Genomic DNA, 72,089 nt, shown 5'->3' with positions numbered 1-72,089 from the left:
TTTTCCGGGAGACTCCCGAATTTCAGTGTTTCTCCCGAAAATCTCCCGATTTCCAGCCGGACAACTATATTGGGGGCGTGCCTTAAAGGCACTGCCTTTAGCGTCGTCTCTCACCTGAAAAGGAGACTATTATATATGTCTCCGTTATCCATAGGTTTATCTATAACCCATAAAGTAGGCAGGCAGGGAACTATTTCTCAGCGTGTGTTTATTCCAGCTGGCACGTTAATACACGGACACACAACATCCGGATTCCCATCATGCATTGCTTCAAAACTACGGCATATTCCAGCCGAACAAACACTAGTGGGGGCGTGCCTTAAAGGCGCTGCGTTTAGCATCGTCTCTCACCTGAAAACGAGACTATTATATATGTCTCCGTTATCCATAGGTTTATCTATAACCCGTAACACGGTGGCCGAATGGATATAGTCACTCATGAACGGTCAGAGAAACACAAGTCGGCGGCAACGCAGTATTATGGGCCACCTTGCAAGCAACATCCCGTTCTCATTTGCGGATGTTTTCAACAAATCCGTGAAGGATATGCTACCGGATTCAGAGATCGCTCGCCAGTATTCAAATGGCAGAACAAAACAAAAGCTACTCAAATAATGAAAGTAAGTGTTATTTTTTTTTTTTAAGTAAGCAGCAAGTACAGTACAGTTAGTAGAACAACTGTGTTTTCATTACAGATTACTGTACTAATATATATATATATATATATATATATATATATATATATATATATATATATATATATATATATACTGTATATATATAAAAATATAACAAATACTTTAATTTCAGTGAATTCTAGCTATAAATATACTCCTCCCCCTTAACCCCCCCCCCCCCCCCCCCCCCCAACCCAATCTCCCGAATTCGGAGGTCTCAAGGTTGACAAGTATGGTCTGGGCTTCTCTGCTTAGGCTGCTGCACCCGCGACCCGACCTCGGATAAAATGGATGGATGGATGGAATACTCAAAAAGTGTAGCCTGCGTTATATTGTACAAGAAGCATAAAAAATAGAGCGAAACGATATAAGATTAATTAATGTTAAAACTACTAATAGCATAAATTCGGTTGGAAACGTATGTGTCAGATTGTTTTAGCCTTTTTTAAATAAAATATCTTAGCCGATTATGTAAATCATGACATCATTTCGACCCCGCCCAGACCAAGGCCCATACTGTACCGCCAGAGGTATATTGGCAATCTGTGGGAAACACTAAGCATATACACAACATAATGCTGATCATCTTCACAATATATTGGATGGGTGTTCTATAAATATGCCAATGACTCAGGCAAAAACCATGAAACTATTTTAAGCACCTGCCATGTCCCGTGTGACCGCAAACGTTGACCCATGTATGGACATGTACGAGCAAGTACCCACCATTATTGACGATTTTTGTGAATAAGGAAAACTTTATAAACGTACATCGAAAGAAAACGATGACGTCACTGCGACTGCTTAGAAATGAAGCCGCCGTGGCGGCCATATTGGCTACAACAACTAGCGAGCTAACATTCTCCAGTTACCTTTTACTGACAAAACACGACCCAGTGTGAACATACCACAATTAAAACATGGCTTAAAGGTCGGGCTTACCTTTTGTGTATGAGCTGTCACTACACTTTGATCCATGATTGTCACCTTTATTTCCTCGAGTGAACAGTGGCTAATGACGAAGCTAACGTAGGTCAATGAAATGTCCAAAACAACAAGACGACAGTGTAAAACACGACGTGACAGGCAAATATAAATGTTGTGGTAGTGCCGGTAACGATTCAAATAGGACTGAGGCGAGGTTATAAGGACTAAAAATGGTCGTAAATGGACAGAGGCGGTGGACGTGCTTTCGATAAGGGGAGAACCTTAGAACAACCGGAAGTGCGTCACTCGGTCCACTGAGTAGAAGGGGTGGGCGGGTCAATGCAGATATCACACCGATACCAAGGGGCGGATCAGCTTCTCGTCAATACTGGCGTGATATAGATCGATATTTTATTTTCGATAAACTGGAGGGCTTTGGATGCAACAAAACACTGTTTGTATACTTGTACATCCATCCCATCCATTCATTTTCTACCGCTTGTCCCTTTTTGGGGTCGCAATAAAAGTAAATTAATTTTCGGACATGTACCTCAGGATTGGCTGAAAAAAGATAAACACTCCTACTAGTGGCCTGTAAAAAGTCCCATCACTAAGATATGGATATCCCAGGAGAGCCCAACGTTGAAGCAATGGATGGATATCACAATGGACATCTACAAAATGGAGAAGATAACTGCTTTTATTATTTATAAATTGGAGAAATATACTTCATACTGGGGAAAATGGGTCGATTATGTCACGCCCCCATAAGCCTGATTTTAATTTCTCGAATTAGTGATTGTACTGTTTAAAATTAAAAAAAAAAAAGGATTACTCATATGTCTGTATATTTTAAACAAATATATATTATTTACTATCTGTTTGTATTATTTTATTTTATTTCTAATTATTATTATTTTATTTTAATTTTACTAGTTTTTCCTTAATTAATTGATTTATTTGTAAATATTATTATTTTGTTTTCTTGCTGTTTCTTTCTTTTTTTGGGATATAAACAAAAAATATTTTGACATTTAGGACAGACAACAAATATATGACGTGTGTAAATATGATGTAATGGATAGGAATGTCTGATGCTGGATGTCAATAAAAATTAAATGAAAAAAAAAAGTGAATTAAGTCAACGTTTTATATTTTTTGATGCTATTAAAATCTTATATTGTTTCGTTCATATATATTAAGCTGTTTACCAATATGTCTGTTGACATTCTGTGCCTATAATATGTGTCCAGTGTTTTCGTGTGATCATCATAATCATGATAAAATAAAAAAAGGCAAAATCGTGAACATGTTTAAGTACAGTACAGCCCTGCAGTTACAGTGTAATGCCAATTTTGGTATCGATTCGGCACCGTGTAACTTACACGGTGCCGAATCGATACCAAAATTGGCAGTATCGCCCAACCCCACCGCCGAGGCACCTTTACAATAATAAATGAAACGCTTTACAATGACATAAGCTTGGTTTCAAGTATAAATAACAACCACAGTGCCGTTTTCCAGTAATTATTTTGTGATTATAATACACGCATAACTGCTTTTACTGTACACGAAAAAATTTCAATAACATATTGAAGAGGATCCATCATTATCAGTCAATTTCATAAATCTGAAGCGACGTATTTAGTTTCAAAATAAATGTAATTTTTGACCAAACTGTTTCTTTTCGACACAAAATATCGCTGATTTATTAATTTGGTAATTTTTAAATTTAAAATGATTATTTGCTGAATATTTTAGTCAACACAACAAGCATCCCCTGGTGATGCGTGGTGGAGGGGAAACATTATTGTGGAATTCTGGACAGGAAGTGCTACTCTGTATTAAACGAAGAGGACAGCAACGGAGCATCCTGACGTCTTTCTCGATACATCTCGGTCATCGTGCGTCCTCGTCCACGTTAAAATGTTCTCCCGAGTCGTACAAAGAAGACATTAAATCATTTTAACTTCCATCTTTTAGTTTTGTGTCCAGCTTGTTGATTTGGACGGATATTCTTATGCGTGTAATCCTGATGGCCGACACCGTCCTCAGCATCAGGACCAGCACAGGAGGGCCGGAGAGGCAGGGATGCGCTGGACTCCAACAACACACCTAGCAGGTGGCTTCAGCGTGAGTACCAATGAACGTGTAAAAAAATGAAGAGGGTGAACATTGTTTCACACACAGTAAAATGTAAGAACACCTCTGTGCACATGTCACGTCATCCGTGGGTCACATCATTTTGGGGAGCTTTGAGGTTGTGTGTGTGTGTGTAGGGTCATCTGCACCCCCACCCTAGCCCAGATGATATGAGGCTAAATGTGAAAGGATTATTTTTCATAATCTGAATGAAAATACAGCCTGAAGAGGTTTCAATTGTGAAAACATGAAGTCTAATTATTTCTATGTATTATCTTATCCAGTGTTTTTCAACCTTTTTTGAGCCAAGACACATTTTTTGCGTTGAAAAAATCCAGAGGCACACCACCAGCAGAAATAATTAAAAAACAAAACTCAGTTGACAGTAAAATGTCGTTGTCGCAATTGTTGGATATGACTTTAAATCATAAAGCATGCATCAATATAGCTCTTGTCTCAAAGTAGGTGTACTGTCACGTCACGCCGTGACTTATTTGGAGTTTTTTTGCTGTTTTCCTGTGTGTAGTGTTTTAGTTCTTGTCTTGTGCTCCTATTTTGGTGGCTTTTTCTCTTTTTATGGTATTTTCCTGTAGCAGTTTCATGTCTTCCTTTGAGCGATATTTCCCGCATCTACTTTGTTTTAGCAATCAAGAATATTTCAGATGTTTTTATCCTTCTGTGTGGGGACATTGTTGATTGTCATGTCATGTTCGGATGTACTTTGTGGACGTCGTCTTTGCTCCAAAGTAAGTCTTTGCTGTCGTCCAGCATTCTGTTGTTGTTTACATTGTAGCCAGTTCAGTTTTAGTTTCGTTCTGCATAGCCATCCCTAAGCTTCAATGCCTTTTCTTAGCGGCACTCACCTTTTGTTTATTTTTGGTTTAAGCATTAGACACTTTTTACCTGCACGCTGCCTCCGACATCTACAAAGCAATTAGCTACCGGCTGCCACCTACTGATATGGAAGAATATTACATGGTTACTCTGCCGAGTTCTAGACAGCACCGACACTCAACAACAACACGTCATTTGCAGACTATAATTACTGGTTTGCAAAAAATATTTTTAACCCAAATAGGTGAAATTAGATCATCTCCTACGGCACACACATTGGTTGAAAAACACTGGGTTATCTGTTATTATTATTATTATCCATCCAGGAGTCTCCACGTTTGACCACGTTGCCTTCACTGACCTTTGGCATTCCTTCAACGCACCAGCAAGAGTTCCCCAATTTGCATATCCTTGTCAAGCTGTTGAAATGTCCGGTGCCGGACACCGTGACGGAGCACCACAGGGGGGCCCGGCGCTCTGCACTCGCTAGGAGCCTGCCTTGATTGAACAAGACGTGAAATGACGATTGCCAAGTTTGTGAGGAGCGACACGACCTGTCTCAGTGGACTGTGACCAGGCGGACATCTTTTGTGGGCAAGAACAAGGTGCAAGATGTCTCAGCACCACGCGGGCCTCAGCTCCGACACCACGGAGAAGGCTCGCTTAGAACTGAACGAGAACCCGGATACGCTGCACCAGGACATCCAGCAGGTAACTCCGGCTAAAACCCAGCTGGCATTAGCCCTGCGCTAACCGCGCCCTCTGATCCTAGGTGCGGGACATGATTGTGACTCGACCCGACATCGGCTTCCTGCGAACGGACGACGACTTCATCCTGCGCTTTCTCAGAGCCAGGAAGTTCGACCAGGTGGAGACGTTCCGCCTGCTGGCCCAGTATTTCCAGTTCCGACAGCAGAACCTGGACATGTTCCAGAGCTTCAAGGTCAGGAACTTCTTCTGTGTCGTCGCAATTTGCCTGATCCCAAACACTTACCGGCAGCCTTCTGTATGCGTACTGTAGTAGGGTACCTAATGTGGGCGGAGCCATAAACAGTGCTGTGTGTTGATTGGTGAATGAGGGTTGGTCACCGAATGACTGTATGAGCTGAGCAATTAACAAGATGCATGTGTGTCAGGTGGACGACCCGGGCATCAAGCGAGCGTTGATGGACGGCTTTCCGGGCGTGCTGGAGATTCCGGACCAACACGGGCGAAAGATACTCATTCTGTTCGCTTCCAACTGGGACCAGAGCAGGTGACCACACGTCACTTAGGTTCTGCTGGCCCAGAAAAGCAGTAGAACTTCCTTAGTGAATCCAGATGACAGAAATTTAAGTAACAAGTTCTCTTTATGTGTTTTCTTGCTCCTGAAAATAAATCTGGCAGTCATTTCCCACAATCTCAATTTGAGTAATGGCAGCTAGCTAACTGTACTTGGAACACCCCCCTTCTCATTGCCAGACTCGATATGCCGCCCCATCTTGGTGGGACATCATCTACAGAAATGGAACCTATTTCCACGCATAGACAGTGTGGATAAGGGCATGTAAAACTAGTATTTGTAATGTTTGTGTCGCCCTGGTCCATGATTACTTCAAAGCTGATATGGTTAACATAATGATTATTAGGACCCTCTGTCTTCCCTTCTTTGGGGGAGGAGTCCACTCAGATCCTTTCGTTCTCAGGATCTAGAATTGACGTTTAACAATTTATTCACCAAAACAGAAGTACAATACCAGCGCTGTGAGAGAACGAACCAAGCTATCAAAATGACAAAGCAGTCTATAAAATTGTCGCCCGTCTCTCATGCTTTTGTCCACCTAGGTTGCATCGAAAACTGAAAGTTAGCACACACAGCTCGTTCTTCACTGTCTCCAGGCTGGTACTTCATGACAACAATAATAATATGTGTGTGAGAGTGCATAGAACACAGGGTGTGTTTATTTCTTCGAGCAAAACCAAAGCCAATACTTAGGCGTTCTGCTCTGCTTAAAGGTGGAAAATATTCCTCTAACATGAGCATAAAATAAATATAAAATAATCAGCATTTCCGGACTTTCCTGCTCTTCCATAGATTTTCCTCAAGCATCAGTAGAAGAGAACGCAAAATACAATACTAGCGGCTTACCTTCTTTTTTCTCTCGTTTTTGAGTTCTGCGGTTCTGTTGCTATTTTCCCGCAGGTTTTGACTCAGTTTTTCTCCCCTGGAGGGTGCTCCTGGTTTTTGGGATCACATCTAGTTTGAGTCTTTTACACTTTTTCCATCCAAACTCAGAACAAAACCCTGTTCCTTCAAAGTCATAATCCTTAAAATGAGTGCTTGAAATGACACTCCTCTCGCTTGGTCTGCCTCAGTCAATTTGGAGAGGTCCATACTTTCCTCAGATCGCCATCATGCTTTAAATTCCACGTGAAAATACCATGATTCAGGATGAAGATGCTACCAAGGCACAAACTTGGGAGTACGAAATTGCTTCCAGTCTTCTGTAGGTGACGCCCGCATTTCTGAGCTAAAAGTGGGCTGAAACTCATAACCTAAAATCCAGACTGTTTTTGTTTTGCAGACATCATTTTTAGGTCCAGAACTATAAATAAGTGCCAATGAAGTCAGCATTAGAGGGACCCTTTGGTATAAACTTGTCCTTAGTTATTCATGTTCCATACGTGGCTCTGCCCCTCCTTGCAGGAACTCCTTCACGGACATCTTGCGAGCCATCCTGCTCTCCCTGGAAGTCCTGATCGAGAAGCCGGAGCTCCAGATCAACGGCTTCATCCTCATCATCGACTGGAGCAACTTCTCCTTCAAGCAAGCCTCCAAGCTCACGCCAAACATCCTCAAACTGGCCATCGAGGGCCTGCAGGTAGGTCCAATACGGCTAGGTCTAGTCCGGCTCAGTCCAGTCCACTTGACCGGGCCCCGCTCACTGATGGAAACTCTGCATTTGCTCCTCAGGACAGCTTTCCCGCTCGTTTCGGAGGGATCCATTTTGTCAACCAACCGTGGTACATCCACGCCATGTACACCATCATCAAGCCCTTCCTCAAAGACAAGACCAGGAAGCGGGTAAGAATGAGCTCCTACTCTTCCTGTTTCTGGCCCTACTCACCTGCGTCCCCTTTCAGATCTTTCTCCACGGCAACAACCTCAACTCGCTCCACCAGCTCATCCAGCCCGAGTGCTTGCCATCCGAGTTTGGCGGGACGCTGCCGCCGTACGACATGGGCATGTGGGCCAGGACCCTACTGGGACCGGACTACATGGACGAGACAGAGTACACGTTGACGTACGACGCCCTGCACGTCAGGGAGAACTGCGGGGCCGGGGGGGACAAGGAGGCCATGAAGAGGTGACCTAAACTTGTGCGTTGTTTCAGTCGCGAATGAGGGCTCAACTAGTTTTGTGTTTCAGGTCTCAGTCAGTGGTCAGTCCTGCAACTCTGCGACTGACGGACCGAGAGACCAGCACTCCACTCTTGGCCCTGGACTGAACACACACACGCACGCACATATGTCCTGTCCACCTGAACTTTTTGACTTCCTGTCTCTGAGCCTGCTGCGCAACAGCAGCACACAGTCTCGTTATTTGTGCGTCCCCACACACACACAAACACACACACACACACACACACCACTAGTTAGCTTCCGAGGAGGAATGTAGACGCTACTTAATGACTATCGTGACTTTTAAATTGTGACCGCAAGGAAAACCCGAATGTTTTGTCGCCAACCGCGTTTGTGAGTTGACACGCGGTGTGAACCTCGTTTGACGTTAATTGTGTTGCTAGGAATCAGCGGCAACGTAGCAAGCGGGAGACAGTTATTGTTGTTGTTAGCGTAGCTGCTTTGCACGGCGGCCAACGAACACCCAGCGACGTCCAAATACTGCGAACACAGAAATGATCCAAAAAAGCGTAAAACACTAATATTGGACAATAATACAGAGCACCCAAGTCATGTAGCTAATGTCAACGTTAGAATGAGACCAAGTGTTTAAAAAAAAAGAAAAAAAAAGCCAACTTTCTTCTGTGCATCCTTAAAGGCCTACTGAAAGCCACTACTACCGACCACGCAGTCTGATAGTTTATATATCAATGATGAAATCTTAACATTGCAACACATGCCGGGTTAGATTACTAAAGTGCAATTTTAAATTTCCCGCGAAATATCCTGCTGAAAACGTCTCGGTATGATGACGCCTGCGCGTGACGTCACGGATTGTAGCGGACATTTTTGGGACAGCATTGTGGCCAGCTGTTAAGTCGTCTGTTTTCATCGCAAAATTCCACAGTATTCTGGACATCTGTGTTGGTGAATCTTTAGCAATTTGTTCGATGAACAATGGACACAGCAAAGAAGAAAGCTGTAGGTGGGAAGCGGTGTATTAGCGGCCGGCTGCAGCAACACAAACACGTAGCCGGTGTTTCATTGTTTACATTCCCGAAAGATGACAGTCAAGCTTTACCATTGGCCTGTGGAGAACTGGGACAACAGAGACTCTTACCAGGAGGACTTTGAGTTGGATACGCAGATGCGGTACCGTGAGTACGCAGCTGCGGTTTCCAAACATTTGATCGCTTGCCCGTACGTGCGTGCCGCTATGTGCATGTCACGTACATAACTTCGGGGACTTTGGGGAAATATATGTGCTGTATGAACTTTGGGGAGTTGAACGGTACTTTGGGCTGTGGGATTGAGTGTGTTGTGCAGGTGTTTGAGTTGTATTGGCGTGTTATATGGACGGGAGGGGGGAGGTGTTTGTTATGCGGGATTCATTTGTGGCATGCCCTCTAGTCCTTCACTCTCACTTTCCTCATCCACAAATATTTCATCCTCGCTCAAATTAATGGGGAAATCGTCGCTTTCTCGGTCTGAATCGCTCTCGCTGCTGGTGGCCATGATTGTAAACAATGTGCAGATGTGAGGAGCTCCACAACCGGTGACGTCACGCGCATATTGTCTGCTACTTCCGGTACAGGCAAGGCTTTTTTATCAGCGACCAAAAGTTGCGAACTTTATCGTCGATGTTCTCTACTAAATCCTTTCAGCAAAAATATGGCAATATCGCGAAATGATCAAGTATGACACATAGAATGGACCTGCCATCCCAGTTTAAATAAGAAATTTGCATTTCAGTAGGCCTTTAAAGCTTGACTCACCTTGTAGCCTGCTTAACTTCCTGGTAGCCTTGCTGACTTTCTTGTAGTCTGGCTAACTTCCTGCTAGCCTTGCTAACTTCTTGGTAGCCTTGCTAACCTATTGGTAACTTTGCTAACTTCTTGGTAGCCTGGCTAACTTCCTGGTAGCCTCAAGTATATCTAACTGCGGCCATGCAGAACCACTCTAAGTCACATCCACTCTAAGTCGCGCCCACTTTAGGTTAGGTCACGCCAACTTTAAGTCTAAGTGGCGTCCACTTAAAGACGTGCCCACAGTGGTGACGACAACAGAAGTGAAGCGTGTCTTAAACGGAAGTGAAGCTGGAGAAACAATATGTAACACGGAAAACATTTTTTTTAAAATACTGCTGAAAATAAGTCAAGGTTACGGTTAGGGTTAGGTTTGGGGTTTGGTCAGAGTTGGCGTTAGGGTTGCATAAAATCAGCGGAAAAAGCAATACATTCAACAACCGAAATAATAAACATTTGTGCGTTGCATTAGGGCAGGGGTGTCCAAACTTTTTCCACTGAGGGCCGCACACGGAAAAATTAAAGCATGTGGGGGCCATTTGTATATTTTTCATTTTCAAACCATAACAAAATATATGTTTGTTTTTTATTTATTCACTTTTAGGGGTCCCGGGGACCATAAAGGGTCTCAGTCATTAAAATGTTAAAAATAAGTCAGATTTTTTTTTTTTTTTAAATATTTAACGCTTACAGTAAATCTCTATATCAACTTCAAGTTGATATAAAGTAATACAAATTTTTAAAAAAATGTTTTATGGCTTTTCTGTCAAAAACAACTTAGTTTTTTAATAGTAAAACTGAAATATGCAGTATTTAGTAATTAGAGCCCTAAAAGATCAATAATGCAGGACACCATTGATTTTAATTCTTTCATATTTTTGAGAAATCACAGTGAAAAGATAAATAAAAAATCACTAAATATATTTGGGATCCAAAAGGTGCCCCACTCATAAAGTGATACATTTTTATTAGGTTTATCTTTTACTTTCAACACTTAAGTAACAGGATCAACTTCAGATATATCTGTCGATTTTATGCTGGAACAATTATTTTGTTTGTTTTATGCGCTTTTGTCAAAGAAAACTTTGATGTTTTTATATGGCTGCTACACAATATATGCAATATTTACCACATAAAACATTTTAAAGTGAAATACTTGAAGTAATTGGAGCCCTGAAAATAATTCATTATAACATGGATTTTTTGTCTTTTTTTTTTTTTGAGCAATGGCAAAAAAAGAAAAAGAAAAAGAAGAAAAAAAACAGCCTGCATGGCAGCTTTTGTGTCAACATTGCAACTTTTTCTCGTTAGATTTCAAATCATTCCACTTTTTTTTAATGTTCTTTTTTATTTTTACAATAGTATTTCCAGAATGTGTGGCGGGCCGGTAAACAATTGGCTGCGGGCCGCAAATGGCCGCACTTTGGACACCCCTGCATTAGGGTTAGGGTTACTAACTTCCTGGAGAAGGTAAGCCGCGTCCACTCTAAGTCGTGTCCACTAAATTGTCTTAAAAACATCGCCCACAGTGGCCCACACTTGCCTTGTAACGTGATCCAAGATGGCTAATGCAACGCCCCATGGTTGTTATTATTTCGGTTGTTGTATTTTTTGCTTTTTTCCGCTGATTATATGCAACCCTAACCAAAACCCAATCATAACCCTAAACCTAACTTCTTTTCAGCAGTAGTTTTTTTAAATTTCGGATTTCTATGTTATGTATTGTCTCTCCAGCTTCACTTCCGTTTAAGACACGCTTCACTTTTGTTGTCATCACCGCTGTGGACACGTCTTTAAGTGGACAGACTTAGACTTAAAAGTGGGCGCAACTGTTAGAGTGTCTGCGGCCGCAGCTAGATATACTTCTTGGGTGCTGGCTAACTTCCTGGTAGTCCAGTTAACTTCTTGGTGACCTTGCTAACTTCATGGTAGCCTGGCTAGCTTCCTGGTAGTCCAGGTAACTTCTTGGTAACCTTGCTAACTTCAGGGTAGCCTCGATAGCTTCTTGGTAGCCCGACTAACTTCCTAGGAGCCTGGCTAACTTCTTGGTAACCTTGCTAACTTCCTAGGAGCCTGGCTAACTTCTTGGTAACCTTGCTAACTTCCTGGTAGCACGGCTAACTTCCTGGTAGCACGGCTAACTTCCTGGTAGTTTGGCTAACTTTCTGGTTGTTTTGTCACTGTTTGATTTACTTTTCGTTTGCACCAAAAGTCAGCCACTTCGGTTCCCTACTCGACAGCAGTTTTTCCAAAATACAGGTATTTTACTACTTTTTTAAAACAACGGGTTCTGCGGAAGTATCTACTAATAGTCTCAAATAGTCAACAACTACACTTTAAAAATGTCAACAGCTGTCATCCATACACATCGTTCACTATTTAAATTTGCAAAGGTCCTTTTTATATTAACTTAGACTCCGATGGCATTTCAGCGATCACATCGCCGTAACTAAATATGCTTTCACAGTAAGTACTGAAGTGCTTGATTAAAAAATGGTAATTTTTTTTTGCTTATCCAAACAATTTAAACAAACTTGCGTTGTTATTCAGTAATATTTTCAACAAAGTCATAACGTAACAACCCTTGCTAACTTCCGTTTTGTTCCACCAACGTGCAGCATTTCTCTCATGCAGTTATTATTTTGTGTGATTTTGAATCATTTCTGTGTTTCGAGCATTTGGACGGCGCCACGCAGGTTTAAGGTTGCGGATGCCAGCTTTCTGGTTTGTGCTGCTACTCGGAGGCCACAAAAAGATCGCAGTGTTAATGTGAAGCGCCACGCAATCAAACATACTTCATGTTGATGAAGGTTGTCTAGCGGATTGTTGCTTCTTTACTGCCAAAACATGAATGATTACACCTTTGGAATGATCAAACTGTCAGAATGCCAGAAATGGCACTTTGGTAGAATCATTGTGCTTTTTCTTGGATCCAACACCGTTGCAAACCACAGTGCTGCACCGCCACATGCATGACAATTAGGAAAGTTCTATCAAAGTGCCACGTGTCATTCATCAGTAAGTATTGTGCTGAAAATGCCAAAATGTCACAAAAGAGAAAGAATGTTTTTATTGAATTTAAGTTATTTCAAAAAGATTGTATAGTTCATGTATTAGTGCACTGCAAGAGAAGGTGCATTAAGATGCTGTTTGTCCTCATTTCTTTGCAGTGCGACTCCACATCAGGGCTACACTCATCTCTAATGTATTTACCGCAGAATGTATACAAGTAAACATTTACACCTCCACCTGTGCGTCTTTCAATTGGAAGAGTGTGTGGGGGGCGACACTTTAGTACATTTTGTACATTAAAGATGCCAAAAGCTTCAAATTTCGGTTGATATATGCTAATCGGAACAAAACATCCACATCTTAGCTTTGTGTTATAGCTAATAATTGCAAATCATTGTCATACCTAATATTATATCTCATTATATAAATCTCAATAATAGTGAATTATTTTATTTTGCAATATTTTGAGGACCAATAAAAATGGGTTCCATGCCCTAAAACGCCACACTTTGGACACCTATTGCCAAGGTAGGCAAACAGTGCTATTGACTCGACATTTTAGTAGTATTATTGTTTTACATTTAAAAATGTATATATACTTTAACTCATCATGTTTGACCTATCGCAAGAACAATAGTCAAAGATCTTCTAAATACGAAAGGAGTTATTTGATGTATGTAAAGACCTGCTGCAAGAATGCAAATCAAAGATCCTGTATACAACAAGAGCGCTTTGCGTTTTAAAGGAACTATTGTAAAAAAAGAATCAAAGTTCTTCTATATATGACAGAAGCTCACTGCTGGGACCTCCTGCATAAAACAGTCAAATATCCTCAATGTATGAAAGAAGCTCACTGATGTTTGTAAGGACTTACTGCAAAAACATTAGTCAAAGATCCTCTATATATGACAGAAGCTCACTGATGTTTGTGATGACCTCCTGCAAAAACATTAGTCAAAGATCCTCTATTAATGACAGAAGCTCACTGATGTTTGTGATGACCTCCTGCAAAAACATTAGTCAAAGATCCTCTATTAATGACAGAAGCTCACTGATGTTTGTGATGACCTCCTGCAAAAACATTAGTCAAAGATCCTCTATTAATGACAGAAGCTCACTGATGTTTGTAAGGACCTTCTGCAAAAACATTAGTCAAAGATCCTCTATATATGACAGAAGCTCACTGATGTTTGTAAGGACCTCCTGCAAAAAACATTAGTCAAAGATCCTCTATATATGACAGAAGCTCACTGATGTTTGTAAGGACCTCCTGCAAAAAATATTAGTCAAAGATCCTCTATATATGACAGAAGCTCACTGATGTTTGTAAGGACCTCCTGCAAAAAACATTAGTCAAAGATCCTCTATATATGACAGAAGCTCACTGATGTTTGTAAGGACCTCCTGCAAAAAATATTAGTCAAAGATCCTCTATATATGACAGAAGCTCACTGATGTTTGTAAGGACCTCCTGCAAAAACATTAGTCAAAGATCCTCTATACATGACAGAAGCTCACTGATGTTTGTAAGGACCTCCTGCAAAAAACATTAGTCAAAGATCCTCTATATATGACAGAAGCTTACTGATGTTTGTGATGACCTCCTGCAAAAACATTAGTCAAAGATCCTCTATTAATGACAGAAGCTCACTGATTTTTGTAAGGACCTCCTGCAAAAACATTAGTCAAAGATCCTCTATATATGACAGAAGCTCACTGATGTTTGTAGGGACCTCCTGCAAAAACATTAGTCAAAGATCCTCTATATATGACAGAAGCTCACTGATGTTTGTAAGGACCTCCTGCAAAAAACATTAGTCAAAGATCCTCTATATATGACAGAAGCTCACTGATGTTTGTAAGGACCTCCTGCAAAAACATTAGTCAAAGATCCTCTATTAATGACAGAAGCTCACTGATGTTTGTAAGGACCTCCTGCAAAAACATTAGTCAAAGATCCTCTATACATGACAGAAGCTCACTGATGTTTGTAAGGACCTCCTGCAAAAAACATTAGTCAAAGATCCTCTATATATGACAGAAGCTCACTGATGTTTGTGATGACCTCCTGCAAAAACATTAGTCAAAGATCCTCTATATATGACAGAAGCTCACTGATGTTTGTAAGGACCTCCTGCAAAAAACATTAGTCAAAGATTCTCTACATATGACAGAAGCTCACTGATGTTTGTGATGACCTCCTGCAAAAACATTAGTCAAAGATCCTCTATTAATGACAGAAGCTCACTGATGTTTGTAAGGACCTCCTGCAAAAACATTAGTCAAAGATCCTCTATATATGACAGAAGCTCACTGATGTTTGTAAGGACCTCCTGCAAAAAACATTAGTCAAAGATCCTCTATATATGACAGAAGCTCACTGATGTTTGTAAGGACCTCCTGCAAAAACATTAGTCAAAGATCCTCTATATATGACAGAAGCTCACTGATGTTTGTGATGACCTCCTGCAAAAACATTAGTCAAAGATCCTCTATTAATGACAGAAGCTCACTGATGTTTGTAAGGACCTCCTGCAAAAACATTGGTCAAAGATCCTCTATATATGACAGAAGCTCACTGATGTTTGTAAGGACCTCCTGCAAAAAACATTAGTCAAAGATCCTCTATTAATGACAGAAGCTCACTGATGTTTGTGATGACCTCCTGCAAAAAACATTAGTCAAAGATCCTCTATATATGACAGAAGCTCACTGATGTTTGTAAGGACCTTCTGCAAAAACATTAGTCAAAGATCCTCTATTAATGACAGAAGCTCACTGATGTTTGTGATGACCTCCTGCAAAAAACATTAGTCAAAGATCCTCTATATATGACAGAAGCTCACTGATGTTTGTGATGACCTCCTGCAAAAACATTAGTCAAAGATCCTCTATTAATGACAGAAGCTCACTGATGTTTGTAAGGACCTCCTGCAAAAACATTAGTCAAAGATCCTCTATATATGACAGAAGCTCACTGATGTTTGTAAGGACCTCCTGCAAAAACATTAGTCAAAGATCCTCTATATATGACAGAAGCTCACTGATGTTTGTAAGGGCCTCCTGTAAAGACATTGTGACAGAAGCTCATTGATGTTTGTAAGGACCTCCTACAAAAAACATAAGTCAAAAGAAGAAACAAAGATCCTCTCTATAGGACAGGAGCTTACTGTTGGGACATAATGCAAAAACAATAGTCAAATATCTTCTAAATACCATAGGAGTTTTTATGTTGCTTGTAAAGACCTACTGCAAGAATGCAACTCAAAGATTCTGTAAACAACAGGAGCACTCTGCTGTTTTAAAGGACCTATTGCAAAAAACAAGAATCAAAGATCCTCTATATATGACAGGAGCTCAATGCTGGTACCTACTGCAAAAACATTAGTCAAATATCCTCTCTATATGACAGGAGCTCACTGCTGTTTATAAGGACCTAATGCAAAAACATTAGTCAAAGATCCTCTATATACTGCTGTTTGAAGACCTCATACAAAAACCTGGGTCAAAGATCCTCTATATGACAGGAGCTTGCTGCTGTTTATAAGGAAGTACTGCAAAAACATTAAAGTACCAATGATTGTCACACACACACGAGGTGTGGTGAAATTTGTCCTCTGCATTTGACCCATCCCCTTGATCACCTCCTGGGAGGTGAGGGGAGCAGTGGGCAGCAGCGGTGCCGCGCCCGGGAATCATTTTTGGCGATTTAACCCCCAATTCCAACCCTTGATGCAGGGAGGTAATGGGTCCCATTTTTATAGTCTTTGGTATGACTCGGCCGGGGTTTGAACTCACAACCTACCGATCTCAGGGCGGACACTCTAACAACTAGACCACTGAGTAGGTCTAGTTAGTCAAAGATCCTCTATGTATGACAGAAGCACACTGCTTTTTAAAAGGATCTAATGCAAAAACATTAGTCAAAGATCCTCTATGTATGACAGAAGCACACTGCTTTTTAAAAGGATCTAATGCCAAAACATTAGTCAAAGATCCTCTATGTATGACAGAAGCACACTGCTTTTTAAAAGGATCTAATGCAAAAACATTAGTCAAAGATCCTCTATGTATGACAGAAGCACACTGTTTTTTAAAAGGATCTAATGCAAAAACATTAATCAAAGATCCTCTATGTATGACAGAAGCACACTGTTTTTTAAAAGGATCTAATGCAAAAACATTAGTCAAAGATCCTCTATGTATGACAGAAGCACACTGCTTTTTAAAAGGATCTAATGCCAAAACATTAGTCAAAGATCCTCTATGTATGACAGAAGCACACTGTTTTTTAAAAGGATTTAATGCAAAAACATTAGTCAAAGATCCTCTATGTATGACAGAAGCACACTGCTTTTTAAAAGGATCTAATGCAAAAACATTAGTCAAAGATCCTCTATGTATGACAGAAGCACACTGTTTTTTAAAAGGATCTAATGCAAAAACATTAGTCAAAGATCCTCTATGTATGACAGAAGCACACTGTTTTTTAAAAGGATCTAATGCAAAAACATTAGTCAAAGATCCTCTGTGTATGACAGAAGCACACTGCTTTTTAAAAGGATCTAATGCAAAAACATTAGTCAAAGATCCTCTATGTATGACAAAAGCACACTGCTTTTCAAAAGGATCTAATGCAAAAACGTTAGTCAAAGATCCTCTATGTATGACAGAAGCACACTGCTTTTTAAAAGGATCTAATGCAAAAACATTAGTCAAAGATCCTCTATGTATGACAAAAGCACACTGCTTTTCAAAAGGATCTAATGCAAAAACGTTAGTCAAAGATCCTCTATGTATGACAGAAGCACACTGCTTTTTAAAAGGATCTAAAGCAAAAACATTAGTCAAAGATCCTCTATGTATGACAGAAGCACACTGCTTTTTAAAAGGATCTAATGCAAAAACATTAGTCAAAGATCCTCTATGTATGACAGAAGCACACTGCTTTTTAAAAGGATCTTAATGCAAATACATTAGTCAAAGATCCTCTATGTATGACAGAAGCACACTGCTTTTTAAAAGGATCTAATGCAAAAACATTAGTCAAAGATCCTCTATGTATGACAGAAGCACACTGCTTTTCAAAAGGATCTAATGCAAAAACATTAGTTAAAGATCCTCTATGTATGACAGAAGCACACTGCTTTTTAAAAGGATCTAATGCAAAAACATTAGTCAAAGATCCTCTAGCTATGACAGAAGCTCACTGCTGTTTATACGTATCTAATGCAAAAACATTAGTCAAAGATCCTCTATATGACAGGAGCTCACTGCTGTTTATAATTATCTACTGCGAAAACATTTGTCAAAGACCCTCTATATATGACAGAAGCTCACTGATGTTTAGAAGGACCGACTGCAAAAACACTAGTCAAAGATCCTCTATATTTGACAGGAGCTCACTGTTTTTATAAGGCCAGGCAAAAACACTAGTAATAAGATACAGTATTGTATACAAATTAAGCACGTTACAGTTTTAAGGACCTTAAAAAAACAAACATCAGTCAAAGATCCTCTATATGTGACAGGAACTCACTATTGTTTGTAAGGCCTTTCAGAAAGATCCTGTGTACAACAGGAGCTCTCTGCTGTTTGCAAGGACGGACATATTGCAAAAAGACCAGTCAAAGATCCTCTACGCTTTAGTGATTTTCAGAATGGTTACTCACGCCAGAACTTGAGGGTGGGTCTGATGTCAATGGAATCAGGAGCCTGCGGGTGGCCTAGAATGAGAGCCCAGGGAGTCAACAACAAAGTTCATTTAGACTAAGTGAGACAAAGTAAAGGCAAAAAACCCCCACAGGTGATGTGTTTGTGTTGTTTTTTATTCAAAAATATAATCTCTAATAGTATCTGGTGTTTGTAGTCATGGTACAAAAGTGGGGAGGAAGATGAGCACGAAGAGAAAGTAACAAAGTGGTTGGTATGCTCAAGTAAACACAACTTGATGTTTTTTGGCAAAGGGTTGAAACAGGTCAGGTCAGTAGTATCATCTCTCAAGAGAAGCGTAAAAAAGACTTCCTGGTCTAGATGGCGCTGAGAGTCTGGCGCTGCTGGGCCGTCAGCTGCGGGTGCCACACGTCCACGATGAAGATGAGGCGGTACGCGTCCGCCTCCTGCCACACCTCGTGCTCGAAGGAGTCGTCGAAGATGAGAACCTTGCCTTCCTCCCACTCCCTGCGGGGATGAAGAAGAGGTCAGCTGGTGACGGAGGAGGAGGCGGGGGATGGACGCGCACCTGGTCTGGTCGGTGCAGCGGATCCTGCAGCCGTGTTTGGGGACCACCAGGCCCAGGTGCATCCTCAGGCGGCAGTTGGTGGGACCCGTGTGCGGCCACACGTGCGTGCCCGGCTGCATGACTGAGAACTTGATCTGCACACACGTCACCGAGGGGGTTCAACATGGAGGACTGGCCGCCACAAGACCAGCCTGCATCAAAATGCTCTCAATAATAACAATATATTGCAAATACTAAAATAACACTGCCATTCCTTCGTGCTGCAAACATGGTCATTTCTTTCAACTTATTTGAAAATACATTTTCTGAGGAGTGACGTCATCCAGCCCCCCACCTTATCAACATCTCCCCAAATGTGTCTCATTCATTTGTGCTAAGTCTCTGCTGCAAAAATATTTTGTCTTACTATTATCGTTTTTATGTTATTCACCGTGTCAAAATCTGCCTAAACTTGTCTCAAACGTTAGTGCTATACACATTTTTATCTAACTATTAGGGGTGTGTGAAAAAATCGATTCGAATTCAAATCGCCATTCTACCGTTGTACGATTCAGTGTCGATTTTCATTTTTCAAAAATCTATTTTTTGAATTTTATTTTTATTTTTATTAATCAATCCAACAAAACAATACACAGCAATACCATAACAATGCAATCCAATTCCAAAACCAAACCCGGCCCAGCAACACTCAGAACTGCAATAAACAGAGCAATTGAGAGGAGACACAAACACGACACAGAACAAACCAAAAGTAGTGAAACAAAAATGAATATTATCAACAACAGTATCAATATTAGTTACAATTTCAACATAGCAGTGATCAAAAATCCCTCCCTGACATTATCATTAGACATTTATGAAAAAAAAAAAAAAAAAGAACAATAGTGTCACAGTGGCTTACACTTGCATCGCATCTCATAAGCTTGACAACACACTGTGTCCAATATTTTCACAAAGATAAAATAAGTCATATTTTTGGTTCATTTAATAGTTAAAACAAATGTACATTATTGCAATCAGTTGATAAAACATTGTCCTTTACAATTTTAAAAGCTTTTTACAAAAATCTACTACTCTGCTTGCATGTCAGCAGACTGGGGTAGATCCTGCTGAAATCTATGTATTGAATGAATCGAGAATTGTTTTGAATCGGAAAAATATCGTTTTTGAATCGAGAATTGCGTTGAATCGAAAAAATCGATTTATAATCGAATCGTGACTCCAATAATCGATATTGAATAGAATCGTGGTACACCCAAAGATTCGCACCCCTACTAACTATTATAGTTGTTATGTTATTAACACATTATTATTCATAACCAGCCCCCAGAACCTTGTCAACATCTCCCCAAACTTGTTCAAACGTTTGTGCTGCAAATTTTATTAACGTGTTATTATTCATAACATTCCCCCCTACCTTGTTAAAATCTCCCCAAACTTTGTTTGTGCTACGTTTCTGCTGCAAAAAATGTTTTGTCTATTACAGTTTTTATTTTAACTGTTATAGTTTTGATGTTATTAACTATTATAGTTTTGATGTTATTAACGTTTTATAGTTTTTACGTTATCAATGTTTTATTATTCATAACGAGCCCTCCCCCACTTGTCAAAATCTGCCTAAATTTGTCCCAAACGTTTGTGCTATAAACATTTTTGTTTATTATAGTTTTTATGTTATTAACCTTTTATAATTTATATGTTATCAACATTTTATTGTTCATAACCAGCCCCCCCGCCTTGTTAAAATTTCCCCAAACTTCTTTCAAACGTTTTTGCTGTAAATTTTCCTTTGTCTAACTATTATAGTTCTTATGTTATTAACTAATATAGTTCTTATGTTATTAACTTGTATAGTTCTTATGTTAAACTATTATAGTTCTTATGTTATTAACTATTTTAGTTCTTATGTTATTAACTATTATAGTTCTTATGTTATTAACTATTATAGTTCTTTGTTATTAACTTATATAGTTCTTATGTTATTAACTATTATAGTTCTTATGTTAAACTATTTTAGTTCTTATGTTATTAACTATTATAGTTCTTATGTTATTAACTATTATAGTTCTTATGTTATTACTATTATAGTTCTTATGTTATGCTTATGCTATTATAGTTCTTATGTTAGTAACTATTACAGTTCTTATGTTATTAACTATTATAGTTCTTATGTTATTACTATTATAGTTCTTATGTTATTAACTATTATAGTTCTTATGTTAGTAACTATTACAGTTCTTATGTTATTAACTATTATAGTTCTTATGTTATTACTATTATAGTTCTTATGTTATTAACTATTACAGTTCTTATGTTATTAACTATTGTAGTTCTTATGTTATTACTATTATAATTCTTATGTTATTAACTATTACAGTTCTTATGTTATTAACGTGTTATTATTCATAACCAGCCTCTTGTCAAAATCTCCCCAAACTTGTTCCAAACGTTTGTGCTACAAACTTTTTTTTTGTCTATTTATAGTTTTAATGTTATTAATGTGTTATCATTCATAGCCAGCCCACCCCCACCTTGTAAAAATCTCCCCAAACGTGTCCCAAGCGTTTGTGCTGCAAATTTTCCTTTGTCTATTATAGTTTTTATGTTCCTAACGTGTTATTATTCATAACACCCCCCCTCCCCCACCTTGTTAAAATCTCCCCAAACATTCGTTTGTGCTACGTTCCTGCTGCAAAAATATTTTGTCTATTACAGTTTTTATTATAACTATTATAGTTTTTATGTTAACTATTATAGTTTTCATGTTATTGACTATTACAGTTTTTATGTTATTAACTATTATAGTTCTTATGTTACTAACGTGTTATTATTCATAACCAGCCCCCCCCCCCACCATGTCAAAATCTCCCCACACTTCTCCCAAACATTTGCGCTACGTTTGAATTTTTTGTCTAAGTATTATCATTTTCATGTTATTAACTATTAGAGTTTTTATGATATTAACTTAATAATAATAATAATAATAATAATAATACCTGGGATTTATATAGCGCTTTTCTAAATACCCAAAGTCGCTTTACACTTGTTGTTATTCATAAAAAGCCCCCCACCCCACCCCGTCAAAATCTCCACAATTTTGTCCCATACTTTGCGGATTGCAAATATGATTGGATATGGTTTAATGGATACAATGAAACAGAATTAAGCATATAAAGTCAACTTGTTTTTCCACTCTACTGCTACTTTAACATAAAAAATAGAATAGCTAAACAAAAAATTTGCACCACAAACATTTGGGACCAGTTTGGGGAGATTTTGACCTTGAGGGGGACTGGTTGTGAATAATAGTTAACACGTTAATAACATTAAAAACTATAATAGGAAGACAAAAACAATGTTAGTAACACAAACCAGCACAAAAGTAGCACTAACAAATAGCAGTGTTATTTTAACATGTGCAATGATAAGGGGGGCTAACTTCACGGAGGTCCTTAATAAGGGAGAGTGTGTGTGTGTGTGTGTGTGTGTACCTGTCCTCTCTTGCAGCCAGTAGCTTCAGGGAATTTCTCCAGCAGCGAGCATGTTTTGGGGGCGGTCTGGCAGGCATCTACAGCTTTCCTCCCTGAACACAAATGGGTCAGCTGGCGGGGACGCGGACGATAAAGCGGACAATAAAGCGTCTAAACAGACCTTGCTGCCAGAGGGTGTATTGTCCCCACTCGCCCTTCTCCCGCAGGTTCTCCTCCTCGGGGACGAACATTCCCGTGTTGCTGTCCATCATGGCCAGAGCCTCCTCCCGGATGGTCTTCCAGTTCCTCTCCAGCGCCTGGACACACACGGAATGACATCAGACTCAAGCCACATCCCCGTGCACAGGGGCGGAGCACCAAAGTCTGTGGGATTAAAGGGCACCCAAGCCCACTCAAACTCAACATCTTTTATATAAACACACACTTGGTGTGTATACACGCACTAAAAACTATTGCATTGATTAGGTTGAAACTAGCTTTTAAAACACATTTTTATAATATCCACACAGTTCAGTGAGCAGGTTGTGTTATGTGTGACCATGTTTGTTGAATTTTTGTGCTGGTTACATTTTCTTTTTGACTAGGGAAGGTTGTTTGGATTGTAACATATAATTAAAGGCCTACTGAAATTAATTTTTTTTATTTAAACGGGGATAGCAGATCCATTCTATGTGTCATACTTGATCATTTAGCAATATTGCCATATTTTTGCTGAAAGGATTTAGTATAGAACAACGACGATAAAGTTCGCAACTTTTGGTCGCTGATAAAAAAAAGCCTTGCCTATACCAGAAGTAGCGTGACGTCACAGGAGGTAGGATTCCTCACAATTCCCCGTTGTTTACAATGGAGCGAGAAAGATTCGGACGGAGAAAGCGACGATTACCCCATTAATTTGAGCGAGGATGAAAGATTTGTGGATGAGGAACGTTAGAGTGAAGAACTAGAGAGGCAGTGCAGGGTGTATCTTTTTTCGCTCTGACCGTAACTTAGGTACAAGGTCTCATTGGATTCCACACACTCTCCTTTTTCTATTGTGGATCACGGATTTGTATTTTAAACCACCTCGGATACTATATCCTCTTGAAAATGAGAGTCGAGAACGCGAAATGGACATTCACAGTGACTTTTATCTCCACGACATTACATCAGCGAAGCTCTTTAGCTACTGAGCTAACGTGATAGCATCTGGCTCAAATGCAGATAGAAACAAAATAAATAAATCCCTGACTGGAAGGATAGACAGAAGATCAACAATACTATTAAACCATGGACATGTAAATACACGGTTAATAATTCTCAGCCTGGCAAAGCTTAACAATGCTGTTGCTAACGACGCTGAAGCTAACTTAGCAACCGGACCTCACAGAGCTATGATAAAACATTAGCGCTCCACCTACGCCAGCCAGCCCTCATCTGCTCATCAACACCCGTGCTCACCTACGTTCCAGCGATCGACGGCGCGACGAAGGACTTCACCCGATCATCCGTGCGGTTGGCGGCTAGCAACGGCTAGGCGTCTGCTATCCAAGTAAGTCCTCCTTGTTGTGTTGCTACAGCCAGCCGCTAAAACACAGATCCCACCTACAACTTTCTTCTTTGCAGTCTCCATTGTTCATTAAACAAATTGCAAAAGATTCACCAACACAGATGTCCAGAATACTGTGGAATTGTTCGATGAAAACAGAGCTTTTTGTATGGTGACACATTGGGTACGAATACTTCCAATGCCGTCGTGACGTCACGCGCATACGCATCATACATAGACGTTTCCAACCGGAAGTTTAGCGGGAAATTTAAAATGTCACTTTATAAGTTAACCCGGCCGTATTGGCATGTGTTGCAATGTTAAGATTTCGTCATTGATATATAAACTATCAGACTGCGTTGTCGGTAGTAGTGGCTTTCAGTAGGCCTTTAATAGCTGTGCTGTATTTTCATGAAAATATGATGAATGGTCACTTACTTTAGTTACTCTCAATGGTCGCAGAATGGCGTCAAAATGGCAGTTATCAGACCGCTGGCTATTTGCATGTCATATGAAAACATCACGCCCAATTAAATTCCTTATTGAACTCAGTGATGTCTCGCAGGCCAAATTAAAAATGCCGGTGGGCCACACTAGGCACATAGTTTGGACACCCCTGGACTAGAGTATTTGCGAGGAGTATGGAAGGATGGACCGAGCATGCTCAGTACCACAGCAAGTTTTAATTATGATGCGACAGAACTTTACTGGAAAACGGTGCCATTTAATAGCAATTGCTAGAAACTTTAATCACTTCCTGTTCTCAATTTGTACACAATTTACTCCATAAATAATACAATTCTAAAAAAAATGTTTTATTTGATTTTTATTTTGTGGGATTAATAATCTCACAAAATAATCTCATTTTCAATAAATTCAAAATGTTTATCATGATCTTTCTTCTGTGTACTTTGTAAACACTTAAGAGTTTGAACAGTTTCTTAAACCCGATCATATTAGTACTTTGTTTGACTTCTTTGCTAAATAACTGAATTCCACATACTGATACGCTTAAGGTTTGAAGTGTTGTACGTGCATACGATTGTTTTAAATTACATTTTTCTTTGAGGTTATATTACTCCTCTTTAGTTGAGAAGAATTGTTGTACATTCTCGGGTAGCAGGTTATATGTATAATAACTATATGTGCAATGAGACACAAAAGTGAAGTACATAACTTTTCTCCTATGCTGCCAAAAATATATTTCATATATTTATTCTATCACTTCTACTTGCTCCAAAATGTTGGTGCTGTCTGTGAATGCTGAAAGGTGAGTTTGATGATGTTATGACGCCCGCGCTGAGTGACGTGTGCAAAGTTAGGTTTGCCGCTATCAGGTGGAAAAAAACATTTAAAAAAACGTATTATTAAACTTTCACAGCTGGATTAATTTTATATCAATATTTACGACGTATTTTTTAAATAAATCACATACCGTATTTTTCGGACTATAGGGCGCACTTAAAATTTTTTCATTTTCTCAAAACTCAACAGTGCGCCTTATAACCCGGTGCGCCTAATGTACGGAATAAATTTGGTTGCGCTTACCGACCTCAAAGCTATTTTATATGGTACATGGTGAAATGATAAGTGTGACCAGTAAATGGCAGTCACACATAAGAGATACGTGTAGACTGCAATATGACTCAAGTAAACATTTAATGTTTCATTGAAAACATAGAGGCAGCACGGTGGTAAAGGGGTTAGTGCGTCTGCCTCACAATACGAAGGTCCTGAGTAGTCGTGAGTTCAATCCCGGGCTCGGGATCTTTCTGTGTGGAGTTTGCATGTTCTCCCCGTGACTGCGTGGGTTCCCTCCGGGTACACCGGCTTCCTCCCACCTCCAAAGACATGCACCTGGGAATAGGTTGATTGGCAACACTAAATTGGCCCTAGTGTGTGAATGTGAGTGTGAATGTTGTCTGTCTATCTGTGTTGGCCCTGCGATGAGGTGACGACTTGTCCAGGGTGTACCCCGCCTTCCGCCCGATTGTAGCTGAGATAGGCTCCAGCGCCCCCCGCGACCCCGAAGGGAATAAGCAGTAGAAAATGGATGGATGGATGGATGGAAATATAGAACATTACACACGGCGCTCAAAAATCTATCAAAAATGTTTTAGTACGACATTTTTAAGCTATGAAGCTGCACCGCTTGATTGTTCTGTGCTTCAACATAGGAGTATTATTATGATGTGTGTACAAGGTAAGACATATTATCTAGCGTTATGTTTTGCAACATTATGCAAAAGCAACTTTTCTTACCTTCTGGTACCTGCTGATCTGTATTTGGGATCTGCATAAGTCCTGAAAATTAGCGCGTGTCCACCTTTGTAGTCAGTGGCGACGCCGTAGTCGATAAGCTTCTTATTTTTCTCTATCTTCTTGTTATGAGACATTCATCCTTCGCTGTTGCCATTTTTAATATAAAGTAGTGTAAAGTTCTTACTTATATCTGTCAGTAAACTCGCCATGAAAGCGCTAAAACATACCGGTGTAGTGAGTTTAATTATTCACCCGAGGAACTTTAGTTATTAGAGAGTTCCGGTCGGACGGTTTTTCACGGGACACATTTCGGGCATTGTTATTGCACTAGCGAGCCACGGATGAGAAGATGCTGCTCCGTTATCGATTTAAGTAAAATCTGAATGTTAGCTCCATCTTTTGACACTTCTTCCACTCCCGTCCTTGCACGCTACACCGCTACAACAAAGATGACGGGGAGAAGACGTTGCCGAAGGTGAGCCACGTAAATAAGACCGCCCACAAAACGGCAAATCCTGAAGCGACTGTCAGAAAGCGGCTTGAAGATGATCTGTAAAACATCATCTATGCAACATTTTGACCAAAGAACCACCATTACATGTTATGTAGACCACAAGGAAGTCTTTTACATTTAGAAAAAAAAATATATATATGACACCTTTAATGCGCCCTACAATAAATATCATATAATATATTTTCTATAACCCCTTTAATGCGCCTTTTGCTTGAAAATAGACCTAATTAGATCCGCTCATCTGCAGTGCGCCTTATAATCCGGTGCGCCCTATGGTCCGAAAAATACGGTACTTAGAAAAAAAAAGAAAAATCTTCAAACTTTACAAAAGCCTATGGACCTTGTTACAGGATCCCCACTTCACCACTATGACTCCCTGCATTCCTACCTTGACCAGATCGGTGTAGCCGGTCTCGCTTGGCGTCCACCAGGGCTGCGCCTTCAGCCCGTCCACGTTGTAGAGGGACCTCTGCCACACGGACGCAAAGTGGCCGCGCTCGTGACCCAGCTGGTACCAGTCGTACGCCTGCGGGACGTTCGACAGGTCAGGAGGTGACGAGATGTTTCCGTGTCATGCACTCACGCTCTTGTCTCCGACTCTCTGCAAGGCGTCTCCCAGGTGGAAGTAGAAGCGACCGTCGTCAGTGCCGGGCTCGCCAGACTCCAGCCCCTCCTGGTGGACCCACATAGACTCACTGGGATCATCCAAGTCAACTCAAGGGTCAGGATGTTGCGCACAAACCTTCAGGTAGGGAATGCTCTCTGCGATCTTGTTCTCCGACTTCAGGATGAATCCGTAGTGGACTTTGGCAAAGCCGTCATCGGGGGAAGCCGCCAGTACCTAAAAGATGGCGCCGGTGAGACTGAAGAAGCAGAACCAAAGAAGAGGAATCCCTCACCTCCTTGTAGACCTTCTTAGCACCTTTGTTGTCTCCGAGCAACAGGTAGGACACGCCCAAGTCGTTCTTCAGACCGATGTCTTCCGGGAACATCTGAACCAGCCTCTCCAGGGTCGCTACGGCGCCCCGCATGCGGCCTGCGAAGGGAGCTGGAGTTCAGCTCGTGAAGCGTGGGGAAAGATGGCCGACGGCGGTGGACGTTACCCAGGAACTGTTGGCGCTCGGCTCGTCTTTTCAGCGCCGCTCTAATGAGGTCAGCGGTGGCGTCCGGAAGCTCGGCGGCTTCTCTGTAGCTGTTGATGGCCTTCTGCAACATGTCGTTGCTGCGCTTCTTTTCGGCCAGGTCGTCCTCTGCCTGCGCACGCGCACACACACACACACACACACACACACACACACACACACACACACACACACACACACACACACACACACACACACACACACACACACACACACACACACACACACACACACACACACACACAGTCTGTATTTAAAAGTAGGGATGTCCAAAGTGCGGCCAGGGGACTATTTGCAGCCTGCAGGTAATTTTTTAAAGGCCCGCGGCACATTTTCAAAATACTAATACAAAAAAAAACATTAAAAGTGGAACAAGAGAGAAAACAGGTGTAAAAGTTGCAATATTGACACTAAAAACACAACGTTTTTTTTTTCTTCAAAACTGTCATTGCTAAAAAAAACAAAAAAACTTATAGATAGATCTGAAGTAGATCTAGAGAGTTAAGCATTGAAAGTAAAAATAATATATAATGATATACAATTTATTTTTAACACTTTTATTAGTATGGGGCATTTTATCAGATATTTTTAAACTGTCATTGTTCAAAAAATAATGAATAAAAGTAATGTTATTATGAATTTTTTTTACCCTTTTAAAGCACCAATTACTTCAGATAAAATATTCCATTTTGAAAAATGTTTTGGGAAAAATATTGCATATTTTGTGTTTTTGCCATTAAAAACAAGGTTTTCTTTGAAAAAAATAAAGAACATACAAAATAAATCGCAAGTTGATCAAGAGATTTAAGAATTAAAGTATAAATAATATACATTGATATACGATTATTTTTTAACACTTTTATTAAAGGGAGGCCTTTTATCAGATTTTTTTTTTTTTTTAACTGTCATTTTTAAACTGTCATTGTTCAAAAAATAATGAATAAAAGTAATGTTATTATGAATTATTTACCCATTTAAGGCTCCAATTACTTGAGATAAAATATTCCATTTTGAAAAATGTTTTGGGAAAAATATTGCATACTTTGTGTTTTTGTCATTAAAAACAAGGTTTTTTTTGAAAAAATAAAAAAATAAAAAGAACATACAAAATAAAAAAAACGATGTCAACGAATAGATCGCAAGTTGATCTAGAGATTTAAGCAGTTAAAAGTATAAATAATATACACTGATATACGATTTTTTTAACACTTATTAAAGGGAGGCCTTTTATCAGATTTTTTTTTTTTAAACTGTCATTGTTCAAAAAATAATGAATAAAAGCAATGTTATTATGAATTATTTACCCATTTAAGGCTCCAATTACTTCAGATAAAATATTCCATTTTGAAAAATGTTTTGGGGAAAATATTGCATATTTTGTGTTTTTGCCATTAAAAACAAGGTTTTTTTGAAAAAAAAAAAAAAAAAAAAGAACAAAATAAAAAAAACTTGATGTCAACGAATACATCCCAAGTTGATCTAGAGCTTTAAGCATTTAAAGTATAAATAATATACACTGATATACGATTATTTTTTAACACTTTTGTTAAAGGGAGGCCTTTTATCAGATTTTTATTTTTTTTTAACTGTCATTTTTAAACTGTCATTGTTCAAAAAATAATGAATAAATGTAATGTTATTATGAATTATTTACCCATTTAAGGCTCCAATTACTTGAGATAAAATATTCCATTTTGAAAAATGTTTTGGGAAAAATATTGCATATTTTGAGTTTTTGCCATTAAAAACAAGGTTTTCTTTGAAAAATAAATAAATAAAAAGAACATACAAAATAAAAAAAACAATGTCAACGAATAGATCGCAAGTTGATCTAGAGATTTAAGCATTTAAAGTATAAATAACATACACTGATATACGATTATTTTTTAACACTTTTGTTAAAGGGAGGCCTTTTATCAGATTTTTTTTTTTTTAAACTGTCATTGTTCAAAAAATAATGAATAAAAGCAATGTTATTATGAATTATTTACCCATTTAAGGCTCCAATTACTTCAGATAAAATATTCCATTTTGAAAAATGTTTTGGGGAAAATATTGCATGTTTTGTGTTTTTGCCATTAAAAACAAGGTTTTCTTTGAAAAAAAAAAAAAAAAAAAGAACATACAAAATAAAAAAAACTTGATGTCAACGAATACATCGCAAGTTGATCTAGAGATTTAAGCATTTCAAGTATAAATAATACACACTGATATACGATTATTTTTTAACACTTTTATTAAAGGGAGGCCTTTTATCAGATTTTTTTTTTTTTTTAACTGTCATTTTTAAACTGTCATTGTTCAAAAAATAATGAATAAAAGTAATGTTATTATAAATTATTTACCCATTTAAGGCTCCAATTACTTGAGATAAAATATTCCATTTTGAAAAATGTTTTGGGAAAAATATTGCATATTTTGAGTTTTTGCCATTAAAAACAAGGTCTTCTTTGAAAAATAAATAAATAAAAAGAACATACAAAATAAAAAAAACAATGTCAACGAATAGATCGCAAGTTGATCTAGAGATTTAAGCATTTAAAGTATAAATAACATACACTGATATACGATTATTTTTTAACACTTTTGTTAAAGGGAGGCCTTTTATCAGATTTTTTTTTTTTTAAACTGTCATTGTTCAAAAAATAATGAATAAAAGCAATGTTATTATGAATTATTTACCCATTTAAGGCTCCAATTACTTCAGATAAAATATTCCATTTTGAAAAATGTTTTGGGGAAAATATTGCATGTTTTGTGTTTTTGCCATTAAAAACAAGGTCTTCTTTGAAAAATAAATAAATAAAAAGAACATACAAAATAAAAAAAACAATGTCAACGAATAGATCGCAAGTTGATCTAGAGATTTAAGCATTTAAAGTATAAATAATATACACTGATATACGATTATTTTTTAACACTTTTATTAGAAGGAGGCCTTTTATCAGATTTTTTTTTTTTTAAACTGTCATTGTTCAAAAAATAATGAATAAAAGCAATGTTATTATGAATTATTTACCCATTTAAGGCTCCAATTACTTCAGATAAAATATTCCATTTTGAAAAATGTTTTGGGGAAAATATTGGATATTTTGTGTTTTTGCCATTAAAAACAAGGTTTTCTTTGGAAAAAAAAAAAAAAAAAAGAACATACAAAATTAAAAAAACTTGATGTCAACGAATACATCGCAAGTTGATCTAGAGATTTAAGCATTTAAAGTATAAATAATATACACTGATATACGATTATTTTTTAACACTTTTATTAAAGGGAGGCCTTTTATCAGATTTTTTTTTTTAAACTGTCATTGTTCAAAAAATAATGAATAAAAGCAATGTTATTATGAATTATTTACCCATTTAAGGCTCCAATTACTTCAGATAAAATATTCCATTTTGAAAAATGTTTTGGGGAAAATATTGCATGTTTTGTGTTTTTGCCATTAAAAACAAGGTTTTCTTTGGGAAAAAAAGAGCATACAACATTAAAAAAACTTGATGTCAACGGATAGGTCGCAAGTTGATTTATAAATATTTATTAGTTGAAGGTAAAATTTTGTATTAATATACATCTTATTTTAACACTTTAATGACTGAGACCCTTTTGGGTCCATGGGACCTTTAAAGTTCACTGAAATTGAAGGGAGCCCTAATGGTAACACTATATATTGTGTTGGTTTTGAAAAGGAAAATGATCAAAACGGCCCCCGCATGCTCTCATTTTTCAGTGGAAAAAATTTGGACACCCCCGATTTAAAGTGTCCAATGACGAGGCGGCCCTTGACTTAAGTACCTGTGCTTGGCCGTAGCGAGCGCGGGGGCTCTGAGGGTGCTGCTGCACTAACGTCTCAAAGGCTTTCAGCGCCGCCTCCACTTTACCCTGACACACACAAACACACACACGCACACACACACACACACAGAGCCACACGGGAGTCAACACAAAGTGCATCAAAAGCCAACATCCCTCTCTTCCTCCCACATACTTTCTTGCGTAGCTTCTCAGCAGCATCCACTTCTGCTTTGATGGTTTTGTCTAACTTGTTCAGCAGTTTCGCTTTCTTCTTCTTGGCTGGAGAACAAACGTATGACAAGTATTTTTCACCAGCTCCAAGACAAAAGAAAAAAAAAAGTGTCACCTTTTTCTTTGGGCTTGTCCTCGGCCGCCGCTTCTAAGACAAAGTGAAGGAGATAACAAACAGTTAGTCATTCTCTTAGTACACAGTGTATGTAGGAGTACACATTTTCCACATATACTTAGTGTACATACTGTCTTTATGGCATATTTTGATGCTCACACAGCTTGTGTTTATGTATGTGCTAAAATACATTTCTAGCATAATGTGTGTGTAACTTGCATCTTGTGAAACTAAAAAGAGCTCTTAAACGGCATTTTATTGTTGTATTTTTATAACAATGACATGTCTTGAGGACTCTCACTTTCTCTCGAGCTACGACCGATGCCAAAAGGACTGTGTGCACTTTACATTATGCATATAGAATCAATTGGTGCACCAGATTTAGCATTCGGCTCATTTCCATCTGTTGTTCCTAATCAAATAAGCATTGAATGAGTTAAAGTAACACAAAATATTAAATATTTAGGTATTTTTGATTGGAACTAAATATGACTGAAATATTTGAGCAAAACAAGTACATCTGGTTTGTTTTAAAGACGTTTTTTTTGGATAAACAGTATTTGTCCAAAAAACAACAAATCTGACATGGCAAAAATATAAGAATACATCAAAATACCAGAAGTCTACATTATTACAAAACTCAGCTGCACACGTGCTGACGAGGACAAGAGGGCGGGAGCACATTACACCAGTTTTAAAGTCGCTGCATTGTTGTATTATTAGCTTTTAAATGTCTTAATGGCCTTGCAGATTCTTATCTATCTGACCTGCTTTTATCGTATCAACCCTCGCGGATCCTGGGGTCCTCTGGAACTGGCCTTTTATCTTTACCAGATACCAGAACAAAGACCCACGGTGAGGCGGCATGTATCCACTCTGGCCCCAACCTGTGGAACAGCCTGGCAGAGAGCCTCAGCACTGCAGAGAGCGTTGAAACTTTATAAAAAAGGCTAAAGACACACCTTTTTAATCAGGCTTTTTACTGATCTTCTGTTTTTTATTATTTCATTGTGTTGTTTTCTATCTCAACCATTAATATTACTACTATTATCCTCTCAATGTTATGTTTTTATTAACTTCTTAATGTAATATTTATATTATTGACATTTTATTTTTACATATATTTTATCATATGTTTGATGGCATTATTTTGAGTTATACTCCAGTGTTGACGCCTCAAAGGTGGCGTTTTTCCTCAAATCCTCAGTGCCATGCCATGTTTTTGTTGCAATCACGTGATCTACAGGCACATTGGGGCACTTCTGGGTTTCAGGCGATGGTCTAGGGTCCCATTAGGCTATTGTTTATTTACCGGCATCAGTGCAGATTTGTGCGAAGTAGATTAATACACTCTTAAGAAACATATTTTTTTAATGATTCAAACCAGGAGTGTCCATTAGGTCGATCGCGAGCTACCGGTCGATCGCCAGCTATGCATTAAAAAAATAGACCTAAAAATGAGCGATCAGCAATCTTCACTAAGACGTCACTTTCGTCACTTGATTGACATTCACGGCACCCGAGGTTCTTCTTAGATGACGCTGGCTGCTGCGAGCTCATCATTAAGAAAAAACGACAGGCAGGAAGACGAGAAACCCTTTTTATTTCAACAGACCCTGCTGTCAAAACCCTAAAGACCGTCTTCACAATAAAAGCGCTGCTTCATCCAGCCTGCGCTAACAAAACAAGAGTCTCAGTAAGCTGGCGCACACAAGCTAGCAAACTACGGAGTTTGCCTTCAATGTATTTCTTGTAAAGCGTTCAAAAACAAGTATGGAAGCTGGACAAATAAGATGTCAAAAACCAACCACCGAACCTTTTCCACTGAGGGCCACAGACTGACAAATCAAATAATGTGGGGCCATTTTGGTATTTTTCACCTTCAAAACAAGTACAATATATATATTTTTTCAAAGAACTAGAAAATATAATTTCAGTAGAAATTTTGTGTGAATGCTGAAGAGCCAAAGCTGAACTGAAAGGCTAACAGTACTATGCTAACATGCTAACAATGGAATGCTTACAGTTCGCATTAGTAAAATACCAAAATATATAATACTGAGGTGTATACCTGTTAAATTAGCTAAAATGCTAGCATGCTAACATTAGTATGCATCAAGTACCAAAATATAACAAGTGTATTCCTACAAAATTAGCTAAAAAAAACAAAGCATATAAATGTTAACATGCTAACAGTTATTATTCCTCAAGTAACAAAATATTTGAGGCTGAAGTGTATACCTGTAAAATTAGCAAAAAAGCCAGCATGCTAAAATTATAACATGAATGATTGGGCCGCGAAAAAATTTAGCTACGGGCCGCAAATGGCCCCTTGGCCGCATTTTGGACACCGATGGTTTACAACTTTAAAAAAGCCAAGCATTTGAGCGTCTTTTCTGTCAAAAGTGGAGCAAAGAAGTGAGGGAGATGGTAGACTTTCATCTTGTTTGGCGTTCATAAACATGGTGGGAGACATATTAATGTTAGAAGATCATTAAAAAGTCATTTTGCCATAACAGGAGACCATTAAATATCCGGTCTTAAGGTGTATATTAGCATGTGAGTAGCTATCTTTCGTTTCGCCTGGTGTTCAAAACTTGGTCCTCCGAATGAGATTGCGAGGGCGCCAGGCATTGAGCTACAAAACCCAAAAGCAGTGAAGTTGGCACGTTGTGTAAATGGTAAATAAAAACAGAATACAATGATTTGCAAATCATTTTCAACTTACCAGTAGGCTAGACTATTGTAATGGTCTCCTTGCAGGTCTTCCCAAAAAAACTGTCAGGCAGCTAAAGCTTGTTCAGAACGCTGCTGCTAGATTTCTAACAAAGACCAAAAAATGTGAGCACATTACACCAATTCTTAAATCCTTACATTGGCTCCCTGTACATCAGAGAATTGATTTCAAAATCCTCCTGCTCACATATAAATCACTACATGGTTTAGGGCCGAAGTATATCTCTGATATGCTCGCACTATATAAGCCCTCTAGATCACGAAGATCTTCTGAGACCAATCTGTTAGCGGTTCCCAGAGTAAACTCAAATCAAGGGAGAGCATCATTCAGTCACTATGCAACAAATAGCTGGAATAAACTTCCTGAAGATGTCAGACTTTCCCCAACTCTGACTACTTTTAAAACTAGACTGAAAACTTATATGTTCACCTTAGCTTTCAGCTAAATCTTTTAATCTTTTAACTTTTAACGTCTGCACTGTTTTTATTTTTATTGTCTGCATTTTAATTTTGCTTTTAGTTTCTTTCATTTCACTTTGTTGTCTGTGAAGCACTTTGAGTCTGCCTTGTGTATGAAAAGTGCTATACAAATAAAGTTGCCTTGCCTTGCCTTGAATAGACTGCAAAGACAAGATACTTAACGTTCGAACTGGAAAACTTTATTTTTTGCAAATATTAGCTCATTTGGAATTTGATGCCTGCAACACGTTTCAAAAAAGCTGGCACAAGAGGCGAAAAAGACTGAGAAAGTTGAGGAATGCTCATCAAACACTTATTTGGAACGTCCCACTGTTGAACAGGTGGGTGCCATGATTGGGTATAAAAGCAGCTATCTCAATCATTCACAAACAAGGATAGGGCGGGGGTCACCACTTTGTGAACAAATGCGTGAGCAAATTGATTAAGAACAACATTTCTCAACCAGCTATTGCAAGGCATTTAGGGATTTCACCATCTACGGTCCGTAATATCATCAAAAGGTTCAGATATTCTGGAGAAATCCCTGCACGTAAGCAGAAAAGCTGAAAACCAACATTTAATGCACGTGACTTTTGATCCCTAAGGCAGTACTGCATCAAAAAGCGACACCAGTGTGTAAAGGATATCACCACATGGGCTCAGGAACACTTTGGGTTTTGTAAAAGCCAGATCTGTCGACTGTTCACCACGAACTCTAGTGAGGTTTACCAACATGCACTCGCACACTCACACTGGTTTGTCGCCGTTACATGAGCATACCTTTGGGGGCGCTCTCCGTCTGCCCAGTTGTCTCACTCTGTGGTTCTACTGGGTCCGCCTGGTTCTCTCTCTGTGGTTCTGCTGGGTCAGACCGTTTCCCCACTTCCACTTCTGACATAGAAAAGCAAACATGTGTACTTCACAACATGAAACACAAAAAAGACAACATGGTGTACCTTCTTCCTGTGTGAACTTGGAGCTGGTCATATCTCTGGCCGATTCCACTTCACAACAAACAAACAGAGTTAACGTTGTCGCTGCTGCTCATTATTTGTAGACGGCCAGTGACCAACCATCTTACCGATGCTCTCCTGAGACGAAGGCTCCTCCACTAACACTGCAAGCACAAGGCATCAACAGTTCATCACCATCACTCGCTGTTAGCTAAACAGCTACACTCACCTCCGCTCGTGTCGATGGCGTCCGCGTCTTCCGCTGAAAGAAAGAAAGAATGAAGAATGGCGACGCAGGACGACGAATGGTAAAACATTTGACACACCGTAATTATGCTCAGTGTCTTCTCCAGGATCATCTGCAAAACAAAAATGTGTTCACTAGGGGTGTAACGGTACACAAAAATTTCGGTTCGGTACGTACCTCGGTTTAGAGGTCACGGTTCGGGTCATTTTCGGTACAGTAAGAAAACAACAAAATATACATTTTTGGGTTATCTATTAACCAAATTTGCAAAATCTTCCACCAAAAATATTTTTCTTAGTGGAATATTTGATGTGAAGTAATTGGAGCCTTGGATCGGTCAATAATTCATAATAACATTGATTTTGATTCAATATTATGTTTTGAGCAATGACAGTTTGAAAGAAAAAAAAACAGCTTTGTTTTATTAGTCAACATTGCAACTTTTTCTGAATTACATTTAACCTTTAAGCTTTTTTTATTTCACTTTTGTTATGTTTTTATTTATTTTAATAGTATTTTTAGAATGTGCCGTGGGCCTTTAGAACATTAGCTGTGGGCCGCAAATGGCCTCCGGGGCACACTTTTGACACCCCTGCTATAGATAATAAAAAATGTAATCTGAAAAATCTATGGATAAAAAGCAGAGCCTGGCGACACATGCGCGTTTATCCTAACTCTCTCGCTCTCTCTGTCTCTGCCCCTCCCTCACCAATGCTGCTGCGCGCACAATTTGTTTTGTTTTTAACCCCTTCTTAACCCTGAACGTACATTGAAAATACACGCAACCCTAACTCAAAATGCCGGACATTTGAGGCATTTAAGAAACTCAGCCCTGACAGCTCCGCAAAAGAGGACATGTCCGGTGAAAAGAGGACGTATGGTCAGTCTATCGTAGCCCGTTAGCTGCTAGCATGCCTTGTGTTGTGCCTCGGTGTGCATTGTTTATACAACGTGCGTTATGCTACTTAATATGTCCATGTGGAAACTCGTTCGGTACACCTGCGAACCGAACCGGAACCCCCGTACCGAAACGGTTCAATGCAAATACACGTACCGTTACACCCCTAGTGTCATTCAGACAATATGGGGACCATTCAAGTCAGGGGTTCTTAACCTTTTTTAGCTTGGGGCCCAACATAACCTCTCAAATATTAACAATGAATTAATTTCAATCTTATTCTCTAATTATACCAAACTTATTTACAGTTTACACAATTGTCAAATTATATGAAAGCATGTGTTAATCACAAAAATGATTATTTCTTAAACAAATAAAACTTGGGCTTAGGTCAGGCTGATTAGAAAAATAAGTACTAACCAAATATACTGCATAAGAAGGGACTTATAAATAAATATACATCCAATTATTAATAATGAATACAGTACAGGCCAAAAGTTTGGACATACCTTCTCCTCATTCAATGCGTTTTCTTTAGTTTCATGACTATTTGCATTGTAGATTGTCACTGAAGGCATCAAAACTATGAATGACATGTGGAGTTGTGTACTTAACAAAAAAAGGGAAATAAGTGAAAACATGTTTTATATTCTAGTTTCTTCAAAATCGCCACACTTTGCTCTGATTACTGCTTTGCACACTCTTGGCATTCTCTCGATGAGCTTCAAGCACACTTGTGAAGTGAAAACCATTTCAGTTGACTACCTCTTGAAGCTCATCAAGAGAATGCCAAGAGTGTGCAAAGCAGTAATCAGAGCAAAGGGTGGCTATTTTGAAGAAACTAGAATATAGAACATGTTTTCAGTACTGTATGTTTCTTAACCCTTTAATGGCAAACGTATCATAAGTCATCCATACGTTTTTGAGCCCTCTCCATCATCAGTGTAATTTTTTTTTTTCCCACATTAGTATGAACAGTAATCCGCGAAATTACGTAATATTTCATAATATATTTTATAGTAAAACTGCGTTGAAAATGTGTGTATCAAATTTGAAACAGCAGGTAGATATGTAACTCTAAATTAGTCAATTGGCATTTTATTGCATTTCATGCATTAGAAATACCATCGAGCAACATAAAGTCTTTTGAAATAAACTACATTAATAATGAAAATGTTTCTTAACCCTATAACGGCAAACGTATCATAGGTGATACATACGTTTTTGAGCTCTCTACATCATCAGTGTAATTTGTGTTTATTCTAAAAAAGCTGACGTATCACATCAGATACATGCATTCAACGTATAATCCACATGAGGGCGGTAATTGACTAATTAGAGGGTTGTCCAGTTATCCTGCAAGATTGCCACAAAGAAGAAACGAGAGACACCTGATTTTTGAAGAGGAACATTGACAAATTTGAAAAGGATAAAGTAAGAAAACAATATTTTAATGACACATCTATATGAACAGTAATCCGTTGATGCAATGTGAAATAACGTAATATTTCACAATATATTTAATACTAAAAATGTGTTAAAATGGTGTGTATCAAATTTGAAACAGCAGGTGTATACGTAATGTAACTCTAAATTAGTCAATTGGCATTCTATTGCATTTCATGCATTATAAATACCATCAGGCAACATACAGCCTTTAGATTTTTCAAATAAACAAATGTGTTTATATTACAGAATATGGTATGATTAGAGATAAAATATACTTATCCAATTTTCATCCATTTTCTACCGCTTGTCCCTTACGGGGTACATATCCAATTTGCTGTATTATTTTGTGGTTATCACTCAGTGTGTACTACGATAACAAATTATTTTTATGAGAGAAGAAAATGTATCATAATAAAAAAAATACATATTGATGTTTTTTAGATTTTTGGATGCTTTGGGGGCGTCATTACTCGGTTAGTATAGCGGCCAAGCCAGCAACTTGCGGGTGCCAGGTTCGATCCCATCTTCTGCCATTCTAATCACTGCCGTTGTGTCTTTGGGCAAAACACTTTACCCACCTGTTCCCAGTGCCACCCAGAATGGTTTAAACGTAGCGTAAATATGTAAGTAATGGGTTTCACTATGTAAAGCGCTTTAAGTCTCTAGTGGAAAGCGCTATATGAATATAATTCACTTCACTAAAAATAGGTAGATAATTTCAATTCAAGTGATTTGGAGCAACTAGGGAAAGACGATGAGGATAAATGTTCTTTTAATGTTTGGAAATAAAATTATACATATTTCTGTGTATTGCATTATTCTTTATTTTGTTATAGAAATAACATAAAAAAATAATATTGTGTGAACGGATATGTCAAATATGATACAAAATGAAAGTCATGTATGGAAATTGATTTAAAAAAAAAAAAAAAAAAAGCTCCAATTACAAATATAGGCTTTAAAAGGTTAAATAAACTATCAATTAAATTAAAATGCTAATAAAAACACAGCTTTCACCACCTTAGTCATCATTTTTGCGCTTGAGAAACTTCCCTGAGTTCAGCTCCAGACTACTTCTGTTTGTTTGATATTGTCATTACTGCCACAAGTGGTGGAAAAGTGAATTACAACCGAGTACTGCTGTGGCCACTACGGACAGCGGTACTGGCTGCAAAGCATTGCACTTTCAAATACAACAATGAGTAAATACAACAATGAGTAGAGGAGTGTTATGTGTGTGTATATGTGTAAAAAAATGAACACTGAAATTCAAGTATTTGTTTTATTTATATATATATATGTATATATTTAGAAAAAAAAAAAAATATATATATATATATATATAATAAAATAAATATACATATATATATATAGCTAGAATTCACTGAAAGTCAAGTATTTCTTTTATATATATATATATATATATATATATATATATATATATATATATATATATATATATATATATATATATATATATATATATAAGAAATACTTGACTTTCAGTGAATTCTAACTATAAATATACTCCTCCCCCTTAACGCCCCCCCACAATCTCCCGAATTCGGAGGTTTGAAGGTTGTCAAGTATGTACGGACCACAGCTGAGAAGTGAAGTGAATTATATTTATATAGCGCTTTTCTCTAGTGACTCAAAGCGCTTTACGGCGTGGCGAAGTTGGTAGAGTGGCCGTGCCAGCAATCGGAGGGTTGCTGGTTACTGGGGTTCAATCCCCACCTTCTACCATCCTAGTCACGCCCGTTGTGTCCTTGGGCAAGACACTTCACCCTTGCTCCTGATAGCGCCTTGCATGGCAGCTCCCTCCATCAGTGTGTGAATGTGTGTGTGAATGGGTGAATGGGGAAATACTGTCAAAGCGCTTTGAGTACCTTGAAGGTAGAAAAGCGCTATACAAGTATAACCCATTTATCATTTATTTATCATTATTTACATAGTGAAACACAATATCTAAGTTACATTTAAACCAGTGTGGGTGGCACTGGTAGCAGGTGGTTAAAGTGTCTTGCCCAAGGACACAACGCAGTGACTCGGATGGCGGAAGCGGGGATCGAACCTGGAACCCTCAAGTTGCTGGCACGGCCACACTACCAACTGAGCTATGCCGCCCCACCAACAGATCTTTTTTGTCGCCCTTCTAGGGGGTGCTCGCAGCCCAACACTAAGCCCCGGACCTATGGTTAAGAAAGACTGATGTAAAGGATTATTAATGTTTGCCGTTGGACTGACCTGCTACAAAGTCGTCTTCCACAAATGCAGGCAGAGGGACGGGAGCTGGGTACACACACACACATGCACAAAGCAGGGGGAAAGAGGACAGGATCGAATGAAAAAACACGTTATGTTTTGCTACTTGCACAATGTGAGCACACCTTGGATTTCAGAGTCCACGTCCTCAGATTCAGAGACTGACCAAGAAAAACACAATGGTGTCAAGATATGCATTTACACAAACAAATACACTTGTTTTGTTCCAGCACACACTTGGCATTTCTTCTGAAGGTGTCTCCTCTGAAGGTGTCTCCTCTGTAGGCGTCATCTCTGCAGGCCTCTCAGCCTCCCTCGACTCCTCTCTTTGTGGCTTTGCAGCTTGCTGATTGGTCGACGTCTCCCTTGCAGTTTCTAGTGGAAGACAAAGTTGAGAACACGCTTACGGGTTTAGGACCGCTCTGGTAACACAACAGCAAACGCACACGTCTTCTCTGTCATCCCAGTTGCAAAAAAATATGACCCCAAACAAAGAAAGAACAATATGGCGGTGTCGACTATTCATCCTCATTAAGGGGGGATGATAAAAAGCAGGTGTGCCCCCGTCGGGAGATGCCAAAAATAATTTATTGTAGGGCTGCAGATATTTCATTATGTTAGTAATCCAGTAATGTATCGATTAGATGGATAGACTTTTATTCATCCCACATTGGGGAAGTTCTATGGTTGCAGTGCAGGTTTTTACATACAGTAACAGAAGTAAAATGTAATGAAAAAAAAAAAAAAAATTGTAATAACACATTTTGCACAAGGTACTTCTATTTAACTTATTTTACCTTTTTTGGACTGTCTTTATCCATTCCATTACCTTTTATTTACATACCTTTGTATTTACCGGTAACTGTTTATCTTCTACTTAACCTGTTTTCCCTTGTATATTCCTTCTTTTACCCTTTATTTACATTTTACCTCCAATTTGCTTTTTATTTACGTCTTTTACCTTCTATTTACCTTGTTCTACCTTTCATTTACTCATTTTACCTTCTATATTTTTCTTCTTTTACCTCCTAATTTACCTTGTTTTACCTTCCATTTCACTTTAGCTTTTTTTTAACCTCAAATGCATTCCTATAACCTTCTAGTTACCCTTTATATTCCTTTTCACCTTCTAAAACCTTTTATTTACTACCTTTACCTATTTACCTTGTATATTTCTTATTTTACCTTTTATTTACTATATTTACCTTGTTCAAGCTTTTATTGACTTATTTTACCTTCCATTTCCTTCAACATTTTTTTTAACCTCAAATGCATTCATAATACCTTCTATTTACCGTTTATATTTTTTCTTTTACCTTCTATAACCTTTTATATACTACCTTATAAAAAAAGGTAGTAAAAAGAACATTTCTGTAACCTATTAGAACAACATAAAAATAGCATCCAGGGTACGTGGCAAGTTTTAAATGGTATCATGAAAAAAAAACATGACAAATAAGGAACATCCAAGCTATTTCATAGAAAATAATCAAACTATAAATGACCCTAAGGAAATAACGGATGCTTTTAACACCTTCTTTGTGAATGTTGGACACAATTTAGCAAATGAAATTGTACAACCCGAAAACAGTGTCAAATTTAATGAACAAACCATTCAAAGCAACTTAGAATCGTATTTTATTTCTCCCGTTCATGAAAGTGAAATCACAGAAATTGTAAATTCTCAGAAAAACAAGAAGTCAACAGACTGCTGTGACTTGGACATTTCTCTGATCAAAGAAATAGTTGGTTTTATAGATGTTCCCTTCACTTATATATGTAATATTTGTTTTAAAAAAATCATCCTTGCAGCCCTAATTTATTGCACACTTTTTGACCAGTTCTGGTCAGGCGGGCACAACCCCTGCCATCCCAGACTCACCTTCTTTGTGTTCAGGTGAGAGTCTCATGCTTGGTGTCTCTTTCAGGCCTGGTTGGAGGTGACAGTAGAACAAGTTTGAAAAACAAAAACAAAAAAAACTACACATGTGACTCGAGAATGATGTGCAGTCTCACATGACACTGAGGTGGTTCACAGTAATCACGGCTAACATAACAGAACTTATGGCAGTCGTGTCCAAACGGAAACATTTAAAAATGCTGCACCCACTTTGATACATTTTGTGTAATAAATATGCTAAACCCAATCCTGTGTAGGTCAAAATAAACCGAATCGGTGCCATTTGTGTATTAATGCCTAATGAAATGAACTGTAAAATGCATGTTTTATTCATTAAAGTGTCCTGCATGTTGATCTGATTGCATGTTTCATAAATGCAATTTAAAAGATGAAATTAAAATATTTGTATTACACCTTACCCCAAATAAAGTTTCAGTTTATTTTATTTTCCAAAGTAAAAATCCACACCCCAGTCATGTCCATGTTGTTTTTAAACTCAGTCCTGTTAGCCCAACATATTAGCCCCTCTTAATAATGCCGGAATATTCCACAAGTCACATGGTCCACGGGAAGTTGCATCATTCACGTCCTCTGCATGCCACGAGAAGAACAAAAGTAACATAATTCATTTACTTTTCTGTATAATTGATATTTCAAGTACGACTGAGGGTTTAAATCTCAGCAAAGTCCTGTTATCTAAATTACTTATATTTTATATATATATATATTTTTTAGATATATTTAATTTTATTTTATAATACATTTGCTGAATCACTTTAATGCGTTTAATTTCAACAATTGCCTTGAGTCTATATATTTTTTGTATTTGCTAATTCTATGCTAAAAAGTCACTCCTGTTACTTTCAGTCTTGTTACTAAAATGCGTCATCTTGTGCTCAGGAATCTTGTACATCAAGTTGCCTAAGATGGGCCCAGACACATTTTGAGAGTCACATCTTCGTTTTGTGTTAGCCAATTTGTGTCATGTCTAATATTAGACGGGAGCTCAGTAATAGTGAATTCATTTAACAACAGAAACATTACAATATTGATATGGTTATGACTTATTTATACCCAGCAGGACAGAAAAAGAAGACTGCAGCATTGGCAGGGCAAGGTTTATTTTATGGAAATAATGGAGGCCGCGTCCATAAAAGGAGATGTGGGAGGAGCTCACAGTGCACTTATTCACATGTGAGAAGATTACAACGCAACACAAATCAAATGTCTGATCATTACTTCACTGGAGACAAAAATAAGTACCAGTTCAAGCTTTAGGCCGCAACCTGAGCTCATGAAGTGTCCTAAACTACTTCTTCCTCACGCCGGCCGCCATCTTGTCCCCGGCGCCGCTCTTCTCCTTTCTAACTGCGGCCACGCTCGCCCGCTGGGGTTTCTCCTCCGCTGCCGCCTGGCTACTGTTCGCTTTCCTCTCCTCTTGTCTCTTCAGGTCCGTCTTGGTGGCGTGCAGCCGCTCCGCCTCCGTCTTGTCCCGGGCGGCCTTCTCCTGAGCCAGCCTGGCTCTCTCCCTGACGAGACGTTCTTTCTCCGCTCTCTCTCTTTCTTGTCTGTCCCTCTCGGCTTTCTCCCTGGCCACGCGCTCTCGCTCCAGCTTTTCACTCTCCAGCTTTTCACTCTCCAGCCTTTCCCGCTCTTTGGCCAGCTGTTCTTTTTGGAGCCGCTCCGTCTCCCGGGCTACTCTGTCCCTTTCCTTCTTCTCCTCCTCCATCTTCTCCCTGGCCAGTCTCTCTCTCTCTTCTCTGTCCTTTGCGGCCTTCTCTCGTTCCCGCACCGAGCGCTCCCTCTCCATCTTTTCAAGGCGCTCCTGCTCTTCCTTGGCTTTGTGCGAAACAAGTCTCTCCTGCTCCGTCCTCTCTTTCTCCGCCTTCTCCTTCTCCATCCTGTCTCTCTGAGCCTTCTCTTTGTCCATCCTTTCCCTCTCCGCCTTCTCCTGTTCCATCCTACCTTTCTCAGCCTTCTCCCGCTCCATCCTTTCCTTCTCCACCCTTTCTTTCTCCCTCCCAGCCCTCTCCAACCTCTCCCTCTCCACCTCCATCCTCTCCCTTTCCACCTCCATCCTCTTTTGCTGCACCTGCATCCTCTCCTTCTCCACCCCTATCCTCTCCCTCTCCAGCTTGAGTTGCTCCTCTGTGAGCTCCAGGCTCCTCATCTTCAGTTCCCAGGTGGTCTCCCACTTTTGGTCTTTCTCCGAGAGGTGGGTTTTGATCTCGGCCAGAGCGAGGCGAGCGATCCTCTTGGCTTCCAGCTTCTCGCTGATCAGTTCTTCTTGCAGCGCGGCGCGCAACACGGCGTCTCGGACGGGAGGTTCTGCAGTTGGAATAGATCCGCAGTCATCCACTGAGTAGGCGAGGGAGCACACGCAAACCCGGCGAGGGTTAGCCAGAGGGATGCGGCGACACACGGTTAGCATGACGATCATACCGAAAACAAAGTCGTGCGTTCACACCAGGTGCAGGCAGAGGTTGTTGTTTTTTTTACCTCGGGTCTTGTCCTTCGTAGGAGTCGTTTCTTCTGGAATCTCGTCTGAGACGCCACACGGGGGTTGGGAAACAAGATGTTCAACACCACATCTACCTATTAGAAATGTCACGTGTAGATCCGAACGCTACCTTCAGTCACTTCTATCTCATCAGGATCCTCGTCCAGTTCTCGGAGCGCTTCACACACACCCAGACACAAACACACATATCAAGTATTTTATATTAGCCATCGATGATGTCCGTTGTTACCACGGCAACAAACATGCTTGACAGTAGGCCTGGGCCGATAGTCAATACATCGAATGAACTCGATAACCTGTTGTTGTTGACTTTGGACCGACTGGCGGCTGCAACACACACATGCATCCACAAAAAATATATGCCACACACACGTACCCAACCCCCCATCCAACGCTCTTGACGCAAATCCCTTAGAAGTGATGGACGGCTGGGCAGCGCCTGAAGAGCTGCAGCCTGCCACCGTAGCCCCCACTCTCTGCCCTCTGTTGCAAGTCTCGAGTTGTATGTTGTAATACCGTATTTTTCGGACTATAAGTCGCAGTTTTTTTCATAGTTTGGCCGGGGGTGCGACTTATGTGTGAAATTATTAACACATTACCGTAAAATATCAAATAATATTATTTAGCTCATTCACGTAAGAGACTAGACGTATAAGATTTCATGGGATTTAGCGATTAGGAGTGACAGATTGTTTGGTAAACGTATAGCATGTTCTATATGTTATAGTTATTTGAATGACTCTTACCATAATATGTTACGTTAACATACAAGGCACGTTCTAAGTTGGTTATTTATGCCTCATACAACGTACACTTATTCAGCCTGTTGTTCATTATTCTTTATTTGCCTTTCAAATGTCTATTCTTGGTGTTGGGTTTTATCAAATACATTTCCCCAAAAATAGCGACTTATATGTTTTTTTCCTTCTTTATTATGCATTTTCGGCTGGTGCGACTTATACTCAGGAGCGACTTATACTCCGAAAAATACGGTATGTATATGTGCTTTGCTATGCAGTTTTTTCCCCCACTCCAGACAGGGCCCCCTAACAGAGCCCAGTCTAGATTGTATTTTTTTACTCATCCTCCCCCAACGTTGACCTTTTTCCTATCTTTTACGGGGCGCCTTGTGACGACCAATTAGCGTTCCTGTACTGTAACCCTGTACACTGTTTGTTTGTCTAATCTTGAACTGGTTTGTGCTGAAAACAAAGTTTTGTTGCACTTGTGCAATGACAATGAAGACTTACCTAATTTTGCCGCCATTGATAAATTGCCATGTTCGTGTGTTTTCGTTTTCTTTGTCGCTCGCTCTCACACCCGGTATAGGAGGGTTCACTCTTTGAATCACTCGCAACACCTGAGCACCTTTATTAAATAGAATAATTAAATGAACTGAGTCAATCCTCCTGTAAGCATAACGGCAAAATTAATATTCTAGTAATCTCTCATCTAAGACCACAACTTGAGTCTAAGTCTTTGTATGTGCGGCTTTGTCTTCACTACATTGGTCTGTTTTTTAGTCCTAAGATAAGACATTTTTATGACCCTTTACGCATTCTTGGGGCTTGTTGGGAATATCTCCAATACGTCAAATGAACTCGATAATTTTGCCGCCATTGACAAATTGCCATGTTCGTGTGTTTTTGTTTTCTTTGTCGCTCGCTTTCACACGCGGTACAGGAGGGTTCACTCTGTGCATTGCTCGCAACACCTGAGCACCTTCATTAAATAGAATAATTAAATGAACTGAGTCAATCCTCCTGTAAGCATAATGGCAAAATGTATATTCAAGTAATCTCTCATCTAAGACCACAACTTGAGTCTAAGAGTGTACGCTTTGTCTTCACTACATTGGTTAGTGTTTTTGTCCTAAGATAAGACATTTTTATGACCCTTTACGCATCCTTGGGGCTTGTTGGGAATATCTCCAATACATCAAATGAACTCGATAATTTTGCCGCCATTGACAAATTGCCATGTTTGTGTGTTTTTGTTTTCTTTTCACACATGGTACAGGAGGGTTCATCGGTTCATCGCTCGCAAAAACCTGAGCACGTTTATTAAATAGAATAATTAACTGTCCTAAGATAAGACATTTTTATGACCCTTTATGCATTCTTGGGGCTTGTTGGGAATATCTCCAAACACCCACATTCACTGTGAACATTTGATCACTAATTTATGATGTATTTTGGTCAAAGGGTTACGCTCCAAATCCACCCATCTTCTTCTCCCTCCTCCTCCCAGGAAACAGCACAATTTTGCCCAAACCCTTCCCCTCTCATTCCCAAAATCTACAAGTTCTGGAAAGAGTTCTTTGTCACTCTCTCTCACTCGCTCTTTCTTCCTGTCCGTAGCAGCGTGAAGTTTCTTCTTAGTAATCTGATGATATTTGGGATCTCAAATAAACACTTAAAAAGATCTTAGTTTTCTCTGGAACTTCTTTATTGAACATGAACATTTTCAAAACATCAGTCATCCACAATATTTGTCTCAGTGGGCGGAGGCGGGACAGTCAATGTTGTGACAAAGTGAATATTTTAGTAATTTCTTGTCTAACAATTTTAGTCGAAGTAACAATCCACATGTGAATTATGTTGTAATGCTTCTCCTCACTGCATTAGCCTGTTCTTTGTCTTAAGATAAGACACATTCATAGCCCTACTAAATTACTGGAGCCCAGCGGAGATGGCTCTACTCTGTTCTTTTTACACCCTAAACCTCCACACATCCCAGAGCATGTTGGAAGACCACTAATTTATATTGCATTTGTATTTTGGTCAAAGGTTACTCTCCGAATGGGTTTATTTTGTGATTGATACTGCCTTTTTCATGTTTAATATCAGTGTTTCCCATAAACTGCCAAGATACCTGTGGCGGTGGGGGCGTGGTCACCATGACATCATCGAGTAATTTGCATAATTGACTACAATGATATGATTTTCTCTAAAAAGGATCAAAAAATGTATACTTACTAATTAATAATAACAGTTTTGTTTTAAACGTCCATCCATCCATCCATCTTACAATATAATTACAACACTTTATGTACATATTTATATACAGATTTGAACAATAAGTTATTCACTGAAATATATTTATTAATTGTGGTTCTTACAAAAAATATATCTTATAAAATATAAAAGCTAAAATGTCTCTTAAAGCTCTGCCCCTTTAATTAGTGCATACTAAATAATTTAACTTTAGCCTACTACTACAACCATATTATTTACCAGCAACATAAAGTGAAACAGAGGCAGAGGTGTCCTGCCACAGTCTGTAACAAATAAACAGAAAACAGTAGTGGTCAAATTCAAATAAGGCAACAAGAGAAGTATCCTACACTTCTCTTTTGTAAAGTAAATCTGAACAGCCTATATGGGCATCTACATCAACTATATGATTTGCCTGAGAAGCTGGACAGGACAAAAAATAAATAAATAAATAAATAAATTTAAAAAATTATTTGTGGCGGACGTAATTCTTTCGTGGCGGGCCACCACAAATAAATGAATGTGTGGGAAACACTGAATATCATGACCTTCCTGTTTTTGCTAATATCACAGTCAGATAAAGTCTGTTTTGATTATTCTCCAACACAAGGAGGGGAGACTTCGCCAACCCCTCCCTTTAAAGATCTGGAAGATTTTTGTCTCTCTCTCTCTTGCTTCTTCGTTCTTCTTTCTGTTAGCAGCGTAGCGTTAGTCCTCTGTAAACTGATGTTATTTCAGATCCCAAATAAATACTTAAAATACTGTAGCTTTCTCCCGACATTTCTTTATTGAATAGGAAAAAATCCAAAACACTAGCTCACACACAAAGGATGCACGGAAATAGGGCCTTGCTGGTTAGTGAGAAGCCCTGCGAGGTAACAAAAATTGGAAGGAAAAAAAAATGATTGCAAAGCCAAATATACCTGTGAGGGAATATTTTGGCTTCAAACGAGCAAGATGAGCCAATCAATACGGACGAACGAGCAAGTATGCCAAATTTCTTGGAAAGTGATGGCAAAAAAAAAACCAACACGAAAAAGCCTGACCCAGTTTTTCTAACTGGAGTAAAAAAACTGCACTTCAATATGTTCAAGAGCAATTTTAGCCAACAGCCATAGAGAGTCAATTTGTGTTTTGGGTCCTAATAATTCACGTCCAAATCGCGATTTTTATTATTTTGATTCTAAATCAATTCATAATTTTAAAAAAATGGATCTTCAAAAACATGTTCTTAGCTGCTACGCTTATTCGTCAGCTTTTGAAACGTTAAGCAAAAAGTTTTTCTTGTAATTGTTATACCAAATAACAAATTGCGAGAATTTCAATTGTTGAATCGAAAATCGATTCTGAATTGAATCGTCACCCCAAGAATCAGAATCGATTGACCTTCAAATTACATTGGTCAACAAAAACTGATGAGAAATCAAAGTTAGTTGAGTTTTAAAGGAATACTTGTGTGATTATTATATATTATGACTACCGTAAATTTCAGACTATAAGTCGCTACTTTTTTTCTACACTTCGAACTCTGTCGCTTATAAAACGGTGCGACTAATTTTCGTCGCTGACGGCCATAATAAAAATAGATTTTTTTAAACAGGCAAATACACGGAGAAAGTGTTTTATTGTTTGTGCTACGGTGCCATGTTTTGGACAAGGGTCCTTCAACCTGAAGTGGAGTGCCGTTCAGTCTTCAAGCTGTCCGTAGCGTTTCTACTCGTATGGATTCGTCATTCATCATTACAAGCAGCGTTTGTAAGTTTTAAAATATAACTAAAACAAACCTTACTTACTAAACCGTCCCATGTGTGACGTCTGTAGGAGTGTTTTCATGCATATTTGCACATGCTATCGTAATGTTACGACGCTAGCTAGTGTCATAGCATTAGCTAATATGCTAACGCATTTACGAGTGTCTGTTGGTATTATTAATTTACGACGGCATTCTTTTTGTATTATTTCACTTTCACAAATTCCTCAGTAAGTTCACCAAAACGTCACTATGGAGTTATTGAGTCTGTTTTGGAGAGCTAGCTTCTTCTGCAGCTAGTGGGTCCATGATGATGACTTCTGTTTTGTTTAATCAGGCATTCTACTGCAGTGTTACAGACACCATTTGGAAACAATTAAGGTATGTAAATAATAAGGGTGTAATGGTACGTGTATTTGTATTGAACCGTTTCGGTACGGGGGTTTCGGTTCGGTTCGGAGGTGTACCGAACGAGTTTCCACACGGACATATTAAGTAGCGCACCGCACGTCGTGTAAACAATGCACACCGAGGCACAACACACGGCATCCTAGCAGCGACCGGACTACGACAAAATGTAAAAGCCAGAGCTGGACGACCCTCCTGCCTCGTTTGGGAACACTTTGGCTTTGCGGTGCGATACAACAATAGAGGACGAGAGGTGGAAAAAGCGAAAGCGGTTTGCCGACATTGTTCAGCAACAGTAGGGTATGCTTCTGCCAACACGTCAAACATGCTAACCCATTTTAAGCAGCACCACCCCCAAGTGAACATCGCTTCAACGAAGAGAAATACAAGCGTCGTGCAAACACCGCATTCAAGCAGCCTCTCCTCGGCGAGTCAGGCAGGGCTAAAGCAATAACAAATGCCGTTTATAGCAGCACATTTAAGACCATATTGACGTGGACCCCGACTTAAACAAGTTGAAAAACGTATTTGGGTGTTACCATTTAGTGGTCAATTGTACAGAATATGTACTGTACTGTGCAATCTACTAATAAAAGTCTCAATCAATCAATAAAAAAAAGCTCTTTATATGTAGAAAGGTTTTGTTAAGAAACCATTCTGAGCCTTATCTTATTTAGATTTTATTTTATATATATTGACCACATTAACCCTGGCAATAGACCCTGTGTGTTTATTATGTATGTTATTATTATCCTTAGCATTCATGACTGCCTACTGTTGCACTGATCAGCCTAGTGGTGGCTCACATCCATCACACACAGAGCTATTTCTATTTTTAGGCAGAATTATTATAGGGTTCCCAATGTTAAAAGGATAAAGACATTGTTTACAAATTTGGTAAATAAATAACCACAAAATGTATATTTTGTTGTTTTCTTACTGTACCGAAAATGAACCGAACCGTGACCTCTAAACCGAGGTACGTACCGAACCGACCTTTTTGTGTACCGTTACACCCTTAGTAAATAAAAATTTACAGAATATTTCTGTGTAAATAACTAATTTTACATTGTATACTGTATTTTTCGGAGTATAAGTCGCTCCGGAGTATAAGTCGCACCGGCCGAAAATGCATAATAAAGAAGGGAAAAAACATATATAAGGTGCACTGGAGTATAAGTCGCATTTTTGGGGGAAATTTATTTGATAAAAGCCAACACCAAGAATTGACATTTGAAAGGCAATTTAAAATAAATAAAGAATAGTGAACAACAGGCTGAATAAGCGTACGTTATATGAGGCATAAATAACCAACTGAGAACGTGCCTGGTATGAGTCATTCAAATAACTATAACATATAGAACATGCTATACGTTTACCAAACACTCTGTCACTCCTAATCGCTAAATCCGATGAAATCTTATACGTCTAGTCTCTTACGTGAATGAGATAAATAACATTATTTGATATTTTACGGTTAATGTGTTAAAAATTTCACACATAAGTCGCTCCTGAGTATAAGTCTCACCCCCGGCCAAATTATGAAAAAAACCTGCGACTAATAGTCTGAAAAATACGGTATATCTGTGGCTTATAGTCTGGTGCGGCTAATATATGAAAAAAAAAAAATTTTTTTTTTGCAAAAATTTAGTGGGTGTGGCTAATATACCAGTGCGCTCCAGAGTCTGGAAAATACGGTACAATAGTACTTAATTTGTTTATTGGCAATCATTTGTCAGACAATATGTTGTCCAGCAAAATGTATTATTGGCCCCAGGCCTACTCAACAGCATATATGTTCTGTCAGTGTTAGCGCTGCTGGACAAACAAACGAAGAAGTTCTGTTCTTGGGGGACCGAAATGTTTTCAAACGTGCAACAACAATAAAAACTAGCATGGGCGTCCTACACAACGTTCTGCCTGTGTACACACACAAAGCTAGCAGTAGTACACGTACTGTCCTCACTGGATCATAGGGACATGCTGGACGACTCCACCATGCTGAACACAAACACACACACACACATACACTTGTACCTCTCCTGTGCGCCGCCCTCCTGCGTGCAGGACCTTTTAACTTCCGCTCATCTGAAGCGACAGACATCAGAGAGCGTTCAGAAACAAAATGAACTTGTGTTTTGGGATCACTTGAAGTGGCGAAACCAAACGTCAACACAACAACCGACCTGGTGACATACGCACAAAGAAGACACACCAGCCCTCCATCACAGTCCTGTTGGGGGAGTTTTATTTTGAAAAAGAGATGTTTGTGCCCACATCGGACTTCTTGCCTCACTGGACCAGCGCATGTGTGTGTGTGTTCTTGTATTTCTACCCTTCTTGAGACATCAACAAGGAAAAGTACCTTCCATATGAGGACCGGTGATCAAGTGATGACATAAATCATGGTCCCAATACAGAAAACCATTGCAATCTAATAGAGAATGTCTCATTTGCACCCCTGGAGGTGAAATCTATCAAAATTAGGGTGGTGCCAAAAAGGAGGGATTTTTCAAATTGACTGTGTCGGTGTTAAAAGTGCTCCCCCTCTGGTCAACATATGAAATAACAAGTGTGTGTAAAAATTTTAAGTGCTCCCCTTTTGGCCTATATATGTAATAACAAGTGTGTGTAAGAAATTGAGACATACTGTAATAACGTGAAGAAAATAATGAAAGATTAAAAAACAATTAAACAAAAAATTCAAATACATTTTTTTTACCAAAAGCTTACATTTTTTATATTTGCATAGTATGTATATATTATTAATGTTGTAAATACAAATATTTATATACTGTATCTAGGGTAGTCATTTTTCAGACGTCTCAAGAAGGTAAAAAATACAAGAATGTGTGTGTGTGTGTGTGTCAGTGGAACTTCACACCTAGGCCTTCAGGGATGTCCTACTTAGTCCGACTTGAATAACTACCTCTCATAATACCATCATTTATGTCCCCACATGACCACGGCTGGAGAAATACTATACAGAAACACACTTGCGCGCTACTGAGCTTTGAATCGCTTTAATAGTGTACAAAACGGGCTATTTTTCATTAAATCCGTGTCAGCAAGTAAAACATATTCTACGTGGTACTGTCAAAATTAGAATGATTGTAAAAACATAATAAACGAGAAAAAATAAAGAAATAAAATAATTGAACTCACACTTTGCAGCACCCACTGGAAGCAGTAAACCAGGATTACCGCTCATAGTTGGCTGATTTGATTAGAAGTGGCGGACAAACCCTTTCACCGGCAGGGACAGGTTAGCTAGGTCGAAGGTCACACGACATCTAGCTTCTCTTCAAATGTCCTTGCAAGGACACCTGCAACCAAATCAATCAACGTTTTGCTCTCCTTTGGCCACCGTGGGTTAAAAAAAAGCGAGTTGAGATCAGATTTCTCGGCCAGCAGAGTGTGGCATACGTGCTGCTCTGTTGATTTGCAACTCACAGCTTGTGATTGGATACTCACTTGTGAGTCACAAATGAGTATCCAATCACAGGAGGAGTTAACGACGTTCAGTGGTTCAACGTGTGGCAACCTAGGGAGGCTGACTGTCAAAAACCTGCGATCTGATTGGCTATTCACAGGGGTGTTAAAGTCGTTTTCACTGAGGGCCACATCGCAGTTATGTTTGGCCACAGAGGGTTGCTTCGAACAGTGAACACTATTATTACACAATCTTTTATGCATTTTATTAGTAGATTTTTTTTAAACTAAAATGGAGAAAAAATATGGTCAATTGCAATAATTTCACCTGAAAATTTAGTGTGTATTACTGTAAATGGAAAAACAGTACTGCTGTTTTTATGGTTTAAAAAAGGCAGCTCAGTTACCATATTCTTACTGTAAAATGTACATTTATTTTTTTACTGTAAATAAAAAAACCTGCAATTTTACAGTAAAATTTTGTCACGTGAGCTGCCAGTTTTTTTTTTTTCTTACCGCAAATCAACAACCGTAGATTTTGACTCTGGTGCCAAAATGACACCACAGTTTATTACAGTAAAAAAAAAAAAAAAGTACTATTTTTTTCATCCATCCATCCATTTTCTACCGCTTGTCCCGTTCGGGGTTGCGGGGGGTGCTGGAGCCTATCTCAGCTGCATTCGGGCGGAAGGCGGGGTACACCCTGGACAAGTCGCCACCTCATCACAGGGCCAACACAGATAGACAGACAACATTCACACTCACATTCACACACTAGGGCAGTGGTTCTTAACCTGGGTTCGATCGAACCCTAGGGGTTCGGTGAGTCGGGCTCAGGGGTTCGGCGGAGGTCAAGACACACCCGACTCATCGTGTAATTAAAAACTTCTCCCTATCAGCGTATTACGGATACGGCAACAGCAGAAGTCACACTGATTTGCAGGTGTGTAATTTGTTGTGAGTTTATGCACTGTGTTGGTTTTGTTGTTTGAACAAGGTGATGTTCATGCACGGTATATTTTGTGCACCAGTAAAAAAACATGGTAACACTTCAGTATGGGGAACATATTCACCATTAATTAGTTGCTTATTAACGTGCAAATTAGTAACATACTGGCTCTTAACTAGTCATTATTAAGTACTTATTAATGCCTTATTTGGCATGGCCTTATTATAACCCTAACCCTCTAACCCTGGCCATAACCCTAACCAAATAACTCTAAATTAAGTATTTGTTACTTAGAACATGTTCCCTATACTAAAGTGTTACCAAAAACCGATAAATTTGTCTTGAATTTGAAAAAAAAAATAAACTAAAGAAGGGTTCGGTGAATGCGCATATGAAACTGGTGGGGTTCGGTACCTCCAACAAGGTTAAGAACCACTGCACTAGGGACCATTTAGTGTTGCCACTCAACCTATCTGTGGCGAAGTCGGTAGAGTGGTCGTGCCAGCAATCGGAGGGTTGCTGGTTACTGGGGTTCAATCCCCACCTTCTACCATCCTAGACACGTCCGTTGTGTCCTTGGGCAAGACACTTCACCCTTGCTCCTGATGGGTGCTGGTCAGCGCCTTGCATGGCAGCTCCCGCCATCAGTGTGTGAATGTGTGTGTGAATGGGTGAATGTGGAAATAGTGTCAAAGCGCTTTGAGTACCTTGAAGGTAGAAAAGCGCTATACAAGTATAACCCATTTATTATTTATATCCCCAGGTGCATGTTTTTGGCGCTGGGAGGAAGTACCCGGAGGGAACCCACGCAGTCACGGGGAGAACATGCAAACTCCACACAGAAAGATCCCGAGCCCGGGATTGAACCCAGGACCTTCGTATTGTGAGGCACATGCACTAACCCCTGTTCCACCGTGTTGCCCACTATTTTTTTTCGTTTAAAGAAAAATGCTGTAAAAACCACAGTAAATTTCACAATTTTACCATGAAACATATTGCTACTTTTACATTGCACAATTTGATGGATAACTTGCTTTGAAATCATTGTTAGTATTTATTTCTATTTAAAAAATGGTTTGAATGTTTAATAATACATTTTTGCATAATTAGACAATATTTAAGTTAACATAATATGCGATTACATGGAGTACATATATTTTTTTTCTCCCAAAATAGAAAGAAATAATACATTTAGAATGAAAAGTTACAGTACTTTATTGATACATAATATTTCCAGGCTTTCGAGGGCCAAATAAAATGAAGTGGCGGGCCACATCTTGAGTGGGCTATTGCAACTGTCTATCGCCCCGTTTGCCTACACTACACAGACCGCCGCATTGTTGATTCAGAAGGCCTCCGGCAGAATTCATAAAACGCTGGCAACATACTAGCGGGATTCTGATTGGATTAAAGCTCTACGGCAAAAACAGCAACACTGAAGCCTAATATGACATGAAGAGAATATGATACTTTTATATATTCAGGAAAAGTAAATGCAAACCAAAATTATATTTTATCAATTTATAATCATGATTTATGTTAAGCCAGCAGAGAAGGCCTGGTTGGCCCTGACGTGTGAATAGTGCGCAGGTTGACAACATAGTTCCACACAATATAGCTAGTCTCGCTCACACACATACTGACTTACATTAAGATGAACTTTACATATTTGATTTGTGATAAATAAATTAACAATTCCTGCCACAGTTTTTCTTAATATGTTTTTCTGTCCACCAAGCTTGACTCCGCCTACATCCTGCTCCGCCTATTGGTTCTGCAGGTCCAATATGACCCCTTTGATTTCCACGTCCTCCTTGCGCACCCCAGCCTCCTTTTCCTCTTCTTCCCCGCCATCCTCCTCCTCCTCCTCCTCCTCAACGTCGTCACCCCGCTCTACAGGTGAGCTCACTACGTCACACAGGAAGGTGAAGAAGCCGTACATCCAATCAGAACCTTCCTCCGCTAAAATATTCACAACCTCGCCAAGCGACTCCTCTCTCGCACTAGCGTCGCCATCTTTGGTCAGGCCTGACGAGAGCGAGAGGCAGAGAGAGAGAGAGAGAGAGGGGAGAAAAGAAGACAAGGAAGGGTGGCGATGGCGATGGAGGGGTGCAACTTAAAGAGAAGACGACATGATTTAAGGAAGAAATGATAGAAGGAGGTCATCAAATGAAAGATGAAGATGCGGGAAAGAGAAAGAAAGTGAGTTAAAGTTGTCGCCAGCAGCCAACATCCCTTACTTGCTGTCTCACTTCCTATGTCCACTCAGCCACAAAGAAACCATTTTGGCTCTGACTTCCCTGCGAGTTCCATCAACTCTGGCATTGCTTATCTTTATGTGAACTTGACCGAGACCATAATCACAAGGTTCTACCACGAACACACGACTCAGCACGTCCTCATGGCCCGTATGGACGCCGCCAGTGTGCTACTGCGTTACCGTAAACCACCTCAGTGCTCTCGTGGATACGAGACTCAGTAAATATAATAAGATAGTAATAAAGGGGACTTGCCAAGCAGGACTTTGGCATCTTCCACATCGAAGTCGCCGTCTCCGTCTGTGTCGTAGGCCTTCAGCTTCCCTGAAGTAGAAGGAAGGACAACAATGATGGAGGTTATTAAGTCATAAATATATTTGGACATCAAACGTCATCGCAAGTTCTATACTATCTTCACAAAGAGACAAATCGAAATGAGTATAAAACAAGATTGGACACAATTTGGAGGAGTGGTGTTAACATTCAACCCGTCAAGCTGCACAGGATGGACGTATGAGTGGGAACAGGAAGTACCAAAATAAAATCAACGGGATGTGAACATCTAAACTTTGACATGTTTCAAACTTTACCTTGCAAAACTTGCGAGAAGTTCATACGAAACTCCTCAGCTCTGGCTGCGTGCGGAGACAACACAGAGAAGGCAATGACAGACGTGTACTTTCCTTTCAGTCCTAAAGTGTCCCACTGACGTCACGTCAATGGTGGTCACTCATCACAGCTTCAAGCAACAAACATGAGAGCAATACACAAACCTACCACTAGGGGGGCTACACATTACAGCAGTATTTCTTGACTTTAGCTGTGTTGTTGGGATTAGAGTGACCCTTCCCCTCCAAAATATCTGTTTCTCAGCTGTGGTCCGTATTGTTATACTCTTTTCACCACTTGTGGCAGTAATGACAATCTCAAACAAACAGGAAGTCTGGAGCTAACGTGATAGACAAGTTCTTAAGCGCAAAAAATATGACTAAACTGGTGAAGCTGTACTTTCACTTGCATTTTAATTTTATTGAGAGTTTTTTAAGAAACATTATTGCTAATATTCGGTTTTGTTTATTTTAGCACAACGTAATTGTATGTAATAATACCAATATGTTTTTTCAGGGCAAATACAGATACCGATTAATAGTGGTCAAGGTGGCTGATAACTGATATTAATTTGCGGTAAACAATAATTAAACATAAATAGTATACTTCAGTAAACAGCTGGACAAGGCTTAAAAAATGTTTTAACATTATTTATCTGGAATCGTCAGACCATTAGCGACATAATGTTGTATGCCGTGCTAATGTTGTGGTTTTTACAAACACCTTTATCACGTGTGTCTTAGAGGAGCATCAACATTTTCATTTCAAGAGAAAATCTCTCGGGGAAATTGGTAAAAACATGGGATTTCTCTACATCACAATAACTCGCCATCTACTCAATTTTATAGCAGTTTGTGGATTTAATACATTGCAAGTCTACCTCGTAAGGAGCACTGAAATATTGCAAACATTTCAATAAAATACATTCTGGGCTCCTTTTTCGTAGCTTATATATTAAATATTGTTCAAAGTGGCTGACATCATTTATTTCTGGATGTTACAGTAAGTATGAGAATGTGTGAGCTGCTGCCTGCGCCTCGTATATAATAATCTCCTATTTGTCATCCATCTCTGTTGCGCTTATTGAATCACGGAACATGAAACTCGTGGCGCTCCTTTAACGAGCCCACACGCCGAGTGTTGCAGACATAGGCTTGTCAAGCAAAAACAAACAAAGAGGGAAGACGGCCCGGCAGATAATAATGTCAATGTATTTTTTGTCAAGTTATTTTTTAATCCCTTCTTATGTAGTATGTTTGGTTAGTACCGTATTTTCCGCACTATAAGGCGCACCTAAAAACCTCCAATTTTGTCAAAAGCTGACAGCGAGCCTTATAATCCGGTGCGCCTTATATATGGACCAATATTGAGCCTCCAACAGGTAAAAGTTTCAATCAATCAATCAATCGCAACTATGGTAAGCAGCCGCTGACTTCATTTTCCCCCATAGAAGAAGAAGAAGTGCGCGGTGCATGCTGGGATATACACTACCGTTCAAAAGTTTGGGGTCACATTGAAATGTCCTTATTTTTGAAGGAAAAGCACTGTACTTTTCAATGAAGATAACTTTAAACTAGTCTTAACTTTAAAGAAATACACTCTATACATTGCTAATGTGGTAAATGACTATTCTAGCTGCAAATGTCTGGTTTTTGGTGCAATATCTACATAGGTGTATAGAGGCCCATTTCCAGCAACTATCACTCCAGTGTTCTAATGGTACAATGTGTTTGCTCATTGGTTCAGAAGGCTAATTGATGATTAGAAAACCCTTGTGCAATCATGTTCACACATCTGAAAACAGTTTAGCTCGTTACAGAAGCTACAAAACTGACGGTCCTTTGAGCAGATTGAGTTTCTGGAGCATCACATTTGTGGGGTCAATTAAACGCTCAAAATGGCCAGAAAAAGATAACTTTCATCTGAAACTTGACAGTCTATTCTTGTTCTTAGAAATGAAGGCTATTCCACAAAATTGTTTGGGTGACCCCAAACTTTTGAACGGTAGTGTATGACTGCGCGAGGCGTGCCGTTTCATTTCCATTTGTTTGTTTATGTAAAGACCCCAAAATGGCTCCTATTAAGAGACACGCTTACGACGCAGAGTTTAAACTTAAGACGATCAGTCACGCAGTAGAACACGAGAATAGAGCATCAGCGACACTGACTCCATTAATGACGACTTCGACGAGATGCCGAGATGTTGGATGCCGTCGCCCAACTGTTTAATTCGGACACTGAAGAAGAAGAATTCGAGGGATTCGTGGATGAGGAATAACTTCATGAAGTGAGCTTTACATGTTTATTTTGTGTGTTGTGTTGTGTGACATTAACGTTTGAGCAATGTTGAGTTATTGATATATTGTTATTGCTCTGCACTATTTCGAGTGTTACTATATTGTGATTGCACTAACGTTTGATTTACCGTAACAGTATCAGTTTTTTACCTGTTTATTGAATCAGGGAAAAGTTCCCCTCCACTATGTGACATAAATGTTGCACTACATGTTATACCTTGCTGTTGTTAAAAGATAAACAAAACACCACGTCACTGACTTTACCTCGGGGAAAATAATAAAACAGCTGTTTATTCATTTTGGGAGTGAACAGAGTTGTCAGAACGCTGGTTTGTAATCTATTAATGAAGTTTGACTGACCTATCTGACTGTTTTGTTGACATTCCCTTTAGCGCAGCTCCATCTAATGGATGCATAACGTAACCCCAGCCTCTACTGTAGCGTCTATTCTATGCGCCTTATAATGCGGTAGCCTTATATATGAACAAAGTTTTAAAATATGCCATTCATTGAAGGTGCGCCTTATAATCCGGTGCGCCTTATAGTGCGAAAAATATGGTACTTATTTTCTAATCAGCCTGACCTAAGTCTAAGGTTTATGTGTTAAATAAATAATAATATTTGTGATCAACATATGCTTTTATTTAATTCCACAAGTTTGTAAACTGTAAGTAAGTTAGATATAATTATTGAGTGTTAATTTTTGAGTGGGTCCCTCCGTAGTGGAAAAGTTGGGCCCCAAGGTCAGAAAGATTAAGAACCCGTGCATTACAGCACATTACATGTACAGTATGTATTTCTGATTCTGATTATTTGTCCACTTTCACAGCTTTTTTCACTGTCACAAGAACATGACCTGGTTATTTTATTTCTCTTAACAGGAAGTTGATCATAAACCACAGCAGTGTTGTTTTCGTCAACGATGACGATGACGAAATCATTTAGTTGACGCCACTTTTTTTCATGACGATAACGAGACGGTGACGAGATAAACATGTCTCTCTGATGACGAAAACATGACGAGACGTGTGTGAGTTTTCGTTGACGAGACGAGAACGGACGAAAATGTTAGTGGGTAATCTGTCAGACGTTTAAAATGCATGACATTTCTGTTTATTGTGTGTGTCAATTAAAACCACGCCCACCAACTGGCGTGCAGCGCACAACGTGCTCAACACGTCAGACTGTTGTTACTCATCAGGCAATGGACCGTGATGGCAGCGGCAGTTTCAACACAGGGGCTCGGTGGTCGCAAACGTAGAGACGACATATGGGTGTATTTTAAATATAACCCAGCAGATAATAAAACAGAGTGTATTGTGAAGGAAGACGGTGACAAATGTGGCCACAAAATATGCGAAAAAAATACGACCACCCTTAAGCGGCACCTTAAGGCTCGCCACAAGGTTATTTTTTCGAAGGTAAGTTACAAATGCTGTTAACATAATCGATAAATGTCATAGTAAGCTAATACATTAGTACGTTTTCCACATACTCCTGGCGCAAATGGGCTGCTAACTTCAGGCTAAAGTTAGCTTTCGTTACGCTAACGTCAATTCATTATGTGTGTGTTACTTTAGCAGCATGTTTAGCCATGTTTACATTCAGTGACGGTGTGGTTATCTCTTTGTGAGTACGTTCTGTCAGCACGTAACTTGATGTGTTAAACAGGTCGAGTTACTGTTATACGTAGAGTCTGCTAGCTTTAGCCTAAAAGCCACAAGTGACGTTGTGTAGCCCCAATAAGGAATCAGGAATTGATTATTTTATTACATGGTTTGCACAAATTAAAGAGAGTGGGGTTGTATGATATATGTTGTAATTGCACTGGCAGACAGGGCCAAGTTGAGCATATGTGTTCCTCATCCATCACTCATATTTTGGGCATGTTTATGTTCATTGTACTTTAACAAATTCTGAGAAATAAAGCCACAATTGCTGAAGTAGAATGTTTTTGTTTAATGAACTTTGATTCCACTGTTACCACTTTATCTGTGTGTAATACACAATCCTTGGATCAGAAATTTGCTGTTGGGTGGAAACCTTATATGTCTAAAACCATTCCTTTATTGTTACTATTTGGGAAAATAGCAGATCTGCAAGCTTACAATGGGTTGAACTTATAGATCTGCTGCTATTTTCACAACTTATGTGTGACACTGCCCAACAGCAATCTCCAATACTTATTGACCTAAATTAATTTGTTAAAAGACTATACTTATATTATACTTTTTATTCTTTTTTTTTTTGACTAAAACCTTTTTGACTTTTCATTGACTAAAACTAGACTAAAACCCTTTTGAGTTTTCGTCGACTAAAACTGGACTAAAACTATCACATATAAAAGTGACTAAAATGTGACTAAAACTAATAAGCATTTTAGTCCAAAAGACTAAGACTAAGACTAAATGTAAGATGGTTGTCAAAAACAACACTGAACCACAGGTAGCAAGTGTCAGCGTGAGAGGTTCACAGCCACAAGGTGACAGCTTCCTGTATGCATTGTCAGAGGTGTTCCACTATAACAGGGGTCGGCAACCTTTACCACTCAAAGAGCCATTTTGGCAAGTTTCACAAATTAAAGAAAATAATGGGAGCCACAAAAAAATTTAAAATGAAAAACACCGCATACAAAGCTTAAATGCTTTGTGCTATGTTAACCAGGGGTCTCAGACACACGCACCGGCACGCACTTTAATGTGGAAATTTGATGTTAGTGCGGCCCGCGAGTTTTGAATGAATGGCGCTTGATAGCGTCATACTTGCCAACCCTTTAATTTTTTCCGGGAGACTCCCGAATATTAGGGCGTGATGGCACTGCTTTTGGCGCCCTCTATAGCCTGCTCAAACAGTGTACCTGCTCGACCACATGTTGAATGCAGTTTCAGCTTGCTCACGTAAGTGACAGCAAGGCGTAGTAGCTCAGCAGCCACACATCTTACACTGACGGTAGCCTTATAAAACAACTTTAACACTGTTACGTTACAAATATGCGCCACACTTTGAACCCACACCAAAAAAGAATGACAAACACATTTCTGGAGAACATCTGCACTGTAACACAACATAAACACAACACAACCAATACCCAGAATCCCATGCAGCCTTAACTCTTCCGCTCAACCACCGCATGGAGGGGGGGTGTTGATGTGTGGGGGGATTTGGTGGTAGCGGGGGTGTATAATCTAGACCGGAAGAGTTAGGGCTGCATGGGATTCTGGGTATTGGTTGTGTTGTGTTTATGTTGTGTTATGGTGGGATGTTCTCCAGAAATGTGTTTTTCATTCTTTTTTGGTGTGGGTTCACAGTGTGGCGCATATTTGTAACGTAACAGTGTTAAAGTTGTTTGATACGGCTACCGTCAGTGTAAGCTGTGTGGCTGATGAGTAAGTATGCTTTGCTGTCTCCTATGTGTGCAAGTAAAAGCTACATACACCATGTGGCCGGGCTGGCACGCTGTTTGTAAATGCTATAGAGAACAATTACTACAGTGCTATTAGGGCACTCCCTTAATTTAGTAATTAGAGTGAAAATAGGATTATATTTTCCCTGGGAGTTATCTAGGAGAGGCACTGAGATTCATAAGTCTCCTGGGAAAATCGGGGGGTCGGAAAGTATGCAGCTGAGCCGCATCAGAGTGGTCAAAGAGCCGCATGCGGCTCCGGAGCCGCGGGTTGCCGACCCCTGCACTATAAGGACAGAACACACCAACATCTGCTAACTTACCGATGACACTGTTGTAGTCGACCACATCAAAGTAGACGACGGCCACTGAGCTCCACACCCCCAACAGCGCCAGGACCACAAACCAGGTGAAGACGGAATACTTAGCTCCTCCTCCCGCATCCCCGCCGTGCGTCTTCTTCCCGTTCTTGCTTTCCGACGGTGGCGGCTTTGACTCTGTGGACGCCACAGCACACCACAAATAAGTTAAAAACACACTTGAAACATGCAACAGGGTAAATGTGCACACTTGAGGCGGGCATAAGAATTAACGGATTGATTTGTGTCTTGAAGCAATCAAGCAAAAATGGAGTGCCATACTTGGCTGCAACCAGCAGAGGCGCTGTTGATGAAGTCGCAACTAGTTTACTGTCTAAAGAAGAACATGATGCTAGCTATGTAAAGTTAACATGTGAATTAGTGCTGTCAAATGATATACCAAACCCAAAACCAGTGAAGTTTGCACGTTGTGTAATTCGTAAGTAAAAGACAGAATACAATGATTTGCAAATCCTTTTCAACTTATATTCAATTGAATAGACTGCAAAATCAAGATATTTAATGTTTGAACTGAGAATTTTTTTTTTTTGTGTGCAAATAATCATTAACTTAGAATTTAATGGCAGCAACACATTGCAAAAAAGTTGGCACGGGCATTTTTTACCACTGTGTTACATGGCCTTTCCTTTTAACAACACTCAGTAAATGTTTGGGAACTGAGGAGACCAATTTTTGAAGGGTTATTATAAGTTTTCAGGTGGAATTCTTTCCCATTCTTGCTTGATGTACATACAGCTTAAGTTGTTCAACAGTCCGGGGGTCTCCGTTGTGGTGTTTTAGGCTTCATAATGCGCCACACATTTTCAATGGGCGACAGGTCTGGACTACAGGCAGGCCCATCTAGTACCCGCACTCTTTTACTATGAAGCCACGCTGTTGGAACACGTGGCTTGGCATTGTCTTGCTGAAATAAGCAGGGGCGTCCATGGTAATGTTGCTTGGATGGCAACATATGTTGCTCCAAAACCTGAATGTACCTTTCAGCATTAATGGTGCCTTCACAGATGTGTAAGTTACCCATGTCTTGGGCACTAATACACCCCCATACCATCACACATGCTGCCTTTTCAACTTTACGCATATAACAATCCGGATGGTTCTTTTCCTTTTTTTTTTCGACGGCACGACATCCACAGTTTCAAAAAACAATTTGAAATGTGGACTCGTCAGACCACAGAACACTTTTCCACTTTGCGTCAGTCCATCTTAGATGAGCTTGGGCCCAGCGAAGCCGGCGGCGTTTCTGGGTGTTGTTGATAAATGGCTATTGCTTTGCATAGTAGAGTTTTAACTTGCACTTACAGATGTAGCGACAAACTGTAGTTACTGACAGTGGTTTTCTGAATTGTTCCTGAGCCCATGTGGTGATATCCTTTACACACTGATGTCACTTTTTGATGCAGTACCGCCTGAGGGATTGAAGGTCCGTAATATCATCGCTTATGTGCAGTGATTTCTCCAGAGTCTTTGAACCTTTTGATGATATTACGGATCGTAGATGGTGAAATCCCTAAATTCCTTGCAGTAGCTGGTTGAGAAATGTTGTTCTTAAACTGTTTGACAACTTGCTCATGCATTTGTTCACAAAGTGGTGACCTTCGCCCCATCCTTGTTTGTGAATGACAGTATTTCATGGAAGCTGCTTTTATACCCAATCATGGCACCCACCTGTTCCCAATTAGCCTGTTCACCTGTGGGATGTTCCAAATAAGTGTTTGATGAGCATTCCTCAACTTTCTCAGTCTTTTTTTGCCACGTGTGCCAGCTTTTTTGAAACATGTTGGCGACCTCAAATTCCAAATGAGCTAATATTTGCAAAAAAATGACTAGGTTTTCCAGTTCGAACTTTAAGTATCTTGTCTTTGCAGTCTATTCAATTGAATATAGGTTGAAAAGGATATGTATTTTGTTTTTGTTTACGATTTACACAACGTGCCAACTTCACTGGTTTTGGGTTTTGTATGTAATTACCTGATCATTGACCTTATATAAAACCCACGCCGCTTTTCAGGTAACCATTCGATGTTAAGGTTAAAGAGCTCAAAATAAATTAATTTAAAAAAAAATCTGGCTGCAACTATACATTATTAATCCAATATTTTTTGTGATAAATCGCATGAGTTTACTGGTTATTTTTGACAGCCCTAATATGAATATAACATGAGTCTAATAGTGAAGTATAGCAATTTATTGATGGTAAATAGTCCCAATTAATGCCCCTCCCGAGGTGGTTCGCTCTGCATGGTCAAGTAGTTGACACCTTTTATTAGTCACAAACGGCAGAGGTCAACCTGATCCAGGAACAGATTTAACACAAGCCCGAAGGGGCGGGCCAACAGCAGCTGTTCCCCTGGAGCAGCTGAGAGCTTCAGACATCAAAAATCATGTCACAATCATCTCAGGAAACACACACACATGCACAGGGCTGAAAAAGGTTAAAGGTCAAAACCCACACACACAACAAGCCAAACCAAAGCGGTGCACGCCACCTACCAGAGAGCAAATGGGCCTCCTGCGTGGAAGGGGCCTCCTCAACATCCATGCCTCCTATCAGAACCAAACCGAGTAACCCAGAGAGGAACAGCAAACAGGGGGTCAAAGTTCACGCAGGTCCTACCTGTGGTCTGGATGCCATCCTGCTCCTCTTTTACAAGGGGCTCCTCCTCCTGTTCCTTAGCGCTCACCTCCTCCTCAGTGGCGTGGAGCTCCTCCACGGGCACCGTAGAGGACGAGGTGCCATAGTGGCGGTACCGCTGCATGGACCAAACCAGTGAGACCAGTGCTCGCTCACTGAACCACCATTAAAAGCAACACTTTGGCAGCATTAACAAATCCAAACACAAGAGAACCTCTCGGGCAGAACGACAGCGGGCCAATGACCAGGACAGAGAGACAAGCTCCGCCTCCTTGCCTTTCTTTCAAAGCAGAACCGCAAACAGACCAATTGTGAGGTCCGGAACCTGATCCTCACTATTCTTAGAGCTGACAAACGCTTTGTGTGTGTTGAGATGCCACTGGGGGACAAACTCAGGCCGCATACAACCTTGACTTGTGTGTGCGTTGTCCTCAGAAAGCACACATCAGCCAGTTGGGACACATTTCAAACAGGGGCAGCGTGGCTAACATTAGCACGGAGCTTCAGTGTGTGAGCGTTTAAGACATGGGTGTCCAAAGTGTGGCCCAGGGGCCATTTGCAGACCGTAGCACAATCATTACCATTCCTATATTGGCATATTAGCTTCTTTTTTGTTTTAGCTAAATTTGCAGGTATACACCTCAGTCATAATTTGGTACTTGCTGCATGCTAACGTTAGCGGGTTAGTATTTTATACAAAATTTACGATTACCGTATTTTTCGGACAATAAGTCGCAATTTTTTTCATAGTTTGGCCGGGGGTGCGACTTATACTCAGGAGCGACTTATGTGTGAAATTATTAACACATTACCGTAAAATATCAAATAATATTATTTAGCTCATTCACGTAAGAGATTAGACCAGGGGTCACCAACCTTTTTGAAACCAAGAGCTACTTCTTGGGTAGTGATTAATGCGAAGGGCTACCAGTTTGATACACACTTAAATAAATTGCCAAAAATAGCCAATTTGCTCAATTTACCTTTAAATCTATGTTATTATTAATAATTAATGATATTTACACTTAATTGAATGGTTTAAAAGAGAAGAAAACACGAAAAAAAATGACAATTAAATTTTGAAACATAGTTTATTTTCAATTTCGACTCTTTAAAATTCAAAATTCAACCGCTAAAAAGAAGAGAAAAACTAGCTAATTCGAATCTTTTTGAAAAAATTAAAAAAAGAATTTATGGAACATCATTAGTAATTTTTCCTGATTAAGATTAATTTTAGAATTTTGATGACATGTTTTAAATAGGTTAAAATCCAATCTGCACTTTGTTAGAATATATAACAAATTGGACCAAGCTATATTTCTAAGACAAATTATTATTTCTTCTAGATTTTCCAGAACAACAATTTTAAAAGAAATTCAAAAGACTTTGAAATAAGATTTAAATTTGATTCTACAGATTTTCTAGATTTGCCAGAATCATTTTTGTTTTAAATTTAACATAATAAGTTTGAAGAAATATTTCACAAATATTCTTTGTCAAAAAAACAGAAGCTAAAATGAAGAATTAAATTAAAATGTATTTATTATTCTTTACAATAAAAAAATAAATTTACTTGAACATTTATTTAAATTGTCAGGAAAGAAGAGGAAGGAATTTAAAAGGTAAAAAGGTATATGTCATTAAAAATCCTAAAATCATTTTTAAGGTTGTATTTTTTCTCTAAAATTGTCTTTCTGAAAGTTATAAGAAGCAAAGTAAAAAAATTAATGAATTTATTCAAACAAGTGAAGACCAAGTCTTTAAAATATTTTCTTGGATTTTCAAATTCTATTTGAGTTTTGTCTCTCTTAGAATTAAAAATGTCGGGCAAAGTGAGACCAGCTTGCTAGTAAATAAATAAAATTTAAAAAATAGAGGCAGCTCACTGGTAAGTGCTGCTATTTGAGCTATTTTTAGAACAGGCCAGCGGGCTACTCATCTGGTCCTTACGGGCTACCTGGTGCCCGCGGGCACCGCGTTGGTGACCCCTGGATTAGACGTATAAGATTTCATGGGATTTAGTGATTAGGAGTGACAGATTGTTTGGTAAACGTATAGCATGTTCTATATGTTATAGTTATTTGAATGACTCTTACCATAATATGTTACGTTAACATACCAGGCACGTTCTCAGTTGGTTATTTATGCCTCATTCACTTATTCAGCCTGTTGTTCACTATTCTTTATTTATTTTAAATTGCCTTTCAAATGTCTATTCTTGGTGTTGGCTTTTATCAAATACATTTCCCCAAAAAAAGCGACTTATACTCAGTGTTGGGACTAACGCGTTACAAAGTAACGTGTTACTGTAACGCCGTTAGTTTCGGCGGTAACTAGTAATCTAACGCGTTATTTTTTATATTCAGTAACTCAGTTACCGTTACTACATGATGCGTTACTGCGTTATTTTACGTTATTTTTTATGTAGTATCGGCTAAAAACAGGAGATCTGAGTGTGTTTTATTGCAGCGCTGTCCTTCTGAATCTCTTGTGTCACACGGAGGAGCCGCGCTGGGTGTGTGTCTGAGTGTGGGAAGGAGGGAGGGGTGGGGTGCACGCAGCAGCATTCGTGAGGGAGGGGCGGAGACAGAGAGAGCGAGAGAGTTGTTAACACGCATGCGTCGCCAGGCTCAGCTTTTTATCGATAGATTTATCAGATTACATTTTTTATTATCTATAGCAGGGGTGTCAAAAGTGTGCCCCGGAGGCCGTTTGCGGCCCACAGCTAATGTTTTAAAAGCCCACAGCACATTCTAAAAATACTTTTAAAATAAACAAAAACATAACAAAAGTGAAATAAAAAAGCTTAAAGGTGAAATGTAATTTAGAAAAAGTTGCAATGTTGACTATAAAAACAAAGCGGTTTTTTTTTCTTTCAAACTGTCATTGCTCAAAACATAATATTGAATCAAAATCAATGTTATTATGAATTATAGTACACACACTCTGTCAATTCTCTTATATACTCTTTCATTCTAGACTTCTAGAGTGTTTGATTATCACATCACTCTAAATGTATAGACTATAAAGTTCACAAACATAAAGAGGGATCCTAGTGGGCCAGGCCAATATTTCCTTATCTCTAAACTAAAACTGGGGAAATGTGTAGAGTGTTCTGGGCTTCAGACATGATTTTATTTCAGAATTCCTTGAGAGAAAAAACGCCTGGTTAGGCTTTGGTATGTAAAAGTAAAGTTAAAGTACTTATTTGGTTTACAGCTATGTTGTTATTATGCTGTTTGTTACTTACGTATGTTATGTTGCAGCTATTTAAAATAGTTTTGTCAATTTGTTCTGGCCTGAAATAAGTTGGCCCTTTGAAACATATCTTTGTCTTTGTGTGTTGTATGTAGAGCACATTGCTTAGCAGAGTTCAGTGATGCAAATGCATGTCAAGTTGATCAACAGATTGTATTATTCTGCAGTGCAATAACAGTACTGAAATGAAGGCTAAAAGGGCATTAATGGGAGCTATAAAAAAAAAAGAAGAAAAAAATAAGTAACTAAATAGTTACTTTTCACAGTAACGCATTACTTTTTGGTGTAAGTAACTGAGTTAGTAACTGAGTTACTTTTGAAATAAAGTAACTAGTAGCTGTAACTAGTTACTGGTTTTCAGTAACCAACCCAACACTGCTTATACTCCAGTGCGACTTACCGTAATTTCCGGACTATAAGCCGCTACTTTTTCCCCTCGTTCTGGTCCCTGCGGCTTATACAAGGGTGCGGCTTATTTACGGCCTGTTCTTCTCCGACACCGACGAAGAGGATTTCGGTGGTTTTAGTACGCAGGAGGAAGACGATGACACAATGATTAAAGACTGACTTTTCATATACCGGTAGGCTGGTTATTTTGATAACGTACAGGCGAGCACTTTGTATTACTTTGCACCGTTGTATTTTTTGTACTCTGCACGAATGCTGTTCGCCATGTCAAAGATGTGAAAGTTTGATTGAATGATTGAAAGATTTATTGTTAATAAATGGGACGCTTTGCGTTCCCAAAAAGTCATCTCTGTCCCGACAATCCCCTCCGTGGTAGCAGGAACCCCTATATTAAGATTAAAGATTAAAGTACCAATGATTGTCACACACACACTAGATGTGGTGAAATTTGTCCTCTGCATTTGACCCATCCCCTTGGGGAGCAGTGGGCAGCAGCGGCGCCGCGCCCCGGGAATCATTTTGGTGATTTAACCCCCAACTCCAACCCTTGATGCTGAGTGCCAAGCAGGGAGGTAATGGGTCCCATTTTTATAGTCTTTGGTATGACTCGGCTGGGATTTGAACTCCAACCTATCGATCTCAGGGCGGACACTCTAACCACTATACTACGGTACTTACACATCAAAACCCTGCGGCTTATAGTCGGGTGCGGCTTATATATGGAGCAATCTGTATTTTCCCCTAAATTTAGCTGGTGCGGCTTATAGTCAGGTGCGGCTTATAGTTCGGAAATTACGGTATATATACTTTTTTCCTTCTTTATTATGAATTTTCGGCCGGTGCGACTTATACTTCGAAAAATACGGTAAAACACCTCAGACAAATATATTTTGTTACTTGACGCATGTTAAAGTTTGCATATTTAAACTAATTTAGCAGGTATACATTATAGTATTTCCCTAATGCCAACGGTAAGCATGCTATTGGCATTAGGGACCTCACCCAAATGTACACTCCTGCGCGCGCTCTGAGGTCCGGGAGCCAGCTCCAGCTTGTGGTGCCCAAGACGAGACTTAAAACCAGGGGAGACAGGGCCTTCTCTGTGGTCGGCCCTAAGCTCTGGAACACTCTGCCCCTCCATGTTCCAACTGCTCCCACAGTGGAGTGTTTTAGGTCTCGTCTTGAGACCCACTTTTATTCTTTGGCTTTTAACACTACGTGAGTTGTGTAGTCCTCTGTGGTCCTCTGTGTTTTTAAAATTTTGATTTCTATTTATTGTTGTAATTGGTTTTACCCTTTAAAATCGTTTTTAATCATATTTATTTTTATATTGTTTTTATATTTATTTATTTTTTGTTTTTATTCAGTCATTGGTGGAGCTAAGGATAATATTTGAATGTTGTTTTTAATATTGTTGTGCAGCGCTTTGGAAACATTTCTGCTGTTTAAATGTGCTTTACAAATAAAGTGGATTGGATTGTTAGCATGCTAGCATAATACTGTTGGCATGCTAGCTTTTTTAGCTCATACTTTTTGTTACTTTGATGCTATCTGGCCAGCGTGTTAACTGTTAGCACTTCAGTTCAGCACATTCCCAAAAAAATGTCTACTAAAATTGCATTATCAAATTTGATTAAAAAAAAAAAAATCGATATTTTGTACTGGTTTTGAAGGTGAAAACTACCAAAATGGCCCTCGCATCCTCTGATTTGTCAGTCTGTGGCCCCTTAATGTAAAAAGTTAGGGCAACCCTGGCTGAAGACCTCATTACATTCCTGGATTT

General features: G+C 39.2%; 3 protein-coding genes across 5 annotated transcripts in view; 1 reads left to right on the top strand and 2 right to left on the bottom strand.

Annotated features, from left to right (window-relative positions):
* The window catches only part of riok3 (RIO kinase 3 (yeast)), a 14,545-nt gene extending 12,609 nt beyond the window's left edge, over nt 1-1,936 (bottom strand). The window contains exon 1 of the mRNA XM_062020792.1: nt 1,620-1,936. Within this exon, the coding sequence (XP_061876776.1) occupies nt 1,620-1,655 (36 nt within the window). The 5' untranslated portion in view covers nt 1,656-1,936. The remainder of the gene's footprint in view (nt 1-1,619) is intronic.
* A 1,521-nt stretch (nt 1,937-3,457) lies between these two features.
* On the top strand, nt 3,458-8,202 carry LOC133630384 (clavesin-1-like). The gene is made up of 8 exons (XM_062021957.1): nt 3,458-3,737; nt 4,907-5,291; nt 5,353-5,523; nt 5,717-5,835; nt 7,267-7,441; nt 7,534-7,644; nt 7,704-7,927; nt 7,990-8,202. Exons 2-8 carry the CDS (start codon nt 5,193-5,195, stop codon nt 8,066-8,068), a joined length of 978 nt encoding a protein of 325 aa, XP_061877941.1. The 5' UTR covers nt 3,458-3,737; nt 4,907-5,192; the 3' UTR covers nt 8,069-8,202.
* A 10,368-nt stretch (nt 8,203-18,570) lies between these two features.
* On the bottom strand, nt 18,571-66,764 carry LOC133629791 (aspartyl/asparaginyl beta-hydroxylase-like). 3 transcript variants are annotated; one of them, XM_062020789.1, is made up of 26 exons: nt 66,623-66,764; nt 66,499-66,552; nt 63,949-64,122; nt 57,907-57,951; nt 57,572-57,640; nt 42,985-43,032; nt 41,340-41,477; nt 41,228-41,263; nt 41,085-41,129; nt 36,570-36,602; nt 36,473-36,505; nt 36,372-36,407; nt 36,247-36,294; nt 36,071-36,181; nt 32,096-32,128; nt 31,943-32,028; nt 31,750-31,836; nt 27,918-28,068; nt 27,714-27,850; nt 27,557-27,655; nt 27,398-27,487; nt 27,203-27,340; nt 22,671-22,806; nt 22,511-22,602; nt 19,020-19,153; nt 18,571-18,958 (listed from the first exon to the last, which is right to left on the bottom strand). In XM_062020789.1, the coding sequence occupies exons 1-26, from the start codon at nt 66,762-66,764 to the stop codon at nt 18,808-18,810; spliced, it is 2,346 nt and encodes a 781-aa protein (XP_061876773.1). In that variant the 3' UTR covers nt 18,571-18,807. The 3 variants fall into 3 exon arrangements, with proteins under 3 accessions (XP_061876773.1, XP_061876774.1, XP_061876775.1); XM_062020790.1 differs by lacking the exons at nt 18,571-18,958; nt 19,020-19,153; nt 22,511-22,602; ... (16 more) ...; nt 41,340-41,477; nt 42,985-43,032 and adding exons at nt 44,071-45,330; nt 45,502-45,546; nt 45,633-45,680; nt 52,715-52,765; XM_062020791.1 differs by lacking the exons at nt 18,571-18,958; nt 19,020-19,153; nt 22,511-22,602; ... (17 more) ...; nt 42,985-43,032; nt 57,907-57,951 and adding exons at nt 44,077-45,330; nt 45,502-45,546; nt 45,633-45,680; nt 52,715-52,765.
* Between the last annotated feature and the right edge of the window lie 5,325 nt (nt 66,765-72,089).

This window comes from Entelurus aequoreus, linkage group LG15 (assembly GCF_033978785.1).
Source record: "Entelurus aequoreus isolate RoL-2023_Sb linkage group LG15, RoL_Eaeq_v1.1, whole genome shotgun sequence".
NCBI lineage: Eukaryota > Metazoa > Chordata > Actinopteri > Syngnathiformes > Syngnathidae > Entelurus > Entelurus aequoreus.
This window is presented reverse-complemented; position numbering and strand designations above follow the sequence as displayed.

Coding starts and splice junctions, on each gene's coding strand:
- LOC133630384 (XM_062021957.1), top strand. CDS start 5,193: ATGTCTCAGCACCACGCGGGCCTCAGCTCCGACACCACGGAGAAGGCT. Junction 5,836..7,266: donor TCCAACTGGGACCAGAGCAG/GTGACCACACGT, acceptor CCCTCCTTGCAG/GAACTCCTTCACGGACATCT. Junction 7,645..7,703: donor AAGACAAGACCAGGAAGCGG/GTAAGAATGAGC, acceptor GTCCCCTTTCAG/ATCTTTCTCCACGGCAACAA.
- LOC133629791 (XM_062020789.1), bottom strand. CDS start 66,764: ATGCAGCGGTACCGCCACTATGGCACCTCGTCCTCTACGGTGCCCGTG. Junction 32,129..36,070: donor GACGGAGAGCGCCCCCAAAG/GTATGCTCATGT, acceptor ACTTTGTCTTAG/AAGCGGCGGCCGAGGACAAG. Junction 27,656..27,713: donor CTAAGAAGGTCTACAAGGAG/GTGAGGGATTCC, acceptor GCCATCTTTTAG/GTACTGGCGGCTTCCCCCGA.